Source organism: Triticum aestivum, chromosome 2A (genome assembly GCF_018294505.1).
Source record: "Triticum aestivum cultivar Chinese Spring chromosome 2A, IWGSC CS RefSeq v2.1, whole genome shotgun sequence".
In the NCBI taxonomy this organism is placed as follows: domain Eukaryota; kingdom Viridiplantae; phylum Streptophyta; class Magnoliopsida; order Poales; family Poaceae; genus Triticum; species Triticum aestivum.
Window position 1 is genome coordinate 680,539,528 of NC_057797.1, and position 64,822 is coordinate 680,604,349.

Below are 64,822 nucleotides of genomic sequence, written 5' to 3' on the forward strand. Positions count from 1 at the left end.
ATCTACAGCGCGTTTTGGGAAAAACTGCTACTGCTAATGGAAGCAGTTATTTCTTTTGTTTAGTAAAAACATCAAAAATATACATTGGTCATCATTGATCTTTTTGTGTATAATCCAAATAGTCAACATGAATCCTCACTGTACCTGTATAGGTACAGGCGAGGATTCATATTGCAACCACAAATCATACACATATAGTTCAATTAAGACTAAGTGCTTGAGATAGGTTGAGAAGCAACATATTTAAGGTGGTAAACACCTTGTTCACTTAGCACTATGGGACTAAACTTAATTAGTTGCGGTCATACTTACCAGCAGCGAGTTTTGAGAAAAACCGCTGCTACTAAGCTCTTTAGCAGCAGCGCGTCCACGGGAAGGGCGCTACTACTATATCTAGCCTGGAGGCAACACCGTGGCAATTATACTAGTAGCGCTCTTTTCACCTAGAGCGCTACTGCTACTCAGTCATTAGCAGCGCTCTTTTCTAAAGCTCGTTGCTACTAATTAGCAGTAGCGTCTGTTTTTAGACCGCGCTGCTGCTAAGATTCTGTGTATAAGGTTTTCCCTAGTAGTGTTACTTGGATCCAACATTTATTTTGAAGACGCAGCAGCATGAAGCTCGCCGGACAACCTGTCACAGTGGCCAACAGGTCACTTCAGCCGGTTTACCTGATATCCCGGTTCGGAAGCGCCGGTCTGAGGTCTCTCCCACTTCTGACAATTCTTATTCCAAGGCAGGTTATTTCAGACAACCTCTTAATCCGTCTGATTCAAATTATCAGGTGACACCTCCCTCATCTTCTAGCGAGTCAACATCAACCCAACTCCCCCCTCTTAAGACTGTAGCTGGGTAAGCATTCAAACCCTTCCTTCAAATGCTAAACCTCTTGTAATTTTGTTTGCAGAGCCAAAGCCAGACCCAGCAAGAAAGCTCGGGTCAACAATCCATCAGAAGACCAGGCAGTTTTTGAAGAAGAGCAAATAGGTGAACCGGACCAAACTTGTGAACCGGAGGGTCCTCATCCTGAAGCTACCTTTGATGAACCGCCCCTTCAAGACCAAAATATTGGTGAACAACCAGAAGCTGATCCTGCTGTGCCTGACACTGAACCGGCAGCTCCAAACCGGGCTAGTCCGGTGAGAGGTACTGACACTCCGTCATCACCCGCAAAAACCACTGAAGGCCAAGGAGATGATGTTATCATTACTGGCATGGGCCATAGTTCTCCTGGCCATCCCGTAATCTTGGCCCAACAAAGTTCCAAAGAAGAGCGTGCTGCTAGGGAAAAGGGTAAATGGAGTACTGACTTATCAAGCTATGCCCATCTCAGTGCTAAAGAACTTCACTCCGGTTTCTTAAACCGTCTGCACTCAAACCGTGACTATGAAGCCGGTTTGGTGAATTTGATGAAGGAACGCTATGAGGTATTTTCATCTCCCTTTATTTCTTGATTCCAAAGTTGAAACACTAGCCCAAGTAGCCCCTAAGGGCCGTTTTATGATGTTAATCTTAAACCGGGTATTTATAACACTTTAATCCTCTCCTACTAACCCTCAAAATGTCAGGTCCTTAGTGAAAACCAAAACCAATACTTTACCAATGTAATTATATAGCCTTCCTCAGTGTAGCCCCCAAAGGCTGGTTTAGCTTTGTGAGGTAATCCGGGTCTTTAATACATGCGTCCGTTTTGAACAGATGTACATTAGCCCCCCCAAGTGTCAAGGATAATGCTTCCATTGTTCTGGAGACTTATAAAAGATGTAGTGAATCAGAGCAAATAGGCATTAGCCCCTAAGTACAAAGTGCATAACTTGTTATACGCTTTGTACTTAGAAAATACATATCATGTTGTTGACATATCTTCACTGTTACAGGCCGAGCTAAGAAAAAGAGATGCTCGAACCGCTGATTTACAAGACAATGTGAAGTCCCAACAAGCAGAAGCTGCAAAAGCCAAAGGGGAGCTGACCAAAGCCCTGGCAGCGATGGAAAAACTGAAGGAGTCTTTTAACAAGGAACGTGCTGACTGGGAAACCAAGAAGGCCGGTTTAACCAAAAAAGCTGAGGATGTCAAAGCAGCCCTGAAACCAGTTGTAGATGAACTAACTGGTTTGAAGCGGCAAATCAACGCTATGACATCCGCTGTATTTGGTAAGTATCTCCTTATGCTTGTTTATCCAATTTCATGAGACTTTGGTGTTTACCAGTTTGGCTGATATTAAACCATGACAGGCACTCGCATTGCTCATCTGGGTGCTGATATGCGGATGAAGCTTAAAGAAGCTTATACCTTAATAGAACAGCTTTACTCGGGATCCCAGCGTGCTATATGCACTGCAGCCTACAATAAATCGGCGCCATCACTGATAAAAGAAACTCTTGAGAAGCTGGCCATGTTACCAGCATGGATTACCGAACTGAAGAAGTCAGCCGCAAGGGCAGGAGCATTAACCGCGCTAATCCGGGCCAAGGCATGGATTCCAGACCTTGAAGCGGAGGACATTATAAAAGGATATTCAGGTGTGAAGGGGGATGGTTCAAACTTCGATAATGATGATCTCCGAAGGCTGACAAAGGAGATGCCGCCAATAGCCGGCAAGCTAGCAGAAGACACTGATTTGTCTCATTTCCAGCCGGCTTACGACACTGAAGGGAAGAGACAGCCTGCCGAAATCCATGAAATCGAAGAACTTGTGCCTCCAATACGTAAGCATACTTACGCTCCTGACATTAACCCCTCTAGCCTTATCCATGAAGAAGCCGTGTTTCAAGCTTTAACCGGAATCGATTGGTCGACGGTTGATTTCCAGCGTCTGGGGAGGGATGAAGAAGAAGTGATTGCACCAAATGACCCTCAACCGTCAAACCGTCCAGACGAAGCATCTTAAACCGGCAGCCGGTTTACCAGCTATTGTGTGCCAATGCTTAAAAACAATTACTCAATTGGGGCCGTTTTGAAGCTTCTTGTAATAGGATAGCAAAAACTCCCTTATCTGTCATGCCATCGAGCATGTGTTGTGGTGCTTTGATATTGTAAAAACTTACGCCACTTTTTGGGATCTATTTATGCATAGCCCATGATGATTTGTGTTTCTGTATACAAGAACTTGAAAGTGTCCTAGTGGTTTACCACTGGACGGGTCATGATGTCCAAACATAAATAATACTTGGATGGATAATCAAAATATAATAATATCTGTAGCATACCTCATTGGCTGCCCAACTGCTTGTATGATAAAGGTGTAAACACCAATCCGGAGCATTGATAACTCCGTCCTTAATTTTCCAGATTATGATAGTAAAACGTACCGGGATGTAATAAACACCGGGTTTTCCTTATAACACTGGCGACTTGTTAGTCAAAACCATACCGGTTTAATGAACACCGGATTATGCCTGATCATATACTGACAACTTGTAGTTGAAAGCCAAGCCGGGTCAATGACGTTGGTTTATCAAAAGATACTATGAACCTCAACAAAGGCGGAAAACTTAGCAAATAGAACTCAAAAAGAACATGCGAGGCTTTTACGAGCTGCCAGGATCCAAATCGAGGCTTTTCATGGGCTGCTAGGCCACTGAGTTAAACCATTTAACAAAGCCTTTTAAGATGGGCCTCCAATTAACCAATCATCATTTTAACTTTGACAAGTTCAGGGTCTGTATATGATTGACTTGCCAAATGTTCGGCGGGTCATACCAGGATTACATGGACAGGACTGGCTTACTTGATGAAGGCAGGTTAACCCAGGGTTTTAGGTGAATACACCAGGCTTCCAAGCCGTGGCTTGATAGCCAATTACAAGGGTCCTTTCAAACTCTTTGTTGCTTTGCAAAAAGAGCCCCCAAGTAACTTTTTGAGCTGTGCTCAGTGGGTGCCCATGTTTGAGCTCATGCTTTTTGCAACACTCTCTTTGGCCCCGAATTAAATTCATGTTTGGCCTTACGTCAATCAAGAGGTGTAGCCACAGTTCAGATATGACCAAGCCCCCTAGTGATATCCCTTTGTAGTTTCAAACCGATCAAGAGGTGTAGCTATGGTTCAGATATGACCAAGCCCCCTAGTGATTTTCTTTTGTATCCATGCGGCTGCAGAGACCGGTTTAACAAAACTCCGCTTTGTCAGTAGAAACTTTTGGAAGCACACACATGATGTAAAAAGAATAGAGACCCTGCTTTATTCGAGGCTCCGGTTTAATATATACATTGTCATAAATATGTACATATGAAGAGCCTATGGCTCAAGTATAGTAAGGTCGAAGAAGAGCTATATTCCACGGCCGCTTGGTCTCCTCCTCCGATTTACGTGAGTCTTTATGCTCTCGAACATCAATGAGGTAGTACGACCCATTGCGCAGATTCTTGCTGACCACAAAGGGTCCTTCCCAAGGTGGGGATAACTTGTGCATATCAATTTGATCCTGGATGAGCCGGAGCACCAAATCGCCCTCCTGAAAGGTTCTAGTCTTAACCCGGCGGCTGTGATAACGTCAGAGATCTTGTTGATAAATCACCGAACGTGTTGCTGCAAGATCACGCTCCTCATGTAACAAGTCCAGGGAATCCTAACGTGTTGTCTCATTATCAGCTTCAACATAAGCTGCCACACGGGGCGAGTCGTGGCGGATGTCACTAGGGAGAACCGCCTCCGCTCCATAAACCATGAAGAAAGGTGTGTAACCCGTAGATCTGTTAGGTGTGGTGTTGATGCTCCATAACACAGAAGGTAATTCCTCCACCCAACAACCCGGTGTCCGCTTCAAAGGAACCATAAGCCGGGGTTTAATACCTCTCAAAATTTCTTGATTTACCCTGTCTGCTTGACCATTAGATTGGGGGTGAGCCACCGATGCTATATCAAGCCGGATGTGCTCACGTTGGAAAAATTCTTCCATCTCTCCCTTTGACAGATTAATGCCATTATCAGTTATAATACTGTGTGGAAAGCCAAACCGGAATATCATCTTTTTGATGAATTGAACCGCCGTGGCCGCATCACACTTACTGTCTGGCTCTGCTTCCACCCATTTGGTGAATTTGTCAACTTCCACTAATAAGTGGGTCTTTTTGTCCTTGGAACGCTTAAAGGGTCCAACCATATCAAGCCCCCAAGTCACAAACGGCCATGTTATTGGAATCATCCTCAACTCCTGAGCCGGAATATGAGCACGGCGTGCGAATTTTTGACAACCGTCACATCTTTTGACTAAGTCCTCCGCATCAGCATGAGCTGTTAACCAATAAAAACCGTGGCGAAAAGCTTTAGCAACCAAAGACTTTGAACCTGTGTGGTGACCACAATCCCCTTCATGGATTTCCTGCAAAATCTCACATCCCTCTTGAGGAGAGACACAACGCTGAATTGCCCCTGAAACGTTGTAACGATGTAACTCTCCATTGAGTATGGTCATTGACTTGGAACGCCGAATTATCTGCCGGGCCGAGGTTTCATCCTCCGGTAATTTGCCCCGGTTCATGTAAGCCAGGTATGGGATTGTCCAATCCGGTATGATATGCAAAGCTGCCACCAATTGAGCCTCCGGATCAGGAATAACCAACTCCTCTTCTGTTGGTACCTTGACCGATGGATTATGCAGCACGTCAAGAAAGACATTTGGTGGGACCGGTTTACGCTGAGAACCAAGGCGGCTTAAAGCGTCCGCCACTTCGTTCTTTCACCGGTCTATATGGTCCACCTGATAACCCTTGAAGTGACCAGCCACTGTGTCCACCTCTCGTCGATATGCAGCCATGAGTGGGTCTTTAGAATCCCAAGTGCCAGACACCTGTTGAGCCACCAGATCTGAATCCCCAAAACACTTAACCCGGCTTAAGTTCATCTCCTTAGCCATCCGAAGACCGTGGAGTAAAGCCTCGTACTCAGCTGCATTGTTAGTACAGGGGAACATTAAACAGAGGACATAACAAAACTTGTCACCTCGTGGGGAAGTTAGTATGACTCCAGCCCCCGAGCCCTCCAACTGTCTGGATCCATCAAAATGAATAGTCCAATACGTGTTATCTGGCTTTTCCTCTGGTGCCTGCAACTCTGTCCAATCATTGATGAAGTCCACAAGTGCTTGGGATTTAATGGATGTGCGAGGTGTGTATTTGAGCCCGTGAGGTCCAAGCTCAATAGTCCACTTAGCAATCCGGCCGGTTGCTTCTCTGTTTTGAATAATATCTCCCAGAGGGGCTGAACTGACCACTGTGATAGGATGCTTGCCATAAACACTCCATACACCAGCTTCTGCCAATGTGGATACCTCTGCTTTGATTCAATGAGTACCTCACTGATATAATAATCCGGCCGTTGAACCGGATACTCCTTTCCAGCTTCCTTGCGCTCCACCACAATAGCCACGCTAACAGCTCGAGCATTAGCAGCCACATACAGCAGTAACGGCTCTTTATCGATCGGGGCTGCAAGCACAGGTGGTTCAACTAACTGCCGTTTCAGATCCTCAAACTCTTTATCAGCTGCCTCGCTCCAGACAAAATCATATGTTTTCTTTAGCATCTGATATAAAGGAATAGCCTTCTCCCCAAGGCGACTGATAAACCGGCTCAAAGCCGCAATCCCGCCGGCCAAACGTTGAACGTCATTGATACACGCCGGTTTAGCCAAAGATGTAATTGCTGAGATTTTTTCCGGATTAGCCTCAATGCCTCTGTTTGACACCAGAAAACCCAAGAGTTTGCCTGCCGGTACACCAAAGACACACTTTTCCGGATTGAGCATCATCTTGTAAACCCGGAGGTTGTCAATGGTTTCTCTCAAATCATCTATCAATGTTTCCTCCTTCCTGGACTTTATCACAATATCATCCACATATGCATGAACATTGTGCCCAATCTGCTTATGAAGACAATTCTGAACACAGCATTGATAAGTCGCCTGGGCACTCTTGTGCCCAAAGGGCATGGAGACATAGCAGAAGGCTCCAAAGGGAGTTATGAAAGTTGTCTTCTCCTGGTCCTTAACTGCCATTTTGATCTGATGATAACCAGAATAAGCGTCCAGAAAACACAAACGGTTGCAACCCGCCGTAGCATCAATGATCTGATCAATACGAGGGAGGGCAAAGGGGTCTGCAGGGCAAGCCTTGTTCAAGTCTATGTAATCCACACACATACGCCAAGTGCCATTTTTCTTAAGAACCAGCACCAGATTAGCCAACCACTCCGGGTGAAAGACCTCCATGATAAACCCTGCGGCCAACAACCGAGTTACCTCTTCACCAATAGCCTTGCGCCTTTCTTCATTAAAGTGGCGGAGAAACTGCCGGACCGGTTTAAACTTAGGATCAATGTTAACTATGTGCTCAGCGAGTTCCCTCGGTACACCTGGCATGTCAGAAGGTTTCCATGCAAAGATGTCCTGGTTCTCACGGATGAACTCGATGACCGCACTTTCCTATTTGGGATCTAGGTTAGCGTTGATGTTGAACTGCTTGGATGAATCACCCGGAACAAAATCAACCATCTTAGTATATGTGGCCGATTTGAATTTCAACGACGGATCGTGTTCCGTAGTTGGCTTTTTCAAAGAAGTCATATCTGCCCGATCAACTTGGTCCTTATAGAACTTCAGCTCCTCCGTGGCACAAACCGACTCAGCATAAGCCGCATCACCTTCCTCACATTCCAGAGCGATCTTCCTGCTCCCGTGTACTGTGATGGTCCCCTTATGACCTGGCATCTTAAGCTGCAGATACACATAGCACGGCCTCGCCATGAACTTAGCGTAAGTCGGCCGCCCAAACAAAGCGTGATACGGACTTTTGATTTTCACCACCTCAAAAGTCAGTGTTTCTGATCTTGACTCATGATCATCTCCAAAATCCACCTCTAAGGCTATCTTGCCCACTGGATATGCAGACTTACCAGGCACCACACGATGAAAAACGGTGTTTGACGGTTTAAGATTCTTATCTGTCAACCCCATACGACGGAAGGTATCATAATATAGAATGTTGATACTACTTCCCCCATCCATGAGTACCTTAGTGAACTTATATCCCCCAACTTGAGGGGCCACCACTAAGGCCAGATGACCCAGATTGTCAACCCGGGGCAGGTGATCCTCTCTACTCTATAAAATGGGTTGCTCAGACCAGCGCAAATACTGAGGCACCGCCGGTTCAATAGAGTTTACTGCCCTCTTGTGAAGCTTCTGATCACGCTTACACAAGCTAGTGGTGAAGACATGATATTGCCCACTATTTAACTGCTTAGGATTGCTCTGATAGCCCGACTGCTGCTGTTGCTGGTTCCCCTGGTGGTTGTAACCTCCCTGGTTGCCCTGGTGCCCTTGATTGATGTGTCCGGTTTGATTGCCCTGAAATCCTGAACCGGAACTGCCGCCTCCGTAACCCGGCCCGTGGAAACCACCTCCTGAACCACCGGGCGGGCCATTATCATACTGAAACATTTTGGAGTTCTTGAAATCTCGCATGATATAACAATCCTTCCAAAGATGTGATGCTGGCTCCTCCTTTGATCCATGCTTTGGACAGGGTTGATTTAACGGGCACTCCAAATTGGGGCCTGAACCTCCGCCCCTCTAGGGCTGCTTGCCCTTACGGCGCTGGCCATTCTCCTGAGCATTGATGTTAGCGACAAAGTCCAAGCTGTTGTCGGCTTTGCGCTTACCATTGTTCCCATGGCCTGCCGGATTATGCTGCTGACCCTTGGCGTTGCCATTCTTTTTTCCTTTCCCCGGTTTGTCCTCCTCTGAGTCAGGGTCTTTGGTCGGCGTATTTAACCAAAGCGGCCATAAGCGTTGACATATCATTGCAGTGACGTTTGAGCCGTCCTAACTTCTGTTTGAGCGGCAGAAAACGGCAATTGCCCTCCAACATTAGCACTGCGGTATCTGCATTGATATGATCTGATGAATGCAAAATAGCTGAGACCTGCTTTACCCAATGGGTCGTCGACTCTCCATCCTCTTGGACACAAGCGGCTAGATCCACAATCGACATGGGTTGCTTACAAGTATCTTTGAAGTTCTGGATAAACCGGTGCTTCAATTCGGCCCATGACCCGACAGAGTTAGTTGGTAAGCTCTTCAACCAAGTACGAGTTGTTCCTTCCAACATCATGGTGAAGTATTTAGCACATACCACTTCATCCACATCTAACATCTCCATTGCCATCTCGTAGCTTTCAACCCATGCTTCTGGCTGCAGATCGGCGGTATAATTGGGTACCTTACGAGGTCCTTTGAAATCCTTGGGCAGTCTCACACTATGCAAAGCGGGGGTAAGACACGGCACCCCTAAGGAACTGAATGCCACACCTGGCTCTACTGAAGCGGTAGGGTGAACCAGAGTAGGTTGACAGGCTCCGTGCAGAGCTGCTAACTCGGCCTCTCGACGCGCGCGACCATGGTCCACCACATCCTGCACATTAGCACCTCCCCCTGCCGGGTTGTGCCCTCGTGGCGGATTACGGTGACGTACACTGCTTGATACGGCCGGTTCATCCTCAACGTGCCTGCTATAGCTCCGGCTTGGACGGGGGGTGGAATGAATCCTCTCACGGCTGTGTGAATACGCCTGCTGCTGGTTTAGAGCTGTTTGAAGGAGATCTCTGGCCCGTCGTGCCTCAATCGCAACTGGTGATTCACCGTCGGTTGGGAGGGCTGCCAATCGCGAAGCGACGGCCACAATGTTTTCCAACGGGTTGGAGTAATGCCCGGGAGGTGTTGGAACATACTGTGGCACAATGTTGTTCTGACGAGGCGGCTCCATCGTGCGTGGCTGAACTGGCACTCCTGTTCCTCGCGCCTCCATCCGGTTTAATATTGGCTGGTTACTCGTTCCTGCTCCTGGCGTATTGAAGATATTTCTTGGCTCATAACTTGACGGGAGGTGTGATCGGTATCTTCTTCTCATGACTTCTTCTGAAGCGTTCTGATCCAGCCTAATCCGGTAGGCCTGAGCTTCCAACTCGGCCTGTTCCGTAGCCATCCTAGCGTTCTCTTCCGCTAGATCCGCTTTAGCCTAGATTATCTGATCCTTTACCTTTGTGATCTCCATGTTGTGCTGAACCCGGGCTGTTGCGTCCACCTCCGCGGCCATTAATGTTGCCAACGCGTCGAACAAGTCAGACATAGCTTGAGCCGGATGTGGCGCAGAGCCCCCTGCCCCCGTCGGCGTGGCTGTTGCCGAACCGGAGAGCATCACCGCGGCGGTTGATGAGTGGGGTGCTGATTGTGTACCGGCCATGAAGATAGCGGCCTGATTGGGTAGATCAGGGGAGTCCAGAATACTATTGCCCTCGGAACCTCCACCAATCCGGCCATCCTGCAACTGATAGAGCGATTCGGTCTCTCCAGAAGACTCGTCGTCAGAGCAGACAACGGTTTCTCCATCAGATGCCGGTCCGTCCTCATATCCTGCTCCATGGATGACGCCTATGAAAACATGCTTCACCACGGGCTGAACCGGGGAAGGGCTTGCACACTGAGCCGTCTCGATGATGTCGGTGCAGGTGTCTGGCTCAAGGCCCGGTTCACCAATCTTGCCGATGACCATCGTGCGATAACCCCACGATGGGCGCCAACTATCGTGGGTTTGTCACGGCAGATGTCCTCGTGAAAGGACTTAGTCGTGGAGCCATCGCAACGGGTTAGCTTAAAGGGGTTAAACCGGACAAGGGGACACGGGGAGTTTATACTAGTTCGGCCCCTTCGATGAAGGTAAAAGCCTACGTCTAGTTGTGATTGGTATTGCTAGACTTTCGATGACCAGGGAGCGAATCCGCTTTGACTGGCTCTCGAGTTGTTGTCTGTTGTCCCTAAACCGCTGTCGGGTTGTCCCTTTATATACATAGGTTGACGCTCGCCAGTTTACAGGGTCCCGAAGTCGGATCATAAAATGTGTCCGGTTCGGTCTCTACACTTCCTATCTTACAATGCAAGTTACATAATTAGGTCGGTTTACATCTACATGCCTTAACTCGCCTCCGGGCCTTGGGCCTTCATAAAGCGCCATCATTCTTACGTCTTCATGGGCTCCTAATCTTCATAAAGCTAACACGGCTACTCCTGGCCGGCTTACGTCCAGTAGTAATATCCCCAACAACACTGCTCGTATGATAAACCGTGACAACTTATGTCTTACCATGCCATATTCATGAAAAAACTAGTGAGGACGCATCTGTTTCGGCTACAATTATGATGGTTCTCACATGATTCACGGGCACACAAAAGTAGTAGCAGTTCCCATAGACGGATTCAAACAGAGTACTAGCCCCAGAGGGCTCGATAACAGGCAAGGTTCGGATAATTAGACACAACCCAAACTACTATTAAACACTAGCTGGGGCAACTATTTCATGGCTCGATTTAATTTGGCCTGGACACAAGACAAACCTTGGTATGAACATCATCGAGGACGTCCGGCAGCAGCTCAATCCTGTGAACCTTCATGAAGACAACCTTGTGGCCTTGCCACTCATAAACTTGTTTGTGGAGGCATGCCACGTCATCTTCCTGCGTAAGCTTGACAAGAACAGTATTCCTCACAAAAGAAGGAGTAGCTTTGAACTTCTTGTGCTTCAATACACCCTAGACAACACTCCTGACAACAGTGAGGCTGGAATACAACTCTTCATTGGTATAAGTGCAAATGGCTTCCAGGATCCAACAGCCTAAAAACTCTGTTTCCAGTGCGTATATTCGGGTCATCCGCCTCATAGCGAGTGACATGTACAACCACACAATCCTTGTCTGCATCAGGGCTCTAATTGAAACAGAAACAAATTCTGAATTACTTTCCAGTATAAGAAACACAAGTTATTTAAACCACTATGTATAGAATGGCATCGAAGCTAATAAAATTTTGCATTATTCATCACCACATACTTGGATGAAAAACCACAATCGAGATCGGCAAAGAAGAAAATCACCTTGGGCAGCTCAGCGGGGAGGACACATCCTCGAAGGCGGAAAACTGCTCCTGCAGTGCCACGGGGGCTGTAACCTCAAACGGGGCGTTGACCATCTCAATAGTGGCCACGAGCGTATCTGGGGTCGGCTCGGTGGCTGCCTCCATCTTCTTGGAGATCTCTGTCTCATGGGGATCAACCTCCCGCGTCCACTCCAATATCGGCGGATCTTTTCCTGGTTCTCCTTGGTCCATCATGAAACTGACAAATACTAGGAGACCACTAAAAGGAAAACACAATCGCAATGACAATGAAACAAAAAAGAGAGTGAGGATCGGTTACTGCTTTGCAAAAGTTCTTTTTTTTCTCTGAATGAAAATATATCAACATCACAGATCCGCTTACCTTCCCTTCGTTGGGAGAGAAGAATAGTGGCAGATGCGAGCATTGCCTTTCTTGAAGACGGTGAGGGAGAAGAGGATTCAGCGAAGAGCGAAATGATGGTTGCTTCGTCCGTCAAACTTAGACCGTGGGGAGGTGGGGTTTTGTGATACGACGGCTCGTTACTGCCGCGCTACGACCGGGGTGACTCCCGCCTGCATACTGCCTTCTAATTTGGCGGATGGCATTTGGTCCCGCGTGCTGCATGGCCCGCATGTCGGTGAACAAAAGTATAACGGCATTCCATAGAGGGAGACGTTTTGATGACCTAGGAGGAGCCAGAAGTGGTATTGTATCCACTGTATTAGTAGTAATTGTTTTTCTGTGTAGCTGTAGAGTGTCTCCATTGTACTAGTAGTAATTGTTTCTCTGGGCCCAAGACAAAACAGCCCACCCACCCTAGTAAATAGTAAAATCAATTCAAAAGTCCATATATTTACTGAATGAGAGGCGCTACCCACACCCAGCACACCACCCCCAAAAAAACCTGGGTGTTCTTCTTCCTCCTTACTCCCACCCACCTCACGTCAGCTCGCTCCACTCGTACCCCCAAATTCCTCACCTCACTCATACAGAAAACCCCAGCTCCCCTTCTTCCTCACTACTACAGAAAAACCCCAGCTCCCCTTCTTCTTCACTCGCACTACAACTAGGCTCGTCATTCGTTACTCTGCTCAAATCCGTGAGCACAACGCAATGCCTATTGTAGATTCTACACCCGGCAGCGCGGGGAAAAGCGGCGACCCCGCCCCCACCGGATGCCAGGAACCCGTAGAATCTTGGGTGGACCGCATCAGCGATCTCCCGGACGCCGTCCTTGGGAGATCATCTCGCTTCTCCCCACCAAGGATTGCTGCCGCACCCAAGTCCTCTCAATTCGGTGGCGCCCTCTATGGCGCGTCGTGCCCCTTAATCTTGACTGTCGTCAGCTATCTCTCTTCAATGATTTTGAAATCCCCAGAGCCATCATCCCCTCCCACCAAGGCTCCGTTCAAAGCATCTAAATCCCGTCATGCTACCTGAGCAAGCATACCATGCCCTGCATGGTGGATACCTGGCTGAAATCCCCTGAATTTACAAAACTACAGTTGCTTGAGTTCTGTTATTCCCCTAGAAATCACCTACCAGATACCGAACGCCATCTACCTATGCCCTCAGCACCGATACCCATCTCGTGGTTTTCCTCCTCTCTCCACACCGCCACCTTTGCGCTGTGTGACCTACCAGACAATCTGGTACTAAACCTTTGACTCCCATTTCTCAAGAAACTTTCACTTGTGCGGGTTCGTATATCGGAGGCCTCATTGTACAGCATCATTCACTCCAGTTGACTCTCATTTCTCAAGAAACTTTCACTTGTGCAGGTTCGTATATCACAGGCCTCATTGCACAGCATCATTCACTCCAGTTGCCTTGCCCTGGAGTGCTTGGTGCTTCTTTTCACAGTTAGAATCGGTTATCTCCAAATAAAGTCGCCTAACCTTGTAAGAATTGGAATTTCTTTTGACGAAAGGCAGCTCATCATCCAAGATGCCCCTTCACTTCAAAGGTTGATCCTTGATTCTAGTTATTCACCGTTGCAAATAACCGCCCTCTTTGCGCCTAAACTGGAGACCTTGGGTGTAATACATGATCTCTGTGCTCATTTCAATATGGTGTTTGGCTCCACAGTTCTTCAGGTACTTTATATTATCATCTACACTTGTAACCATAAGCTGCATTTTAAATTTCTGCGCATAAGTTATATGTCATCTTGGAGTACACATTTTGTACTAATATTATGTTCTATGCTCAATGAAGAGTTTCTCCATCGATGGCCTATCAATGGTGCTGGATTCTGTCAAGATCTTATATATCCAAATAAATAGTTTTGATCTGAACAAGATTATTGGCTTGCTGCAATGCTTTCCATGTCTTGAGAAGTTGTATATAAAGGTGATAATTTCACGCACATTGGAAGCCCACATATAGTGTACTAGAATTAACCGTTCAGTTGTTGCTCTTTAGACACTCTTTTTTTAGACCTTAACTGTTTTCAATCTTCATGTCTATTTAGGCAACATGACCGGGTAAGAAAGTTATAACCAATCGGTGGATTCGTAAGCATCGGGATTTTCTCACTTCTCATGAGATTCGATTGAAGACAATAACGCTAGAACGATATGTAGCCAACCGTGCAAACACTAGATTTGTCACATTCTTCCTACTGAATGCGAGGTTACTATTGTCCATCAGGCTTAAGTTTATCAGCAGCATGGTTTTGACGGATGGGTATGTGGAAGAGCAAAAAAAGGAGTTTCGGGTGGGCAAAAGAGCTTCTGAACGTGCCGAGCTTCTATTTACAACATATTATGGTCATAATCCAGTAAATTTTACGACCCAGGATGTTCATTCTATGGACCTAACCGATCCATTTGACTGTGACTTCCGAAAACAGTGTTGGAGTTAGATGTTGTTTCCCTTTTCAACCTGGTTTTTTTTGTAAACTTGATGAAGAATTAACCCTCGTGCTTTTGTACAGTTTGTAAGCTGGAGTTAGATGTTCTTGCCCTTTTCAACTCGGCTGTGACTATCATATTTTCTTTGAAGCAAGGCAAATGGCTTGTCAGTCGTTTAATTTAGAGTGAAATATTGTAACAACTAAAAAATCCCAACCAAGGGAAATAACATCATTCTCGCCGGCTGCTTGAGCTCACTGTGCATTACAGAAGCCAAGTGATTAGCCCCCACCAGCACCCACAAACTTATTTCGAACTAGCACATGAAATGGGCTGTAAATTTTCATAGGAAAGGCTGCATGACCGTGACAGATTTGGATTCTGACATTTGGGACCCGCGAGGAAATAGCCTATCCAAGGTGGTGTCGACTTACTAGCCAGTCAACAAACGATTCTGCCTACCAGTCGTTGGATTGACATCCAACATCTGTCGTGTATCTTCTATCTCTTGTCTTCTTCTTCCTCCAGCCACCCAAACCAAACCACCCCGTCGGCTCCGCCTGCTCCCGCCTCCCATGGCTAGCTGCGCCTCCACCGCCTTACCGTACGTACCCTCCAACGTTGGCCAGTCCCTCCCTCTATTCCCCCACATGCCCTGTTATTCTCCAGCGACGTCAGCCCCAACACGCACCCGCACCTGAACCAGTCAACCCTCGTACTCCCCTCCGCCTGCGACTGGACCGGCGCATCTTCCACGGCTCCTGTTCATTCCGTCCGAGGCCTCGCCGTCGTCCTCCGCCTTGCGGCCTTGGTTCGCTCGCCGTGCGCGGTGCACCGCCCTCTTGCGTTGTCAACGTCGTCAACAACCGAGAGGAACAAGGACATGAATGTACGTGGAGAGGATGACAATAGGGACCCACCAGCATCATGGCAGTATGCAAGCAAGTGCCTCTATATTACAAGCCCAAAAATATGGTTCCTCCTAATGGTTGGACATCTGGGGCTCACGCCATTGTCAACATAGTCAATAAATGAGAGAATTACACTACGAGCGGCTGACACTAGGGACCCAGCAGGTCGTGCAGTTTTTTTTGTGGAACAAGCAGTTGTTATTTATACTAGTTTTAGCGACGGATCAGGGTAACAACGGGGTTTTGCGGGGGCTGTGGCCCGTCTAGCCAGGGTTTTATTTATGTTTACCACATCATGAGCCCAGTTGTGTTTTTTTCTTGCTGAAAATGGCTAGCCCGGTTCTATTTTTAAAAAAAAACAAGGCCTACTTTCTTTATCAGCCCTGCTGGGCTGCAAATCTTTCAAGACGAGGAGAGTTTCATTCGGTTTGCCCAGAAATGGGTTGTACATTTTTAAAACACATCAAACCGGGAATTAGTTTCAATTTTTTTCATTACAAGATTTTAAATTCCATTGATTATTATGCGTGGACAATTATTTGGATTTTATATTTATATAAATTATTTTTCAAAATAGTTTGAATGTGAATCGATATTTCGGGATTAAAAACAGTTGACCGCACCGAAATATGCAAAATTTTGTATACTTTTTAACCGTGGCCACAATATGGGGTGTAATGCTAACAAAAAGAAGATGGGCTCCAAAAAATTCTTAAGAATTAGCAAATGGGTTGTACATTATTAGAAATAATACACACGAGAGCAGTGACTGTTGGATGTCCATCCAACGGCTATCGTGCTTTTTCAATCTCTGCTCTTCCTGCTCCAGCCGCTCAAACAAGCGCCGGTGGGACTGCCTGCTCCCTCCTCCCGCGGCCGGCTATACTGCCGTGTAAGCCTCACCGCCCCACCGTACTCCCATCGCTGGCCTAGCCATCCCTCTACTCACCCACACCTACTGTTATTCTCCGGGGACGGCAGACGAACCAGTAAACCCTCGTACTCCTCCGCATGGGAAACAACTTCCGAGTCTTCCCTGACTTCGTGTCATTTCCTTCCTAGGCCTCGCCATCGTCCACCGCCCTGGTGCTCTCGGCGCGGCCTGGTCAACGTGGTCAATGAACGACATCCATTGGAAGTGGACTGTACGTGGAGAGGCTGACAGCTGGGTCCATGGCCGCACGCAAGGAAATGCCTCCTTATTACGCGCAAAATAATGATTCCTCCACCTGACAGCTAGGACCCACGGGAAGGGCTTCTGTATTTCGCGAAAAAAAGTTCCTCCCGCTGACAGGTCGGACCCACCAGGTATATCTTCACACGCAAGGAAGTGCCTCCTTATTACGCACAAAAAAATGAATACCCCCTGCTAGCTGGGACCCACCATAGTGGGTGGCTGACTTGTGGGCCTACTAAGTTGACAGGGACGGAGGGCTTTGTCAACTTAGTCAATATGAACGATTCTAACTCCAGTGACTGTACGATGTCCATCCATCGGCCATAGTGCTTCTTCAACCTCTGGTCTTCTTGCTCCAGCCGCCCAAACCAGCGCCGGTTATGCCGCATGCTCCTGCCTCCCGTGGCCGGCTGTGCTGCCGCGGAGGCCTCACCAGCCCCATACTACTCCCACCGCTGGCCAGACCATCCCTCCACTCACCCACACCCCCTGTTATTCTGCGGCGATGGCGGCTTCACACCGCAGCCGAACCAGTGAACCCTCGTACTCCTCTCTGCGTGGGTATCCACTGCCGCGTCTTCCCCGGCTCCGTGCCGTCCCCTTTCTAGGCCTCACCGTCGTCCACCACCTTGGTGCTCTCGGCGCGGCGTGGTCAATGTGATCAACAACCAACTTTCATCAAAAGAGTACTATACGTGGAGAGGCTGACAGTTGGGTCCACGGCCGCACCTGGATCCACGGTCACAGCCCAATTTTTTTGTGATTTGCCAAGTAAGTTGCTTTGTCAGGCCTGTTGGGCTGCAAATCTTTCAAGACGAGGAGAGCTTCATTCGGCTGGCCAAGAAAATGGCCTATCAGTAATGAGAAATGGGTTGTACATTTTTAAAACACATCAAACCAGCAACTAGTTTCAAAATTCTTTTTTTCATTTCAAGATTTTAAATTGCATTGATTTTTATGCGTGGACAATTTGTTGGATTTTATATTGATATACATTTATTTTTAAAATTAGTTTGAATGTGACTCGAAATTTCGGGATTAAGAACAGTTCGGACCGCACCGATAGATGCAAAATTTCGTATAATTTTTTAACCGTGGCCACAATATGGGTTGTAGTGCTAACAAAAAGAATATGGGCTCCAAAAAAACCTTAAGAATTAGCAAATGGGCTGTAAATTATTAGAAATAATGGCAGATGGGTTGTATGTTATTTTTCACAGATTTGAGGCTTTCCTAAAAAAAGGTTCACGCACAAGCAGTGTCTGTTGGATGTCCATCCAACGACCGTCGTGCTTCTTCAATCTCTCATCTTCCTGCTCCAACCGCTCAAACAAGCGCCGGCGGGACTGCCTGCTCCCTCCTCCCCGCGGCCGGCTGTGCTGCAGCGCAGGCCTCACCGCCCCACCGTACTCCCACCGCTGGCCTAACCATCCCTCTACTCACCCACATCTACTGTTATTCTTCGACGATGGTAGATCAACCAGTAAACCCTCGTACAGTCATACTCCCATCCGCGTGGGAAACAACTGCCGAGTCTTCCCTGGCTCCGTGTCGTTCCCTTCCTAGGCCTCGTCGTCGTCCACCGCCCTGGTGCTCTCGGCGCGGCCTGGTCAACATGGTCAACGACCGACATGCATCTGAAGTCGACTGTACGTGGAGAGGCTGACAGCTGGTTCCACAGCCGCACGCAAGGAAATGCCTCCTTATTACGCGCAAAATAATGATTCCTCCACCTGACATCTGGGACCACCGAAAGGGCCTCTGTATTTTGCGAAAAAACGTTACCGTCGCTGACAGCTCAGACCCACCAGCTATATCTTCGCACGCAAGGAAGTGCCTCCTTATTACGCACAAAAAAATGAATACTCCCCTTGCTAGCTGGGACCCACTATAGTGGCAGGATGACTTGTGGGCCTACTAAGTCGACGGGGACGGAGGGCTTTGTCAACTTAGTCAATATGCACGATTCTAGCTCCAGTGACCGTACGATGTCCATCCAACAGTCGTAGTGCTTCTTCAACCTCTGGTCTTCTTGCTCCAGCCGCCCAAACCAGCGCCGGTCGTGCCTCGTGCTCCTGCCTCTCGTGGTCGGCTGCGATGCGGCCGAGGCCTCACCGCCCCTACTACTCCCACCGTTGGCCAGGCCATCCCTCTACTCACCCACACCCCATGTTATTCTGCGGCGACCACCGCAGTGAACCAGTGAACCCTCATACTCCTCTACGCGTGGGCATCCACTGCCGCGTCTTCCCCGGCTCCGCATCGCCCCCTTCCTAGGCCTCGCTGTCGTCTACCGCCCTGGTGCTCTCGGCGCAGCATGGTCAACGTGGTCAAGGAGCGGCTTCCATCGGACGTGGACTGTACGTGGAGAGGCTAACAGCTGGGTCCACGACCACAGCAAGGAATACGTGCAGAATAATTATTCCTTCACCTGACAGCAGGGACCCACTGGACGGGCCACCGTATTTCGTGAAAAAACGTTTCCCCTGACTGCTGGGACCCACCAGCTACATCTTCGGACGCAAGGAAGTGCATCCAGGAAAAAAACGATTTGCCCCCTAACTGCTAGGACCCACCAGCTACATCTTCGCACGCAAGGAAGTGCCTGACAGTCGGGACCCACCTGGTCAAACTGTACGTAGCGTTGTCATTTTGGTCGCGAACGTGTATGTACATACTGGTCGATATAGAGGCGCGCACGTGTCGTGGTAAAGGCGCGCACGTAGCATGTACACGTACGTACAGCGGCCATTGTGCAAGAAAGAAAACACGGCCACGTACGTACATACGGGCGGGGTCTCGAACGCCTACTCGCGCATACGTACGGCCAGGGCTCGTGTACATGGCCGGGTCGGAATGGAGAAACTGCGTCGTCGTCGTGTTCATGGGGAGCCAACCGGCTGTGTCGGAATGGAATGCGTCATCGTGTTCATCGAGAGGGCTTGGACGGAATAGCCGATGGAAACAAGGCCTGATGTACCGCAGAACGGAGGAAACGGCCTTGTGTTCGACCAGCCGCGTTCAAAATAGGATCCTGTTCATCGGGAGGGGTCTGGCGTACCGCAAAACGGAGGAAACGAACCTCTACGTTTGAAACGGGGTCCTGTTGATCGGGAGGGGTGTGGCGTACCTCAAAACGGAGGAAACGAACTTGTGTTGGAGCGCTACGGTCTAAACGGGGGTCCTGTTCATCGGGAGGGGTGTGGCGTACCGCAAAACGGGACTCCACGGGATACTGTTCATCTCCATTGTCGACCCCCTCCAGCCTCCACGGGCTACTGTTCATCCACCGTCGTCCTCCTCCAGCCTCCGCCTGCGACTGTTCATCCACGGGCTCCTGTTCATCCAGCCTCCACCTCGCGCTACTCCACCGGCTACTGTTCAACCAGCTCTCTCCACGGGCTCCTGTTCAACCACCCCTCCACGGGCTACTGTTCATCCAGCCCTCCACCGTCTACTGTTCATCCAGCCCTCCATGGGGTCATCCTGTTCATCCAGCCCTCCACGGGGTCCTGTCCATCCAGCCCCAACCAGCTCGATCGATCGGGGTCATGTTCATCCAGAGGCAACACCAACGGGTCCTGTTCATCCACCTCCACCGGGAACTGTTCATCCAAACCCCCCAGCAACACTCATTGTTCATCCAGAGGCGGCATCGACCGGCTTCAGTTAGCAGCAGTAGTGAAGGAATCGCTCGATCGGGTTCAGTTAACAGCCATCGATCGATCGCTCAGGTTCAGTAACGCGTAGCCTGCAGTGCAATCGCTCGGGTTCAGTAGGCGAACGCCTCGCTCGGGTTCAGTTAGAGCCCAATGCCTCGCACCCACATGCGCGCGTGTACGAGAGAAACGCGCAAACATTCGTGCATCGCTCGGCCCCGACCACCCACCGTAACCGGGAACACCCTGATATTTTCCTCGCCCTCGCTTCTACCACGGTTTTTTCCGTCATGGACGGCCCAAAGAATGTCATGCAGCTGCGTCTTCGGCCCGCCCAGGACGAAAAGCCCATTTTCTGTTATGATTTTTTGTCATAGAAGTAGGAGCCCACCACATCTATGATGATACCGGGTTTTGTCACAATTATCGTCATAGAAGTGTCATAAGTATGACAGAATTTTTTTTCGTTCGGCCCAACATGTCACGGATGTGTCTTTTTTGTAGTGTAGGGAGTCCTAGTAGGACTCCACACTTTGGGCGCGCCCTATGAGGGCCGGCCTCCTCCTCCCTCCATTCTTTATATACGTGGCCAAGGGGCACCCCATAGACACACAAGTTGATTGTTTCCAGCCATGTGCGGTGCCCCCCTCCACCATAATCCACCTTGGTCATATCGTAACGGTGCTTAGGCAAAGTCCTGTTCCGGTAGTATTATCATCACTGTCATCATGCCGTCGTGCTGGTGAAGCTCTTCCTCGACACTCTGCTGGATCGAGAGTTCGTGGGACGTCACCGAGCCGAACATGTGCAGATTGCGGAGGTGCCATACTTTCGGTACTAGGATCGGTCGATCGTGAAGACGTATGACTACATCAACCGTGTTGTCATAACGCTTCCGCTTACGGTCTACGAGGGTACGTAGACAACACTCTCCCCTCTCGTTGCTATGCATCACCATGATCTTGCGTGTGCGTAGGTAAATTTTTTGAAATTACTGCGTTCCCCAACACTACCTATATACTATCAACACATCTTACAGAATATATCATAAGCACATAATATTTCAATAGATGTCTCTTTGTCACACTTTTAGAGAGTTGCTATTGGTGAAATTATGAACCCCGGTCCAGGCTTTAGCATAAGTTTTTTTCTAGTTCTTATTTATTCCAAACATACAATACAAGTAGCAAAGCTAGTAAGGTTGCCCCCCTTGCTAGAGTTCTTGGGGCACAAGTGAAATTTTATTAGTGTTGCACAACTTATCATTGGTGTAGAAAACAATACCTTCACGATTGTTACCTTGGTTCTCATTGGGGGGACTCGCTACTTGCTACAACTCCCGCACTTGGTGAGGGGGGGGACTACCATACATCCTAATATGAGCTGAAGTAAGCATCATGGTATGAGCGGGTGTGCTTGTACCAACACTCGTACGAAATCAAGACAAGAGGATCAGTGGGTCTAAAATTTAGCCAAGCACTAGTATGAGTACCATTAGGCAGAAACCTTAAACATGCTGCTATTGAAGTAATCCTAAATCCAAAATTTTCAAGCTCTCTCTCTCTCTCTCTCTCTTCTCCTCCAAACTACAAAGAACCATGGTTGATTTCAGCTTGTTTCCTCGCACACCAAGGTTTCAAGGTAATCTCCTCCGTCCCACCATTTATTCCCCCCGATCTTGTGCTCATTTGCTTAGCAATGATGTTTTAGGGTTCAAACTAGTTTCAGGAACAAGTTAATTGTTGAACATGTTTCCATGCATGTTTTTTGAGGAGTTTTGCTTCCTACTATTATAGGAGTCATTTTTATCAGTGTTATTGCATCGGAGGTTTAGTTTGATTTATATTAGGTATGGAGACAAGAGGGCACACTACTTATGTTTGTGCTACTACACATGGATTACCTACTACACATAATAAAACCAGAGATAGTGCATGGCTCAATCATGCTCGTGAACAACATAAGTGAGTTGCCTTCCTCAACATAAACCTTGATGGTGATTTAAAGAAAATTTCAAAGAAATTCGTTCCCTCAAAGTTAGGTCAACCAAGTGGGCATGTCCTACCACTATGAAAACTCTCGGCGTAGGCAACAATTTCAGTTATTTATGTAACAATGTCAGCATGTATGTATCACTTTCATAAGTAGGATGCATATACTTATCGCCAGTTGACACTTGAGTTCTTGATCATGTTGACACACACCAATGGACATCACCCCAAAGTAAAAAAAAAGAAACATGATTAAGTTTTGACTTATGAATGTCGACTTCAAGCCCCTCATTGAATGGTGTGATTTTTTTCCTTCATCAACAACGATGGTCAGCTTCATTATAGCGTCAACCATATTGATGCTCCACCCATGCAATATTTCCGCCAATTGAGCATTTGTAACCCAATGCCAAGAGAAAGCGGTACGGAGTGCTCTTCTATTTGACATCAATTTGACTGCGGACATGTTGCTTACTCGAGGGGAGTAAATGAAGGTGATAGAAAAAGAGATGATAATACTCGTGAATATCGTGTTCCTGACCTCCAACATGATGTCAAACTTGAGAGACATGCTTTTAAAATGTATTGCTAGTTAATACCTGAAACTTCATCCATAAATCATATATCCATATTTAGAAGGTCGGATTATCCTATTAAAATAGATTATCCTATGGCGTCATATCATACTAGTATCATATCTTATACCATATCGTATCAGCCGAACTCGGAGTCGAAACGGATTGTGTGCGGATGTAAAAATCTCCTACCGTATCCTATAAAAACAGATTCGAAAGCGGTTTCAGTCAAAACTTATCCTAACCACTTTCACCCTTATTCACAATCTACCACCAGTCCATGCGTTGTCGGATGGGCTAGAATTAATTGCCAATGACCTTTTATACTATTATTACTAATATTTACAAAACATAGCGAAGCAAATTTCCGGAATCGTGCGTAGTGCTAGCTAGTAGACTTGTACCCCTAAAAAAATCTAGTAGAGTTGTACACACAGTTACTTTTAAGTCCTCTATAAACCAAAGCTTGGTAATTCGAAAGCCATCCTAGATTTCACCGTATTTTTACCGGCATCAAGATTCACAATTGATGCCTATAATATCCAGGTCGAAACTCTGACATCTGGCATCGCTCTTCTTTCATCAGATTTGCAGTTTTATCCAATTCTCGTGATTGATTCGAGCGTCGCCCTCATAACTAGATCGTCCTTGCTTGATCTTTTTTGGTATTTGTTCATGGCCTTTGTAGGTTTGCTGAACTGCTCGTTCCTGCATGTTGGAGACACAAAAATGTCACAACAGTTTCGGGACTACAAGTAATCACACCTACTAAACTCTAACTGAATAAGAAGAAACGAGCAGTTCTGGCACACACTTTGAACACCGGCAGCAGCTGCTAGCGAACATATGAAATAAATTGTTCAAGAAATCACCTGTTTTTGCCGCCGGGTGCCGCCGCCAGCAGGCGAACATACTCTGCCTCCGGCTGCCGGATAGAGGGGCACTGACCCATCCCTGCCTTTCTACTTTCTCTCTGTGTCTGCTATTGCTGCTCTGCTCTACTCTGCTTGCTAGTTGCTTGCTGCCTGAGTTGCATTTGGTCACATTTGTATTTAAAGGGTTCTGGTTCAAATATAAAATACAGAAAACAGGGAAAAGTGCTCGGATATTTTGGTCCTTTTGGGCTTTTTAGTAGGCATGCATGAACTGTGCTGCTTCATGGTGCCACTTGTATGTTATTCTTTAGGCTGATTTTGGGTCTGACAGTTTGACTTCTTCTCCCAACTTGACTCTTCATCAACTTCACTCGATCTCCAACTAAAGAAAAAGAAATTCACTCGATCACACACATCACTACGAAAGAGTACGCATGCACACGTGCATGAAGTTGTCTTTTTCCGCATCTTTTCTCTTGTCTTTTCTATTTGTTTATCTGAACAAAGGGATGAGTGTGTTTAGAGCATCTCTAGCAAATAACAAAGTTCTGGGTGTTGAACTTGAACATACGAGTGATCTTGTCCAGCTTCCATAGCGTAAGGGCATCTCCAACGCCGACCCACAAACCGCCTGCATACATTCGCACTATGTTGTCCGGACATCGGAAATCATACTACGCGGGCATGTATCTCCGCTCGGCGGTCCAGACGCACTTTCTCTCGCAAATTAGAGACAAGGGGGGATGGTTGCGGGACCGAGTCCGGACATCAGCCATGTTGGAACCCGACACACCAGGTCCATTAAATCCGCCATCCCGATCTCATTTTCTTTCACTCCTCTACTTTACCCCCTTGCTTTGCATCTGCAACCTCCACCTCTGTTGCCGCCACTGTATCTCTGGCCGCCACACATGCATTGCCGAACGTTCGCAACGAGCATTGACAGCCGTTTGCCCAGGTACGCTCTACCGCCGTGTCAACGACCTCCATGGAGGCCACTACGCCTGGCAGGTGTTCGGTCAAATGCCCATGAGCTTATTTTCGGAGGCCATGTCGTTTTTTCAGAGTAGGAAGGATGGCAGGGTACTCAACCATGGAGGATGAGTTGTTGTGCGATGCGTGGTTGACTTTATCCGCGGATTTTGTAGGCAGGAGCAAAGGGGGTACATTCTAGCAGCAAGTGCATGAATCATTTCACGCACGAAAGCACATTGCGCCCTATGACATGCACATCATCCATGATCGCAATGTGAGGTCATCATCATATCGATGGCACGCCATCCAGACCATCGTCAGCAAATTTTGTCACGTAATTGCTTAGCTGGAGGCAAGATGGCCATTGCATGCGGCAGAGGAGGAGATCATAAGTTTTGCTTCTTCTTCCTCAACTTGTTAACCGAATCATTCATTCACTCAATGTTACTCTACACATTGTGTAGCCCTTACGTGTTGCCGTGATGTACCACAGGATAAAGCGGCCGCCATTTACGTACACACACTATTGGGTGAAACTGAAGGGTAGTATGTGTGGGACGACATGATCCATTAAAAAACTTGTTGGACATCGAATTTGACACACTGGACATATTTGCATGCTATGTATAGATTATTTGTGCTATTTTGTTTCCGAACTTTGATGAATATCAGCCGGTTTGCATGTCCGCTAATTCAAAACCCGGCTTGAAATGAGGAGGAAATTTGTGGGTCGCCATTGGAGATGCCCTAATGCGGCAACGTTTGAATAATTTATCCAAATGCATTAGAGGATCTACAAACAGACCCCATATCCGCCCTAAACGCCCGGGCAGACTGCCTGGTCAGTGTCCGGATGAAAAAACGTCATCCAAATGGATGCTTCGTATCCGGTCCAAACACCCAGTCTGACCGACACTTCCCATATCGCATGCCACGTCGGACTGACCACTAAGGCCCGCGCCAATTCAGTCATATTCTCCCCCCCCCCTCCTTGCCTGACCAGTCCTCTCCTCCTCTCTATTGTTGGCCCTCATCCACAGAGTCGTCACCAGAGTTCCGCCGGCATCGTTGCTCCGCTGTCATCCCCAACCTAGGGCTTAGCCACCGGAAGCCGCAATCCACACCGCCGCTGACCGTGGTTCTCCACCACCGAACGTCATATCGATACGTTCAATTCTCCCATATATACACCTCGCGCTCTACGTGTTCGGTGAAGTGACAGAGCTAGATTTTGATTCTTTCGGTCATCATTTCTAGGTCATTCAATGGATTCATCATGGAATAATGGCTATGAGAACTCTGACCTTGATGAATTCTTATTCAACGAGTTCATCGCCTCGTCGGATTTGTGGAGTTGCGATAATGTGCGAAGTGGAGACACTTTGGCGGCTCATGACATGTTTTGTAATCTTGCACAACATGATTGTCGAGGATGAGGATGAAGGGCCAGCACGCACACATGATATTGAGAAGCCCAGAACTCATGTTCGCCTCCTGGAACAAGGGGCAGAGAGTATTGCAAACTTTTTGGAAAAGCATCGACAATTGCGAGATCAACATGTGCATGTTGAATGATCTTGTGGAGCATATGCGGGTCCACACTGGAAATCAGTAAACTTTGCTTTTAGTTTATCAATTATGCACTATGAACAATATTTATGTTTGAACTATGTATTCTTAAGTACACACAATTTGTATTTATGTGCATTGAATAATATTTGGCCAAGATCATCGGCGTGCATGTGTTTGCGTGTATTTGATATTTTTGAAATAGGGATTATGGTTGCAAAACGCATTATTTGAGAGTCGTCCGGTCACTGTCCACGGGTGTGTCTGGACGAGTCCGCGGACGTATAGGGACCCGTAATTGATAATTCTGGTTGTAGATGCTCTTCTCAGATTCGCAATTGAGAAACCCATACACAACTTCAAAATAATCTGGTGTAGCACTTGTGGGCGGTTCATATGAACAATAATAGCATATGTAAGAATGTGTTGAATTTAAATTTGAGCCAATTTATTTCAAAACTGTATTACGATTGGGTTGTGGAATATTTTTGCATTAAAACATTTCTCTTTGGATTATTGATGCATTGTGCTACTTATGATTCTTGATGCTTTGGAATATTTGGAGGCGTCCGTTTGACGAAGGCCCCTTGGATATGCCCTTAGAATCTGTAGGGATGTTTGGTTCGACGCGACCATGCTCTGTTCAACATAATCAGAAGTTCAACCATGGTTAGTGGACCAATGTTTAATAGTCTTTGGCGCAAGAATAGTTCACAGTTTTCTACATCACGAACAGTGTCCATTCCGGTGCACTATTACCATCTGGCAGCGAGCAGATTGTTCTCTTCACAGCCGATGTCATCATCGCCGACGACATTATGATCATCCTCGTCGTACAAGTTAAAAGAGACGGCATCGCCTGGTTCTTGTTGGATCGGATCCGGCCGACACTCTCTCCTCTCATGGATACATCTCACCAGCTGAAAAGGGTTCCGAGCGAGACAGTTCGGTGCTATCCGTCATTCAACTTATAATCATATACGGCATGAAAAAGCAGGAGCTGATAATGGCCGTGCTGTCAGTGCCCATTAGAGTACAAAACCCAAACTATAGCGCCCAAACACTAGTACGAGCTAGCTCAGCTAAGCCAGCTTACGAGCATGGAGTGGTAGCTGAGCATTTCCCATGTACACTGCGTACGTACCAAGGATGCTTGGAGAGCAGGTTGACGATAAAGTTTCCTTTATTCTTTTGAAGAACCTAGGTTGACGCTCAAGCTAGCCAGGTTAACACCGGAAATGTATTTTGGAAAAAAAAACACCGGAAATGCATCGCTCGGCCTTCATTCCAACAACCGTCAGACCATGTTTAAAAAACAACAACAGCCATGAGCCCGTGAGCCCGTTCAGACGGCCCGGCATGCGTACTCGGCTCGTGGCCCAGCTAAGAGCGACCTCCTGGCCTGCTGCCCAAGCGCCCCCAGTGGCCCAGTCCATGACTTATTGCAGTGACAAATTTGTTGACGCGGAAACCTTTCCCCCGTGGCCATGGGCGCAGTGGACTTCGGACGCCGGACGGCGCTGCCCGCCTCGCCTACGCACGCCTGCGTTTCCGCAAGGCACGGAGGAAACCGGACGGCACTCCGGCAGTGGCACGGTGTCGCGAGGAACACACGGCGTACTGTCGCATTGATGGGCCATCGGGCATTCCGCAAGGCACGGAGGAAACACGGCCATGTGGCCATGGAAGAGAGTCAAAGCGCGCGTAGGCGTGTGCCGCCGTCCTCCATCCTCAGCCGTGCCCGTGGGCGATCGAGGGAATGCACGGGAATCGCAACGGCGGTGCAGGCGCACACAGCAGCACAGCACGTGACCGCACGCACGCGGCGGCGGGCCGAGGGGGAGGCAGCCAGGCTGCCGGACTGACGACGGCCAGTTGAGCTCCACCGACCGGCGCCTTCCGCGAAGTCACCACCCTGGACCCTGCTGCCACGGACACCGCACACCTGCGATCCGTCGTCTTCCTATAAAATTGGAACAAACCACCTTCACTTCACTTCACTTCACCTGTTCACCCAGTAGATCGTGCACCGGTATTTCGATCAGCGGATCGATCGCCAGGAGGAGATCGATCGAATCGATGGTGGTCGGCGGCGCGCGCTGCGCCGCGGTGCTACTGCTCGCCTTCGCGGCAGCCCGAGCTGCCCCCGACGTAGATGGTGAGAGCATCGCCAAAGCTACTGCACTGTTTACATCTTGCCTGCATCCATGAGTGATTAGTCGTTCGTTAAATGCGATTGCCGTCTAGCGATCGACCGTCACTTGGTTAGGTAGTTCGAACGTCTTTGGTCATGTTCGCATACATTCTAGCTACGTGTGTTGCAAAGATGCATAGGAAATACCCGTCTATTGTCTCAGTTTTTTCTTAACAATCTATTGTCTAAGTTTAATTACCATTCTGTGCTAGCCATTGGATGCCACACTGCCGACTGGGGACGGCAACCTTTTCCATACACAATTCTTTTCAGTTACTTACAGTTCGACCCAAATCCAAATGGGTCGCATTTTCCCTTCTTTCTCCTGTATCATGGCCGCCACCTTTACCTTGACTCGCAACTCCAACCATGTCCCCCCCCCCCCTCCAGCTCGTCAGAAATCTTGATCGACTGTGCTTTTTTTTCGCGAATACGCAAAGCTTGCATATCATTTCATTAATAGGTAGGAGAGAACAAGAGTAACATAGATAAAAGAGGGGGAAGTGGGAAAGAATACAACACAGCATACACTCTCCTAGCTCAAACTCCAGCCAAGGAAGGCGAGGAGACAAGACCCAGAGCACCTAGACCGCGTCACAACCATCACAAGGCACCACCGTCGCACGGCCACCGCTCCAAGACAGACCAAATCAACGTACCCCCACCTTAAGCGCCTAGAGGAGTTGGCAAGTGGGAAGCAGGATTTGGCTGAACAGGAGGAAGAAGCCATGGATGAGGCACCGACAATGTCGTACATTGCGCCCCGAATGCCCATGCCCTGAGAAGCAGCCCAAAACCAAGCTTGGCGTCCACCATCTTTAATTCCAACACTGGAGACGCCACGAGCAACCAAGACCGCGCCTTCAAGAAGGATACGACGTCGGGATGCCGCCGCTGTCCGATCTGGTGAACCAGACCTGGGGGTTTCCCCCGGTGCGCGAAGCGGGACACAGACAAAAGACCATGGCAGCGCCTTCAACAAGGACACGGCACCCGCAGGTGTCGCCACCGCCAGCAACAGCAAGCTGAGCAAGGATTTCCTATGTCAAACCTTTTTTCCTTCTTTTTCATGAATACGCAAAAGTTGCATATCTTTTCATTGATAGAAGAAGGATAGCACAACATGGGATAACAACAACTCACTAAGCCATGTACACAGAGAGGCATGAAATTGAGCTCGTAAAATGACAGACGTGGGGTTGCTCAGCCCCAAAAGACCTCTCAGATTAGCCCTTGGGGATGGTGTTTTGGATTCCGATGGGGCAGGCCCTCCTATGTCAAACTTCACTAAATCTAATAAAATGTTAGCAAATTTGAAGATCTAGCTTTGATTTATGTCAACCTTTTTAAAATTTGAAAGTCTATAGAAAAATGTGTCAAGATAATTGAATTTGTGGTTCAACCAGTTACTCCAAAAATTCAAACCGATGGAATGAGACGGGCGATATATTTCAAAACTCTTCCTCGCATCTAGGCCTTTTTGTAGTCATGCGTGGGATTGATGTGGGCACAAATATCTTCTTTTCTAATACCGTGTTAGCATTGTTTTGAACCCGAGACCTTTTAGCATCGATACCATATTGAATTAATGCTCCAATTATTTCATCCGAAAGTTTGAACTGATAGAAAGAGGGGACAATATATTTGCATATCAACAACATCAAATTAGTTTCATTATAATATCCATCACAAAATATACCGTTGTACTATGTAATACTTCCTCCGATCCATAATAAGGGCCCGTTCGGAAGCTCTTCGCTTCCTCGCTTCTCCGGAATAAGTGCCGCGGTTTTAAACTGACATTGAAGTAGCATATTTTTCATTTGGAACTGAAGGAGAAGTTCAACAATAGAGTACAACTTGATTTGATTTGGAACTGAGGGAGTACTCCCTAGAAAAATGCTGGCGTTGACTTGTAATTATTCGCACGATATCGTGCAAAAGGAATCAAACCAGGGTGCACAAAATTGATTCATCTATGAGTCGACGGAGTGTAAAAAAAGTACTCCTAACATTTTCTTGAAAATTGCCGGCATTGACCTGTTAGAACCACAGAGATCAAATCAGGGCTCTGCACTCTAACGTGCTGCGTACGGGTGGGTACATGTATGGTTCAGATTATTATGCAGAATGTCAACGCCTGAGATCTACTCTAGGTTGACGGTTCACTGCCTGACACTGACACATCATGCATGCCAATATGCCATCACTAATTTGTGCCCGCTGCATGCATGCATGCATGCAGGCCCGCTGCTGAACGGCAACTTCGAGTACCCGCCGAACAGGTCGCAGATGAACGGCACGAGGGTCACGGGCGCGCACGCCATCCCCTACTGGAAGGCCGCCGGCCCCGTGGAGTACGTCGAGTCGGGGACGGACCGGCCGGGCGACGGCATGGTCCTGCCGGTGCCGGAGGGCGCGCACGCCGTGCGCCTCGGCAGCGGCGCCTCCGTCCGGCAGCAGCTCAGCGTCACCCGCGGCGCCCGCTACTCCGTCACCTTCAGCGCCGCGCGCACCTGCGGCCAGTCCGAGCGCCTCCGCCTCTCCGTCGTCCCCGACGCCGCCGCCGACGCGCCCGGCCGGGAGCTCCCCATCCAGACCGTGTACAGCGCCAGCGGCTGGGACTCGTATGCCTGGGCCTTCCACGCCGAGCGGGGCGTCGTCACGCTCGTCATCCACCACAGCGACGACGGCGGCGGCGCGGAGGACCCCGCCTGCGGGCCCCTCGTCGACGCCGTCGCCATCAAGACCCTCCACCCTGCCGCCGAGGCCGCCGGCGGCAACCTGCTGAGGAACGGGGGCTTCGAGGAGGGGCCGTACGTCGCCCCGGGGTCGACGTGCGGGGTGCTGGTGCCGCCCATGGGCGAGGGCGCCGTGTCGCCGCTGCCCGGGTGGATGGTCATGTCCTACTCCAAGGCGGCCAAGTACGTGGACGCGGCGCGCCACGCGGTGCCCGGCGGATCGCGCGCCGTGGAGCTGGTGGCCGGCGTGGAGGCGGCGCTGGTGCAGGAGGTGGACACCGTGCCGGGGAGCGCGTGCCGGATGGAGTTCTCCGTCGGGGACGCCGGGGACGGGTGCGTGGCGTGCGGGCCGGAGCTGCAGCCCATGCGCGTGGTGGCGGCGGCCACGGGGGCGCAGGGGACCGCCGCCGTGGAGTACCATTCCCGGGGCACGGGCGGGCGCGCGCGCGGCGCGCTGTCGTTCACGGCGGAGGGGAGCCGCACGCGGGTGGTGCTGTATAGCTCCGGCTACCACACCATGTCCGACGGCAGCGGCTCGCTCTGCGGGCCCGTCGTCGACGACGTCTCGCTCGTCTGCGCTTAGAAGCCGCCGCCGGATGCTGCGTCGCTAGCTAATGTGTCGGCACGGCAGCCATGCGCGATTATTTTAGACATTGCACCATCTCACATTTCTTTCGTTTCTTCTCTTCTGAGGAACATCATCAAATTTGAACGATTCATACGTAGGTCCGTACAAGAGATCTCAAAGGAATTCTTTCAAATTGTTTCAAATTGTGTCAGTACAAGAGATTATCAAAGTGGCAAGCTTATAAACGGCTTTATTTGGCAGATTATCTTTCGAGGTAAGAATGTACCAAAATCTATCTTGTCTGTAATCAAGTCGTCAATCACCATCGCTCGGTGAAAGAATGCTTTGCCATTCCGCGCATCAAGAACAGCGTCCGTTCCGGTGCGTTATTACCACCTGACAGCGAGGAATTATTCTGTACACATCCGAGACCATCGCCGCAGTCGACGTTATCATCATCGTTGTGCTGCATCTTGTCTAGTTTTTCTTCGATTTGAGCTCCGCCACTCTCTCCTCCGTGGACTTCATAGCTTCTCCGTATATGCTCACCAGCTGATAAGAGTTTCAGAGCGAGATAAGTTCAGTGGTGTCCGGAGAAAAGTAAAGGATGATGGTGCTACTGTTATTTCTGATCTTACCTCATCAACTTCGCCAGGGGTCATTGTCAATGGCGGTGACATCATAATGCTGTCGCCGGCAACCCTGACCAGCATGCCACGCTTCTGGCACTCCTGTCCGAAGATAGCACCAACACCTGAATATGCCATCAGGGAAACAGTTTGTAAGGATACTTTCTGGTTCAGTGAACGTATGTATATTCTGGAACACGACCAGTCGTTCTATATTTCTGGGATGATAAACTTCTACTCCCTCTGTAAACTAATATAAGAGCGTTTAGATCACTAAAATAGCAATCTAAATCTTATATTAGTTTACGGAGGGAGTACTAGTATAACAATGCTCCAGTGAGAGTGGTTCCAAGCTATGACTTGTTACTTACCCCATTCAGCAGGGAATGGGTCATCTCGTGATTTATTATTGGCGAACTCAGTTCCGAGTATCAATCCTACACCACGGATCTGCATACAGGAGCATGTCGATTATGCTTTTGAACAAGAAAAGAGTCCGCTGAGACAAACAAGAGCAGGGTACCTCCCCAACAATTGGACTTCCTGCAAAGGCCTTCGTTCCCTCCTGGAAGCGTGGAGCGATTTGCTTCACATGATCAGGAATATTCCTTTCCCTGATACCATATAGTTTGCGAAAGATTCGTAAGGACAAGAAAGCAAATACGGGCAGAGGTAGGGGCTCTGTGTGCTATGGGAAGTGCAGTATACCGATAGATTTTCAACGCCTCAATGGCGACAGCACAAGCAACTGGATGGCCAGAGTATGTAAAGCCATGAGCAAATGAACCTGCAAGAAAAAGACAGCAGCTCAGCGCACATCACATTTGTGAAGCTCACATATCCTTAAAAAAAAGGCTAGAGACATGCCAACACAGATATGACTAATTAAGCTCACGCAATGCCATTCACTTACCTAGCTTATTGCTCTGAGAATCAACCACAGCTGCTATTTCGGGGCTAACAAGAGTCGCTCCAATGGGCACATACGCAGACGAAAGAGCCTGTTTTCATGAAATTGGCAGGCTCGGCTGACATCGGATAATTAATATTTACTGATATACTGTTGTGAAAGGATATTCACCTTGGCCAAGGTGACTAAATCTGGCTTGATGTTATACATATCAGATCCGAACATGGTTCCCAACCTTCCAAATGCGGTAATGACCTGAAACACATCATCAGTTAATAACGACTGCATACAGAAGTTTCCTGTGTTCCTGCACTATCTAGTATTTTGTTTTGTGTTTGACTTCACACGTGAGTTTAAAGTACCTCATCTACTATGAAAAGGATGTCATACTTCTTAACCACAGCTTGAACCTGTAGGCAGACAGGAAGATGAGATAAGATAAACAAGGAAAAGAAGAATTCAAGTCCACTATATAGAAGCAACCTAATATATACACTAGCTTTAAGGGTTCATCAGGCAATAATGTTTCTGTGGATTCTGCTAAAAAAAGATGTTTCTGTGGAACTACTGCAGCATAAGAGAGTGAAGAAGTATTTAGAAAGCTCAGTAAAGTGTAATCTTAGCTTCACTGGAACTTAACAGTGGGGTCAAATAAATGAATTGAAGAGTCTCCTTCCCCTTACGTAATCTATCAAAAGATGTAGCTCAAGGATTTTAAAACCACCTTATCAAAATAGGTCTTTGGAGGAGGGATGACACCACCAGCACCCATGACAGGCTCAGCAATGAACGCAGCAATCTAACAGGAGAAAAATGCATGAGTCAAGTAGTATACTTGGGACCTATTGCATAAATATAAGTTTGGTGACAAGAAAACCTTACTGTTTCTGGTCCTTCCTTGAGGATAAGATCCTCTAAATTTTTGGCAAGTCTTGTTGCAAATTCTTCTTCTGTCTCACCTGCCCCCCACCAAAACAATTTCATTAGTAACAAAAATGCTGCATTGATCATAAAACTAAATTTTGAAATAAAGAGTACCAGGAAGATGGAAGCGCCAGTAGTGAGGGCAGTCTGTGTGCAGAACAAAAGGTGCTGGCAGATCGAACTTCTGGTGCAGGGCAGGAAGACTAAAGATACAGAAGCGATTAGCAAATAAATTAAGCATCAATAAGAAATGGACTACTAGATTCGTCAAAGTACTAGGTAGTAGGTACTGATAGAAAGAAATATCCACATAAGAAGAAAAACACGGTTTTTTTAGGCCAATACTCACCCAGTGAGACTAGCTGATATTAATGTTGATCCATGATATCTGCAATAAATACAACGGTAGTAAGAAGGAACTCAAAGTACCTCTGAATTACATACAGAATATAACAACGAGACCCCAAGAATATTGAAGTCATGACCCAGGATGGAAATTGATGCCACTGAAAATTACTTACAAATAAAGAAAACCCTATATTTCTAGTTTGAAGATCAAAGATTGAGAAACTATGTTACTTACGCTTTTGATCGTGCAATAAACTTTTTCTTGTTTGGCCTCCCCAATGCATTGTTATAATACCATACCAGTTTGACCTGAACAAGTGTAAACGTTGTAAATGTGTCAGCAGTGCTGTGAGAAACCAGAAGAGGGAGAACAAAACAAATTCCACATCAGCACAGATAACTAGTGCTTATCACCAAATGACTATGCCATTCAGTATGGCAAATATATCAGCTAAACATATTGAGTGAAATAAACAACTAAGGCTATGGCCATCTCAAAAAAGTGCAAATGGTGAACCAGGGACAATAGCTACACTAGCCTTCTAGAAATGGAACACCCAAAAGGTTCTCTCTTTTGACACGTGGAGGAACCATGTAAATCTCACAATCCACCCTACTGTTTGTGTTTCAGTGCCCCAACTTTTTCCCTGAGAAAAGGTTCCTAGCGATGTGTTCTTTAAGGTAAAAAAACTATGTACGTTTGTTATTTAAATAAAAGCTCGTGTCACTTTCTCATACATAACACAATGTAAAACAGTTTTTAGTGATTCTCTGTAGATGCGAATGCCGAATGACGGTAAGAGCAACATATATTGTATCTATAGTTGCTACCCTTCTTAATGAACAGAGCATCTGCACGTTATTCCAAAAAAAATGTTTTAAAATACAGTAGAGTAGGAAATGGTCAGTAGTTCCACCGATCATACATGTGAGTCATTTGCTTCCGAACCGCTATTTGTGAAGAATGCCTTTCCCATTTTGCTTGCAGTAAACATGCTAAGAAGGTCGTCTGCAAGATCCTGAAAACAACAGGCCGTCTCCATCATCAGTATCCACGAAGTCCGAAAATGATTTTAACAGACCGATAGTCAATAAAGAACGCAGAAATTTACCAATGTTGGTTTGGTTGTACGGTTCCAGAAGGAGTGATAGAAGGGCAACTTGTTTAATTGGTCAGTTGCAGCTTTGACTAATCGAGGCTCACTACCACCTGAAGAAACCATGGAAGATGAATGAAATTAGACTGTATACATTACTCTTAAATGCACAAAAATAAAATGGTAATGCAGGGTATTATCCAAAAGAATGGACAATTCTGTGGTACATAATCACACTCCAAAGATTGTACTTGTACATACCTAAAGCTGTACACCAGAGTCCTGCTAGAGAATCTAGATACTTATTCCCGTTGATGTCATAAACATAAGACCCCTGCATATTCAGGTTAACATTGTATAAGGCAAACATAGATACATAGCTCACAACCATAGCATACAGTAATGAACATCTTAAGCTTCCATTTCCAAAATCAAATGTTACATTGCAAGCAAAGTAACAAAGTAAATATATACAGTATAATGCAGAATTAGAGAGTCGCAACCTCAGATCTCTCAATAACCAGCGGATGCACATCATTGCTCTGCCATCCAGCTGTGAATGGTGCCAACATGCCATGCCCCTTAAACCTGGGAAGGTTATGCATTCAAAGTCAGCAGTAGCTAGTAGTAAATATATAGAATCAAAACCTGCATACGCTCCAGTGCATAACAGAGTAAAATTATGTGATAATTCCACAAATACAATCATAATAATAAAAGAAGATGATATACCCATTTTCTTCAGTTGAGTTCGTCTGAGGAGACGATGCTGAGCTGAAATGTCTGACTGATGCATCTGACAAGCTCTCTGCATGCCCTTGTAAGCCCCCGGCGCTGGTTAAATACTTCACAAATTTGCTTGCCTGTGAAAGTGTAAATTAAGGACGATGAAATAAATGATCACACATGAGCTTGGAATCTTTGGCAATGGCAAAAGTTGGCAGGTAAGATGTGAAGTCTGAACGGCTGCGAAAGTAGTGGAACAATCATGTCATAGTAATAGCATCTGGATCGGATGTCTAACATTGATCATAGCCATCACAACTTTTACATGAAAAAAAAATACAGGAATGTTTCGACCCCGCCTGAAGAACAGAGTGATTCCACACTCCCCAACTATTCATGTACGTAAGGAGGAGCGTTAAAGGTAATAACAGAATGGAATCAGGCACAGTAAAACCGTGCCCAACAAATATCCTCAGAAGCATAAAGGTAGATTCCAAAGGCGATGCAGATTCCGGCACAGAACCGCGCGGGCCATCACCGGAGCGGATCGAGAACAAACATAGAATGAAATGGAAATCCCCCTTTATGTAGAATCTTCACGCCCGAATTTGAATAAGAGGCTGGTACCAATCAGGCGCGCCCTCCGTCTCCGCCCGCCCGCCGAGACGGCCGGGGCCCCTCCCTCTCACGAAACGATCGCCGCCGGCGTGACGCCCGAATGACGGCGCCGGCGACCCCGAACCATCGTCACACACACAGGCGCAGGCAGGCGCGGCTCGACGGTTGTTGTACCTAGCGCGCGGAAGAAAGGGGAGGGGAGGAGAGGGGAGGAGAGGAGGGAGAGGGCGGTGACCTGCGATGAGGCATTGGATCGGAGCAGGCCGCGCGCAATCATCTCGGCGGTGACACGGGAGGATCAGAGATGGCTGTTTCCGTCGGAGAGGAGAAATACAGAGCGAGAGGCGAAGGGGGAGGGAGAGAGACCTGCGGTGCGGGGCCATGGCATGTCGCTTGTCACGGATTTATTCCGGGGAGGTGGGGAGAGAGGGAGACGTAGCCAAGTTTTCCGGAGGCTGGGGGGACGTACGTGGCCGAGTTATCCGAGCGCAGACACACGCAAGCAAAGAAAGATGTGTACGTACGTGCGACCTCTTCTTCTTCTCGCATCTTTTGATTTGTCGACATACTGTGTGGTGTATCATCTTTGTAGTATCACTCCTAGAGCAACTTCAACGCAGCTACCCACTTCGTCCGATGTTCAGGTTGACGCGAACAAAAATGAAGGCCCAACATACCAATCCATTTGCAAAACGTGTCTGCGCGGATTTATTTGTGGTTCAAATTTGCGTAGAAATGCATCGGCGCGGACGCGAAGCAGACGCATCGCGCGCTTTTTCGGTGTCCGTCACGTCCTCACCTGATGGCCATCCAACTACCACGGCAGCTTTATTAATGACGACCGCCCACCGGGAGCCACGCGTCAGAGATGCCGGGCGGCCTTTTTTAATTCGAGCGGGACTGTCCTCATCCGCTTCCACACGTCTCGTCCTCATCTCGTCACCCTTGTGCCCCCCGCCGACGACAAAAGCCTAGCAAACCCTAGCCACCGCAAATGGGCGTCTTCTCCAGCAAGGGAAAGGGCAAGGGCCCCGCCGTCTCTCCCCGCGTGCTCCTTCCTTCCTTCGTCGTCGTCTTCCTGCCGGTCAAGGCAGCGGATCACCGTCCCATGCACCAGGTGAAGAGGCATTGGGAGCACCGTGCCCCTCTCCCTTACCCCGATGTCATGCTGTCGCATGACTGGCACTTGGATTCGGAAAGGATCCCAGTGCCGGCGGCGCCGCGGTCAGCACGGGCGCACGCGGAGAAGATGCGACGCCGGAGCAACGCCAAGACCCGGCGTACGCGTTCGACTCGCCGTCATGGCAGCGGTGGTTCGCCTTCGGACACAAGGAGCCCAGGAGGTGCGGCGTCCGCGACGTCTCGCATGGCTCCCCACCGCCGCCCCTCCTCGTGTGTGACGAGGACCAGGTGGCGGAGGCCACCTACCAGACAGCGCTGGCGGTTGTCCTCTGGGAGAACAAGGAGGAGGAGCGGCGCAAAGAGGGAGGAGGAGGAGGCGGCTTACAAGGCGCGCATGGCGGAGGCCATGGCGCTGTCCGCGGCCGGCGACTGTGTCGTGTCGCTGCTGGCCCCACCGTGCCCAGCCAAGGCCGAGCCGGAGCCGACCCCATTAAGCGCTACTCCTGGACCGGGGTGGTGCGCGAATGGGTCAGCGCACCACCGATCTGGATGGGGTCGACAAAGGTGCAAGAGCGCGCCTACCTCGAGCAATGGCGCCAACAAAGGTTGGCCGAGGAGCGTCGCGAGGGCGAGTACCTCGAGATGCTGGAGCGTGACACTGAGGAGGAGCGTCACGAGGTCGAGGAGGAGGCGCGCCGTGCCCAGTCTGCGGCGGACGCCAGAGTCTGGAATACGATGTTTCCCTGGGCCGGCCCAGCCCCCACGTCGACGACGAGGATGCCTAGGGCAGCACGCCTCATCGTAGTTTAGGTTTAATTAATGTTTCAATTAATATAAATATGGACGCGTGGACTCTCACGGCCTTTGTGCCCGGCATTAATGTTTAATTAATAACTTTTTATTTTTGAAATATTTGTGTACTGTTTCTTTTGCGCGACCTAAAAAATGGGTCGGGCCAGCGTTGGACGCATGCGCCGACCCAAAAACGAAAACGGATATACGTGTCCATCAGGCCGATCAAAATGAACAAAAAAGAATAAAATCGCCGTCTGATTGGATCCTCGCATTGTAGTTGCTCTTTAAGATCCAGATCCATAAAGTTATAATAATCTCGCTAACACGCGACGTGCTTCGCTGGAGCAAAGTTGGCTGTGTCTGGGAGGAGACACGTGCAGGCAGTCTGAAATAATAATACTCTACTCTGTCCATCCTGATTACATTATCTAGTTGATGGTTCGGTTGGTGTAATGTTTGATACGCATCCCAGGAACGCCGCGACGGCTACTTTGTGGATTCAATTGCATTAGGTAGGATAAGATGACATCTTTAACCAAATGGTCGTTTGCCCCCATTCCTGGGAGAGCTTTCCGAAGCATAAAAAGGAGACGCTGCGAGGGTGCGATTCCAGGCCAACGTCCAGCGATGGGACAATAGCGACCTCTAGCGTGGAGTGGTTCCACCTCCAGCGGGAAAGTGTCACGGCTGCAACTGTCAAGTGCACGTCAGCACATAAGGAAAGCCACAGCCACATGCGATGCAAGCCCTCTCCGGGAAAACTCTGCTGCTAGTCCAGATTTTAGGCACGAGGTCGCTTTCGATTACATACAGGTTTGCCGTCGCGCCCTTTTGGTTCATAGGATGTGAATATTATATCCTAGGAACAAAAAACTTGTAGGAGTTGAGATGTCACGTACTTCCTCCATTTCACAATATAAGTCGTTTTGGCAAGCTTATCTAGATGAGATTTAAATGTGTCACAACTAAGGTGGTGTTTGGTTCTCTAGTCCTAGGACTTTTTCTAGTCCCAATTAAAAAGTCTCTAGCCCCTAAAAAGTCTCTCTCTGTTTGTTTTCAGAAACTAAAAAGTTTCTAGTCCCTTCCTAGAGGTTATTAAATGATCATGTTGCCCCTAGTATATAGAAAAATAACAATCAAACAACACTATGGGATGGCGGACCAATGGGTGCATGGAGGGGCATTGTTGAAAAAGTTTCAAAACGTCCCAAAAAGACTCTCGTTGAGAGTCTTCTTCATTTAGTCTCAAATGCCTAGTTTAGTCCCTAAAAAGTCCCGTTTGGTAAAAAAATCTCTAAGAAGGATTTTTTCTAGTCCCTACACAAAAAAGTCCCTGTAAACAAACACCCCCTAAGTCCTTCGTTGTAGGATCAAACCTACTGTAAGATTGGTGCAACATCGCTAGTTTATTTTTGGCGATCGATAGACGCCGGCACGCCGGCCTAATATTTCGGCTGGTCCACTTTCAGCCATCTAATTAAGCCCTCTGCAGCCGTCCAATTGACGCATTTGTCTTCCTTACGAGTGCGTACAAAAATAGACCCCCTCCCTCTCATCGCGCCCTTCATCTTGCGGTGTCACACGCTCTCTGGTTGCCGCACCTCGCTGGCCGTCCTCGTTGTCGGTCGCCGCACTCGTTGCCTCCCGCACTTGTCGCTGACTCCACGCATACAACAGCTATGGCCTGCGATTGCACCTCCGGTGGCGACGGCCCCCATCGCTCGCCGTCAACACTCACCACCGACATGCTCGCCATCGTCAAAATCGCAAACAAAAAAAGTGTGTTTGTTCCAATGAAACTAAAGAATAGTTGTAGCAGAAAAATACTCTGGTTCCAACAAAAATCCAAGACCATGGTAACAAAAGTAATGGATGTTTGTTCCACCAAGAATCAAAACGGTGATAACAAGAAGAAATTATGCTTGCAACAAAAAAAAAAGAAAAGGGTTCCAGCAAAAGTACTTAACGTTTCCAGCAAAACTATGAATCATCGTTAGTACGGTCGTAGCAAAAAAATCACCGCTTCCAGCAATTTTTTTTGCTGGCTCCAGCAATTATGGACCACCGTCGTGGCCATCACAACACGGCTGCCGCCGGTTCTGGCATTTGTCTTGCTGGTTGCTACTCCACCAGCATACGGTTGTAGCTCCGCCGAACTACGGTTGCAGCTCCGCCACGCCGGGGTAGCAGCATCTTCGCCGGCGAAATCGCATAGGTGGTTGGCGGTGCCGCCCCACTTGTAGCCCGTCGTCGCCTACCTGAAAACACTGGGCTTCGCTGCTTGCAGCACCCCACGCCCGCCGTCACTTACCCAGAAAAAGAGGGCAGCAGTCTCAAGTGTTGTGGCAGCATTCGAGGACGAGGACGCGCACGCCATGGCGACGAGCTCACCTGGGCGACCAATGGTGACGAGTGCATCCTGGCTGCGCAATTCCCCTTTTGCAGCAGCTCTCTGAAGGGTGTTGACCGCGCGCTCTCAATAGCCCTCTGTAGCTCGGGAGGTAGGGGAGGGAGGAGTAGAGAGAGGAAAGAGATGAGCAAGGTCGGGGCTACCGCTCCCATGACTGGCAATGGAAAAAAAAGGAGAAAGAGAAATGCAAGAGGATGAGATAAGGATGAGAGGGCAGTGGTGGCGCTAGGACCAACAAAACGAGTGGCCAGGAGCGATTTTATAGTACATCACACGTAGTGGCGGAGCTACAGGAAATCCTTTAGGCGGGCCAAATAGGCATATTAAAGCTAACCTGACAAACTTTTGTTTTATGGCCTCGTTAATCCTCCACTATTTGTTGCTACATGGGGCGGGCTACAGTCTGATTTTGCCCCAACGTAGCTCCGCCCCCGATCACACGAACGACCGGCCCGCGAAACGCACACAAACATTTCCCTTTATTTTTCTGAGTTGTCGCTCAAGCTACTATTGCTGCTTTCGTTTCTCGATCTTGTGTGTTACATTATTTTTCTTGGGCCAGGCCCAATACCATTTTTTTGCTTTTTTGTCTGTGCATTTTGTGGGCCGGGTTGCCTGTGTGTTTTTCATTGTCTCATTATTTTCTTTTTTCTTTTAAATTTTTGTGTCTATATATGAAGATTAGCTTAGTGCGATTGGCAATTTTTGTTCAAGTATGTGTCCATACTTGGAGAATCTTGTTTCATTTGTGTATACATGTAGACTAAAAATTTCTCAATAATGCTTTCTCTGATCAAAGATTTCATGCATGCTAATGTTGTATCTCGAGTGCCGAGGGAGTGTTTTTAGATAGCAAGTCATTTTTCAGGTAGCAGATTTTTATGTTTTTGTGTGAAATCTATAAAAACAAGGCTCAACTCTTTTGTTGCGAAAGTATGAATTAAATTTCTTTTTTATGAATAATTTTGCCAGAATAGTATTGCTCTTTTCTTGTTTATTTATCCCAGTAGAGTGAATGCGCACGTTTATTTTATGTTTTGTTGTTCTTCTCCTTTCCATTTTTGTCTTTTCCATTTTTCAAATCATGATATTTTTTATACATGAACACTTTTTTAAGTGCGCAGAACACTTATTGAAATTCGTGATTTTTTAATTTGTGAGCACATCTTCAAATTTGTGATTTTTTTAAAAAAACTAATGAACATTTAAAAAATATTTTAATATTTTTCGAATCGAGTTTGCTAAATCTCATTTTGATGAGATTTTAACAATGTCTTATCTAAGCTGTGGTTCGTCCAACCTATTTGTTGTAATCTTTGTGCAAACTTGATCCTGCTTCATTTTTTGCATCATGCAGCATGCACGTCCTCATGGCATCCGTAGGGTTCAGGTGCGGGTAATGCTTGCCCAAACCCTCACCCGTCCCATTTTTTCTGCCCAAACCCATACACGTACCCGCACCCCGGGTATCATATCTTTCCCATACCTGTACCCGGCCGGGTGTGGGTAATACCCGCGGGTAACCCATACCCGTCTGGATCACCTTTCAAATAAAATTTTGCCATGTACTTACAGCATGTACATACCACATTCCAGTATGTATATTAATATATACCACATTTCAGCATGTATATTACAGCATCTGAACACACAAACACACACAATTTACCTATATATATTAGTATATACCACACACACACACATGTATATTAGTATATACCACATTTCAGCATGTATAGCGGGAGTACATACTCCCAGGAGTACACACACATATATTCCAGCATTTCAGCACATAAACATGTCAAGTTTCAGCACTTAACAATAGTTTCAGAATTTCAGCACATATGTCAAGTTCAGCACTTGGAAATATTTCAGCATACATAGTCATTTCAACCACAAAGTTCGACACATAAATAAGTTTGAAGACCGCAAATAGGTTCAACACACAAATAAGTTCAACATCTCAACACATAAATAGATTCAACATCTCCAACATGAAACCGAACGGTCCAAACCAACTTGACTTGCTTTCATCTTCTCTCCACTTCATGAGCCTTGACATCTCAAATCATCAATTCCTAGTATGGGACATATAAATTGCAAGACATGAGAACTTGAGAGTAATGAGTACAAGCTATGTTTAGTTTGCAATTCTTATGTACTACTAAGATAACAAGAATAGAAGATAACATGAATACAAGATATCTTTGATGTGCAATTCCGAAGTAGTAATAAGATACATCATAACAAGAATACAAGATATCTTTGATTTGAATTCTTAAGTACTACCAAGTACTAACCTGCATCCCTTCTTGAATGTCTTGAAGACAAGTCCAGAAGCTAGTTTCTATTGTGTGAGCATCTACAAAAGTAGACAAACGTCAACAACATTTCAGCAAGAGAAAATATTAATGAAGTGCACTATTTTGTCACCTATGTACTTGTTTCGAAGCCAATCTTCCGAGCACATTAGAACCTCCACCATATAAGGTGTAAGTCGGCTTCTATGGTCATTAAGCTTTCTGCCACTTATACTAAAGGCTGACTCTGAAGCAACTGTTGTTACGTGAATAGCAAATATGTCTCTTGCTACTTTCCTTAAGGTCGGATACCTGGTTCCAGCCACCTTCCACCAATCCAACACATTGAACTTTTCAACGTAAGGCACTAAACCATCAGTCAAGTACTGCTCTATTTCACATTGAAGTCTAGCTGTTGCAGGCATTTGCTGAGCTACAATGTTATGAAATATACTCATGATTGCAGGAGCTTTCATTGTGGTCATCACAGATTCATCATCTGGTGTACATGCCTCATTTTCCACTTCATACTCCTCCAATAATGAATGCAAACTAGCAACTATGTCATCAATTTTTTCAATGCATTCATAAGAAGATGGCTCAATTCCATGGAGCATGGCAAAGCAAGCTACCAACATTTGCTTCTTGTATCGAGGGTCAAGAAGGGTAGCTATAGCCATTAGAGCTTGAATGTCACTCCAATACTTATCAAATTTTTCAGTCATGCTTCTTGTCATTTTTTGGATAATCTCATTGCTAGAAGTTTCCCACTGCCTCATTTTCATTTTAATTTCACATATCTTAGGGAAGTAAACATTGGTAGTCACATAATCGGTCCCAATCTTCAGCACTAGGAAGCCACTCATATTGCTTATCCTTTTCTTTTGTACGTTCAAACACAAGTCTATAAGGTAAAGCAATATCAAGCATTATGAAAGTAGAGTTCCACCTAGTCTTGCAATCAAGTTTCAACCCCCTTGTTATTTTAACTTTATAATACTTAGCCATTTTCTCAAACTGTTCCACCCTTTTTTGGTGAGGCAATCCAATATGCCACACTTTCACGGATGTTTTCTATAGCTGATTTCATGACATCTAAGCCATCCTTCACTATCAAATTCAGAATATGTGCAGAACAACGCATGTGAAGTAGAGTACCTTCACAAAGAAGCTTATTTTCCCCTATCTTGCCCACAATCTCCTCAACTGCCTTGTCGTTGACGTTGCAATTATCAACTATCACGGTCAAGAGCTTCTCATCAAGATTCCATTCCACCAACGACTCATGAAGCATCCCAGCTATAGCAGCCGCATTATGTGATGCATGAACATAAATAAACCTACAATATGCACACATACACAGCAGTTTGAGAGTTGGCAAAAGCTGAAAATAGGCACAACACAATATTTAATGCTTTCACTACAATATACCTCATGAGAATGTTCCTTAGCCTCCACGACTCATCAATGAAATGGGTTGTGATAGCCATATATCCCTTCTTTTGGCTGTCAGAGGTCCACATATCAGTGGTGACAGCAACCCTTGATTGGATCATACTCATGTACTCGATGGCCTTCTTCCTTTCCATTTTGTATCTTCCCACAATATCATATCTACAAAACAAAAGAAAATAGACAGATTGGTGTTATTTAGTAATGGCAAAGAAGAAACATGAAGAAGTAAAAAGAAGGAAATAAATGCATAGCATATTTACCGGATAGTATTTCTTGTATGAAGCTTGAATAACGGCTGAAGGGCAGCAACAAATCTCCTAAAACCAACATGGTCTACCATAGACAAGGGATAATCATGCAACACCAACATGTTGCCAAGCTCAACTCTAGCATAATCTTGATTAAAAGTATAGCTCTCCATGCTCACTTTCCCATTCTCTTCGGCACTCACCTTCAATGAGGATTGACTCAAAGTTTTACCGCCCTTGGTCTTCAACTTCTTAAGAGTGCAAATATCAAGATGCAAACGAAGATGCTTAGTTCCATTCCTCGATCCCGCGGTAAGTACCTTGTGACGATCCTCATCTTCTTCATTTCCAACCAAACCTTAGATGTGAGCTTGCGCTTAGAAGGTAGCACCTCCACCTCTTCCACGTCATCCTCTTCTTCATCATCTGAAACAATAACATGATCTCCATCTTCATCCATTGGTGTTTTTGTGTGACTCGTGTCATGCATGGACACATCTACTTGGCCAGTGTTTGTATCACTGCACAACAAGTATGATACACATTAGTTAATTTAAAAAATCAGAAGTGTATAACAGCAAGCATTCACTAGATGGCAGAACATTAACAACTTTCTTATTTCTTCTTGTTTGTATTCACTAGATGTCAAACATTAACAGCAAGCATTCATTAATATTATTTCTTCTTGTATTCACTTGGAGGAAGATCATTAACAACTTCCTTCTTTCTTCTTGTTTCTATTCACTAGATGGCAAGCATTAACAGCAAGCATTCAAAAATCTTCCTTTCTTTTCCAATTCATTAACACATCAATTAATGTAATGAGCACATTCAACAACAGATCAATTAACTATTCAACATACTCAAGCATGCATTAACAAATCGGCTAAATCTAATGAACACATTCAATCATTCAACGACAGATCTAATCAACACATTAAAAAAAGGTGAAACTCTTCACCGATTTGGATGCTTTGCTGCCCTTCTCGCCGCCGTCACAGGTGTAGCACCACCATGGCCACGACCACGGCCACGCCCCACCTTGCAACCAGGAGCAGTGGAGTTGCGCCCAGGAACTTGCCTCGTTGATGGTGGCTGAAGACGAACAGGCTTGGAGGTAGGAGAAGGCGTCAGCGCACGAGACCCACTGCCAGTGCCTTCTTCAAATCCATCCCCGTCCACCGGAGTTGCATCCACGCTGGAGTGAAGCGCCTCCTCGGCGTCCTCCTGGTCGGGCGCCATGGCGGCAGGAGGTGCCAGGACGTGGAGGGAGATGGCGGTAGGAGGTTCTGCAGGTCTCGCATCGAGGAGAGGAGGTAGAGGGAGGAGAGAAGGAGAGGAGGGAGGTGGCCGGTCGCGTAGCTGCAGGCAGCGGCGGCGGTCGGCGGTGACGACCTGTGGCTCCTCCCCTCTAGGGTTTGTGGCGAGAGACAGAGGTGGGGTTTCTGGAGTGACGGCGCGGGGGTGGGTTGGGGTCTCAGGGAGGGATTTGGGAGGTGGGATCGACGGGGAGTGGACTGCTGGGCCTGGGCGCTGGGCCGCTGGCTGCCGCCTCGACTGGGTTCAGTTAGGGTTTTGATGTTTTTAGTGACTGACATTTAGGGCCTACATGGCATAATGAATAAGTATACGGGTACGCGGGTATGTGGGTATGGGTATTGCCGTCCCATACCCGTACCCGGCTTACCCGATGGGTATAGTTTTTTTCCCATTTATAAATCCATGGGTAATTTTCTTTCCCAAACCCTTACCCTAATAGGGTTTTTGTGACGCCCGGATATTTAAGCTACAGTAATCATGTGCTAATGATGACACGTCACCATTGTTATTGTGCTAATCTCGCTTAGATTCTAATTGGTTCGAATTCAAATTTAAATTAAATTCAAAAAATAAAAGTTTTCTAATGTTAAAACTAAAATGTGCAAGCTATGGAAAATAATTCATAAGTATTATTGGTGGTGAAAACATACTTTTATAAAAGGTTTAAATGCATTAAAATGTTTAAAACAGTGTCTTAAACAATTATGTAAATGCCTTTTATAATTTCTAAAATAACAAAATAATTTATTTGAGTACCAAGCTTTTTGTGGCAGAGGTATAGACAGTAAATACTAATTTAGAAACCAGGTTCGCATTTTACTTAAACTAAGTTAGGGTGTAAATAAATAAATAAGAAGAAAAATAAATCACTAACAAAAATTAAAGTAAAAAAAAAGAAAACCCCTTTCCTCCTGGGCCAAATGGCCCAGCTGGCATCACTGACCAAACCAGGCCAGCCCACCAGTGCCACCTCCCTCCCTCCTCTGTTCACCAGGGGAGGACGTGGGCACCGGCGATGGCCGCCACGGCAGAGGGCGTCGCCGTGGCGCCCATCCGCCACCCCCCGGCGCCTACTTAACCGGCGCCCCTCTCTCCACGAAAACCCTAGGCCACCCCGTTCCCCTTCCTCCCTCTCCTCACGCCCTCGTTTGCACGATCCCGCATCTCACCGCGCGCGGTCGTCGCCTTGTCGTCGTCGTCCCCGTGGTTGGCTGCATCCCTGCGCTGCGCCACCACGTCCTGGAGCTTCGCCGCCGTCTCCTTCTTCTTCCTCACCACTGGATCGAGCCCAGGGCCTTGCATCGCGCCGTCGCCTACTTCGTCTTCTTCCTTGGATCACCATCGCCGTTCGCCGTCGATCTTCTCCAACTCCGGCCACCACGAGCCCTCCCTGATCCCACTGGTGCACACCTACAGGCTCCCGGTGAGCCGCGCATCCCTTCCCCCTTTTCTCCTCTATTCCCGTTGCCGAACACCACCCATAGCCGCCGCCGGACATAGCCCCTGTCGACGCGCTCCCCGACCTGTCGTCGCGCCCACAGCATCGCCTACACGCGCCAACGACAGCGCCTCCGCGCGCACCCGCGTTCCCCTTGGCCGCTCCCCTGACCCACTGCTCTGTACCGGTGTGCCTGCACGTCCATGGCCGCGCGTTGTGCGCGTGCTTGCCGGCGCCCGATGCTCGCTGCTACTTTGCTCTACTGCTGCGCTGCTGCTGCGACCGCCTACTTCTGCCTAGCGCCACGCCCACCCGCTACAGCCGCATGCGCCTCGCCTCCGCCTGCCCCCGCCGCCGAGTCTCGCCAACTGCGCGCCAGCATCCGGCCACCACCACTCGCCGGCGCTGCCTCGTAAGGGCCTCGCGCCCGCGCTGCCGTTGCTGCTTGCTGCTCATAACCACTACTGCTGCTCTTTGCTACTCCGTTGCTACTGCCGCTGCTTACTGAACTGCTAGTTACTGTAGCGCGGTAGCTAGCTTTTCTAATTCTATGATGAGTAACCCTCTCGACGGCTCCTAAACTCCGGCAAAACAATTGTTAACAGGACTAAAAGAAATATGAGAAGGTAGTATACTTGACAAACTCCATTTTATCCCATTAAACCAAATCCCTTCGATGCCTAGATTAAATCATATAAAAATCGCAAAATGCTATGTTCAGATAACAGAATTAACTCCTAGCTATGTGGTGTGTGTGCGTGAGTGTGTGTGATGTGCGTGTGTGTCCGTGTGTTGTGTGTGCCTTGTGCAGCGTGGTGTGTGCGCGCCGTGCGTGTGGCCGGCTGAATGGCTGGCCCTACTTAGATTAGTACTACTAGTAGGTCTTAATTAGTGCTAAGTTAGTCTAGTAGTAGATGACATGTAGGCCCTCATTAAATAAATTAGATTTATTTAATTGTTTAGATAAATAGTCAATGACATGTGGGCCACACATGCCCTTTTGACCAGTCAAATTGACTTGGTCGATTTGGATTAAACTAAATATAATAAATTCAAAAATTTCAAAAAATACTTAAAATTTTGGAAAATCATAGAAAATTAACCGTAACTCCGATGAAAAAACTTTGTACATGAAAGTTGCTCAGAACGATGAGACGAATTCGGATACGCAGCCCGTTCGTCTACCACACATTCCTAGCATAGCGAACACGCAACTTTCCCCTCTGGTTCATCTGCCCGAAAACGTGAAACACCGGGGATATTTTTTCCCGGATGTTTCCCCCCTTCACCGGTATCACCTCATACTGCGTTAGGTCACCCCTAGCACCGCGTATTGCCATGTTACACTTTGTGATGCTTTGATTGCTCTGTTATTTATTGTGTCCCCCATCCGTTACTTCTTTCCGGTAGACCCCGAGACTGCCGGCGACCCCCAGTTTGACTACGGTGTTGACGACCACTCTCTCTTGCCAGAGCAACCAGGCAAGCCCTCCCCCTTTGATCACCAGATATCGCCTACTCTTCTCTCTACTGCTTGCATTAGAGTAGTGTAGCATGTTACTGCTTTTCATTAATCCTATTCTGTTGCATAGCCTGTCATTGTTGCTCCATCTGTTGATACCTTACCTGCAATCCTAAATGCTTAGTATAGGATGCTAGTTTACCATCAGTGGCCCTACATTCTTGTCTGTCTGCCATGCTATACTATCAGGGCGTGATCACTTGGGAGGTGGTCACGGGTATATACTTATACATAATATATGATACTTGTGGTGATTAAAGTCGGGTCGGCTCGTAGGAGTACCCGCGAGTGATTCCGATGTTGGGGGCTGAAGGGGCAGGTGGCTCCATCCCGGTAGAGGTGGGCCTGAGTTCCTGAAGGCCCCCGACTGTTACTTTATGGCGGAGCGACAGGGCAGGTTGAGACCACCTAGAAGAGAGGTGGGCCTGGCCCTGGTCGGCGTCCGTGGTTATTTCAGAATAACACGCTTAACGAGATCTTGGTATTTGACCTGAGTCTGGCTACTGGCCTATACGCACTAACCATCTACGCGGGGACAGTTATGGGCACTCGACGTCGTGGTATCAGCCGAAGCCTTCGTGACGTCAGTGACTGAGCGGCGCGCGCCGGGTTGGACCGCGTAAGGCAACTTCCTTTGTAATGGAGGTTGCTAGGTCTGCTCTCCGGCCGCGTACGCAACGTGCAGGTGTGCAATGGGCGATGGGCCCAGACCCCTGCGCCATAGGATTTAGACCGGCGTGCTGACCTCTCTGTTGTGCCTAGGTAGGACTGCGACGTGTTAATCTTCCGAGGCCGGGCATGACCCAGGAAAGTATGTCCGACCAAATGGGATCGAGTGTGTTGGGTTATGTGGTGCACCCCTGCAGGGAAGTTGATCTATTCGACTAGCCGTGTCCCTCGGTAAAAGGACGACCCGGAGTTGTACCTTGACCTTATGACAACTAGAACCAGATACTTAATAAAACACACCCTTCCAAGTGCCAAATACAACCGGTGATCGCTCTCTCACAGGGCGACAAGGGGAGGATCATCGGTTAGGATTATGCTATTCGATGTTACTTGGTGAACTTACCATCTACTCTCTTCTCCTACTGCAAGATGGAGGTTACCAGAAGCGTAGTCTTCGATTGGACTAGCTATCCCCCTCTTATTCTGGCATTCCGCAGTTCAGTCCACATATGATCCCCTTAATCCTTCCGATACCAATGCATACATATGTAATGTAGGTCCTTGCTTGCGAGTACTTTGGATGAGTACTCACGGTTGCTTTTCTTCCCCTTTTCCCCTTTCCTATATCCGATTGCTGCAACCAGACGATGGAGCCCAGGAGCCAGATGCCACTGTTGATGACGACTACTACTACTCGGGAGGTGCCTACTACTACGCGCAGCCCGCTGACGACGACCAGGAGTAGTTTAGGAGGATCCCAGGCAGGAGGCCTGCGCCTCTTTCGATCTGTATCCCAGTTTGTGCTAGCCTTCTTAAGGCAAACTTGTTTAACTTATGTCTGTACTCAGATATTGTTGCTTCCGCTGACTCGTCTATGATCGAGCTCTTGTATTCGAGCCCTCGAGGCCCCTGGCTTGTAATATGATGCTTGTATGACTTATTTTATTTGTAAAGTTGTGTTGTGATATCTTCCCGTGAGTCTCTGATCTTGATCATACATGTTTGCATGTATGATTAGTGTACGATTGAATCGGGGGCGTCACAGTTTTTACCTGCCGGGTTCGCGGGTAGCGGGTACCCATTGCCATCTGGACACGCGCGTCAAAAGTTGTCTAGTTTGTCGGTCTGCTTTTGTTAGGCCCTTCTTTTGTCCCGTGTCTGTTATGTTTTTGCGGACATTTTCATGAGTTTTGTTGTTGTTTGAATTGGTCTACTTTGTAGAAACAGAAAAGATAAGGCTCACTACCTCTTTTATCACCCTTCATCCTGCTGCTAGTTTGCCTCAACTCATTCCTCCTCTCTTTATTTTCCCTTTGTCTTCCACTAGTGGCGACACCGTTCTTTGTGTGACCCTCTTTTCTAGCCCCGATTGCAACTCCATCCTCAATTTACAACTGGGATCAATCACTTTTTTGCCATAATTGCATGTCCATTATTAACTTGCAACTGGGCCCAACCTTTTTTGTATCCAATTGCAAGTCTAACTTTGAATCACAACTAGGCTCGGTGTTCCTTTTGTATCACAATTTGGCCCGAGTCATTTTTTTTGCATTAGTTGCAAGTTGAGGTGGACTTACAACTAGGCCTGACTCTTTTTCCGCCATAGTTGCAAGTCCACCATCGAGTCACAACTAGGGGCTCACTCTTTTTATCCTAGTTTCAAGTCAACCATCGACGCACAACTATGCTTGCTCCCTTTTTATCCCAGTTGCAAGAAGAACATCGACTCACAACTAGGCTCTTGATCCTTTTTTGGCCCCAATTGTAAGTTCACACCATCGATGCTAAAATCGGCAGATCTGGGATAGGGGGTTCTGAGCTGGTGATCTGGGCACGATGTTAACAGGAAGTAAAAGGGACACAATTTTACCCAGGTCCGGGCCCTCTCGAAGAGGTAAAACTCTACGTCCTGCTTGTACCTCCCTGCTGCTTGCTATTTATTACATCGAACAACTATTGTTCTCTTGAATGGCCACCCTTCCTACCACAAACATGATACGAAAGGGTGTTTTTGCAAATGGATAGAGTGTAGTAATATGTTACTAAATTCTAAAGTGAATTATGAGGATAGACAGAGATAAACTAGAGATCATACCCCGCGCGTTACTCCAGGAATTGGATGCGGTTATTTCTATATGATTTGAAAGTATGCAACTTTAGTTTTTGTATTAGCAATATGAGAATATAAACTAAAGTACATACAATATATTATTATATATTTGTTGAATATGAGTAGCATGCATGATGCATGCTAATGTGAGTTTTCCATGCATAATGACATGTCGAGTTGGGATAGTTACATGTTGAGATTATTAAATTAGTGGGGCATGGTGAGTTGGCATAGTTGCATGTCAAGATAAGTGAGTTAGTGGGAATCCATTATTTGGTGGACCTACTTGATGATGTGGATAGGTTGCATGTCAAGATAAATAAGATAGTGGGTGTCGTGGAATTGTCACGACAGATGTCCTTACTGTCAGGACTTAATCGCGAGGCCAACGCATCTATGTGATAGCTTGAAGGGGTTGATCAGGACTAGAGACACAACACACAAGACAAGGATTTAGACAGCTTCGGGCCCCGGGAAACATCATTCGGTAATAGCCCTACATGCTGTTTGTGGCTAGGTCTCATTATGCTCATGAGAGAGTCGCCGGTAAGCCGGCTCTTTGTGTCTAGCCCTAGAGATTGTTTCTTCTTCCATGTCCCTCTTTGGGGAGCCCTGCCCCTCCTTATATCAGTTAGAGGGGCGGGTTACATGTGGAGTCCTAGTAGGACTAGGATTAGTCTATCTTCTCTTACAAGTTGATTACAAGTCCGGGTCTTGCTTCCTCGTAAAGGAGATATTCCTCACGCCTTTTCTCTTAAGCCGGCCTACCATAACGTAGCCGACCTTCTGGGCCTTGAGCCTCTTGGGCCCCCGGGTCTTGTCGCTCATTTGATCCTCTTGCCAGGTCACCTATAAGTCGCCAGGCTCGGGTGGGTCACTTAGTGAGTCGTCCAGTCAGGGCGGGTCATTAGTGAGTCGCCAAGTCCGGCCGGGTTATACATCTGGCCGGGTCATACCGCAGGGTATATCCCCGACATTAGCCCCCAAGTTTAATTTGGATTTATCCATGTTAAACTGATCTGCAACATAAACACAAGAACAAATTGACAGGTTGCACTCCGGGTTAAATATTCTTGTATGCCGGCACTTTGATCATCCTTAAGTCCTTGTCATCTCCTCCTTCTGGAAAATCCGGGTCAATGGACCAACTTCGTAGTCAATTTGCTTGTAGAAGAAATATTGTAAATAAAGCATCCATTTGAGTCGGCCTTCAATGCTCAAAATTGCCGGGTTATAAATAGATGATGCCGAGTCATAATTGTCGCCGACGCCGGTTTATGATTTTTGTAGACACCGGGTCAATCTGATTTACTCAAACTGAAAATTTGAAGATATTTCTTCCTTATATCCATAATACCTGTAGCCCCCAAGGGCCGGTTTAATCAGCATGAATAAGCCGGGACTTATCACCATGGCTTTAAATGAAATCCAGTTGTGTAGCCCCCATGAGTCAGCTATAGTCATAGTAGTGTAGCCGGGTCATCCTAGAATTGTCTTAAGCAAAGAGCAATATGCATTAGTCCCCAAGTGTCGGGTCATTATGTAATAATGAGCAGGGACTTTGTAAATATGATGATGTAAATTTGAGCAGTAACGTGTAGCCCCCAAGGGCCGGCTTAGTAAGATAATACTAAGCTGGGACTTTTCATTTAAAATAATATCATATGATGTAACCCCCATCCTGGGGCTTGAACCCACGTCCACAAGGTTAAGAGTTTTATGCATTACCAACTGAGCAGTGGATCCTTCAATATATAATGGAATAAGGCTTGTGTATCTTGAATTTTAACAGGAGCAATTGGTAGCCCCCAAGGGCCGGCTCATTACAATGGGATGAGTCGGGTCTTCAATAAGGCCAATAAAAATGACTTTGCATTAGCCCCCAAGTGTCATGGTGCATGCTTGCAGCGACATGAGACTTGCATATTTGATGTAACCTCAACTTGAATAATGTAGCCCCCAAGTGCCGGGCCGTAAGCCTGCAGCGACTCGGGACTATTTCCTCCATTGTAAAATAAATCATGCCCATTGATAAAGATAATAGCTGTGGCGCTAAAGCGACTTTGAAAACCTCAATCATAATACTGGTTATTGATAATCATAATAGAAATCCAGCCATGTTGGCTATTCGAAATTTGAATAATATAATCCGGTATGAAAACCTCAATCATTCAATATCATCATTGAAAATCCAGCCATGTTGGCTACTTAAAGAATTCAAATGCCTTATCTGTTGACAAGTAAATCCGGAGTTTAAATACCCGGTGGCTCTTGGCCGATGGCGATTCAATACGCCTTCATTGTAAACCAGAATTTTCATGACCCGACGGCTTATAGCCTTTTGAGAAAAATCCAGAACGGATAATCATTTTGAAGCATCAACTTTGGTAATGAGCTTGAACTTAATCATTTACATGTCATATTTCTGCAAATCCTGCAGAGAGTTTAAACAACATATGCCCTGGCGACTTAGCGTTAAAACCAGGGCGGGTCATAATATCTCACATATAACTACTGTGATATTGAATTTGTACTGCCGGCTTACATAACCTGTGCAGTAAGGGTGATAACCCAATCCTTAGAAGCCAATGCTTCCACATAGATGATGATTGTCATAATCTGGCGACTTATAGTCAAAAGTCAAGCCGGGTTAAGCATAAAACACTTATATATATTTGAGATATAATCCCAAAAAGGTCTCATGTTAAGTAATTGTGGCTGCAATAAACTTTACCAGAGACAGAATAAAACTTTTTGAGGCTTCTGATTCGGATACGATCAGTAAACCATTCCAAAGGGGTTAAGCTAAGATTCGAATACGATCATATAGCCCCCAGTGGCTTTGGCGATGCCGATCAAGAGGGTATCAACAGCTATGTTCTCTTTGGTTCGAATATGACCTATGTTTGAACAGGAAGCCCCCAAATGACCTTGAGAGTTGTTTAACGATGCTGATTCCAATACGATCCACGTCGATTCCCAAAGGGGTTGAGCTATGATTCGGATACGATCAAGAAGCCCCCAAGTAGGTTCGGCAGTTTGCCAATCAAAAGGGTATCGACAGCTATGTTCTCTTTGGTTCGAATACGACCTATGTTTGAACAGGAAGCCCCCAAGTGACCATATAAATTTTGGCATTGCATCGGTCAAGAGGGTATTGATAGCTATGCTCGATGAGCAGGAAGCCCCCAAGTGATCATAATAAGATAAGCCGTAAGGTAGGGTATCCAAGTTTGAACCGTGCATCATGGCAGCAAGTTCTTTTGGCAACCTTTAATTTTTCCGAGAACTCGAACTTGCGAGAGATTTAAATCTTTTTGAATCTAGAACTTTAAACCAGATTTAAAAACTTCAAAACTTTGTGAAAGACAAATTTACCTTGAGCCGGATTTTGAACCGGATTTGATAGCTTCAAAGCTTTGCGGGAGAGAGATGTCTCTTGAGCTATATTTTAAACTGGAATCTTCATTTTGAGCTGGAATTTTTTCTGACGGCCTTTAAATATTCGTCAATAAAGAGTAGCCTCCGGGGCCAGGTTATCTTCCCTTCAATGACCCGGAGTTCTTGAATTCATTGAAACCGGCTAATTTTGCCGAGCCATACCATTGTAGCCCCCGAGTCTCAAGATGACTCAAAGAGTTGGCTTGAGATTCTCCATATTTGACCATAGCAGAAGGTGTATATCATTGGCGTTGATAATGCGATGTGAATCCACAGAAGGTTGAGGTGACTGCGGCGGGTTATAAATGATCCCGTATGAGCCGTGTCAGCAACTCGGCCAATGGTTCCCTCCAACTGGTTGTTTGAAGCTTAATCAAACTGTAGTGGCGGCAATTTGTGCGCCTGCCCATTGAGCCATCGGCAACAGGTGCGGACGGATGTAATCCGAACATCGGGGCGACGAGTTACACGTATATCCGTCGAGCATCCTAGCACGGACAAACACCAATGCAAAAACTGATGTTGATGCGCCCCCTTAGGCGACACCTTTTCATAATGGTCCTGCAAAAATATTACAAGACCAAGTAATTGTTCTTTGATAAAAACAATATGTGTTAAGAAAAATAAACTTTAGATGAATATCACCTGATTTGTTTGGATGACGGATTGCTCATAAGTAGTGTTCATATATAATTTTGCAATATGGCTGAGTTCCACTTTAACCCCAGAAAATATCCTGTCAGTCAACCATCCTCCTGAGACTGGTCCGGTGGACGCGCGGGGCCGCAGTAGAAAAAATGACGCGAGCCTCGCTGGTCAACAGGTCGGCTCATCACGGGGGCATCCCAGAGGGAACCAAGAGAGACGACCCGGTGATTTGACGCAGTAGGCTGGCTCGCAAGTGGAGGCGGACCCGGACTCGGACGTGGAGAGCCGCCGTGGGGGCTAATCAATTTCCAAATAGTGCCCGATCCCTCGTCTGATCCGATAACTCGATTGGAAATTTGCCCTTGTACGTATCTGCGATTTGCACCCATCAGATCCGATGAATCCTTGCTGAACCAAACGGAAACTCCCCCACTTTGGATCTAACGAACTTGACGTTGATGTGAATCTTCCACGCCGGCTTTAGTTGAACCGGAAAATTGCGAACTTCTCAAACCCTAGAAAAGATCCCTCCAAGAACTCAACACCACCGTGTGTCTGGCCCCATGGTGGGCGCCAACTGTCGTGGAATTGTCACGGCAGATGTCCTTAGTGTCAGGACTTAATCGCGAGGCCAACGCATCTATGTGATAGCTTGAAGGGGTTGATCTGTACTAGAGACGCAACACACAAGACAAGGATTTAGACAGCTTCGGGCCCCGGGAAACATCATCCGGTAATAGCCCTACATGCTATTTGTGGCTAGGTCTCATTATGCTCATGAGAGAGTTGATGAAGCTATGTACCTAGGGTAGGGTCATGGACCTGTCCTAACTGCCCTACCCAAGGACATCTCTAGAAGAAACCACCTTTCAATCGACTTGGAGGTGTTCCACTCGACAGATTCGAAGACGCTCGACCAAGAAACAATCACTCGACCAAGATCCAACCACTCGGCGGCCAGGAGACCTGAAGTCACTCCGCATGCTAACGGTCGGTCATTAAGTAGCTTTTATGGTCATCATAGCACTTTATTACTAGCGTTACCAGTAACACTCTGCCTTAATATACATTGAACCCTTTGTAACATGGGCTGGCCGGGGTCCTGGCGCACTCTATATAAGCCACCCCCCTCCTCCGAGACAAGGGTTCGCACCTCTGTAACCCATATTCATATAATCCAGTCGACCGCCTCCGGGCTCCAAGACATAGGGCTATTACTTCCTCCAAGAAGGGCCTGAACTCGTAAACCTTGCGTGCTTACAACTTCTCCATAGCTAAGACCTTGCCTCTCCATACTTACCCCCCTACACTACTGTCAGACTTAGAACCACGACAGTTGGCGCCCACCGTGGGGCCGGTGTTTTAGCGTTTGTTGGAGAAGTTGCGACTTTTTTCCGACCCGAATCATCATGGTTTTCGGAGGAGTTTCGGTGGAGGGCCGCGAGATCCGTCTCGGCGCGCTCACGTTCATTGTCGACGACTCTGCTTGGCTCCAGGAGGCTCCGCTCGACGTGGACTCACTCCCTGCTCGCGTGGCAACGCACTTTAGAGCATGCGTCCGCGGCGTTCTCCTGCGACAACCGTCGACCCCCTATCGGTCGGCTCCTGTGTTGTCCTCACTCCCCGTTTCCCGCCGGCGCAAGCGTTCCGGTCGGTCGAGACTTCAGCGGTGGGTGAGGCACGCGGTGGCGCATCAGTCAGCCACCCCCTAGGTCACGGCGATCGAGCCCGACGAATCCCTCTACGACCTGTTCGACTGGCTCCGCAGAGACCGCATCCGAGTGCGACAGCAGCGATCCGGCGGCGGAGGTTCTGATGGTCGATGGACCGCCCAGTCCTCACGGTTTTCCCTGTACCGACGGAGGCGCGGGTGGAGGCGACCCATCGCGTCTCCATGAGGAGTATCTTCCCGAGCCTCTCACATCGCTGCAGAGAGAAGAACTTCGCCGCCGGAACATGGATGCACTGCACACTCCTATCGTTGGAGAGACCCCCGAGGCTCGCGCCTTGGAGGACACGCGCCTGGCAAACTTAGCCGAGCGCACTCGACTGGAGAACCTCCAGCGAGCACTCGACGAGCATGCGCGACAACGGATTCCTGAATCCAGTCGATGTCAGCTCTTCCCGCCCCCGCAGGTATATCGAACTCCGATTCAGAATTTAGCAGCTGCAGCTCGCATAGCAGAGTCGATTCAGCCTTCCCAGTCGGAGGCTGGCAGAGGCTTGCTGCAGATCAGAGCATTACTCCGGGCAGCAGGAGATCAGAATTCCGCCGTTTCTCAGTCGTTGAACAGGATTCACAGCAGATCCGTTGCCGCGGACACAGTCCAGTCGGCTCACAGCCCGAGATCATCCCCGAGGCGTGAGGGACATGGAGACCGGCGTGACCAGTATGGGAATCATGAGCAGTATGATCACCGAGTCGATCGTGACGGTCGACGTCGAGTGCCCACGCCTCCCCCGAGGAGCGGGTCGTATGTGCCTCGCCAGCAGGATGACAGGCGCCCTCATAGTGGTGGGCGAAGGATTCCAGTCGACCCCAGAGGGCCAGGCTTTGACACGAGATCCATTCTCGTCCAGGGTTTGGTCGACAGGAACAGGGCTCACCGAGAAGGTCATGACAGAGATGCACCTACCAGCAGCAGAGTGCATGTTTCGGGGCCAGAATGCTTTAGTAGGGCCATCAGGGCTGCTGTGATTCCTCCCAATTTCAGGTTGGCGACTGGAGTAAGTAAGTTCACTGGCGAGTCCAAGCCCGATACTTGGCTTGGAGATTACCGAGTGGCCGTCCAGATCGGCGGCGGCAATGATGAAGTGGCCATGAAGCCCCTCCCTCTCATGTTGGAGGGCTCGGCCAGAGCGTTGTTGAACCAGTTAGCACCTAGCAGCATTTACACTTGGGAGGATCTCTCCCGAGTGTTCGTCACCATATTTGAAGGTACGTGCAAGCGGCCGGCAGGACTGACGGAACTGCGGTCTTGTGTACAGAAGTCAAATGAAATTTTGAGGGATTACATCCAGAGGTGGATCACGTTACATCACTCGGTGGAGAATGTGCCTGACCACCAAGCAGTTTGTGCCTTCAAGGAAGGTGTCAAGTACAGAGAACTGAATTTGAAATTCGGTCGAACTGGGGGTATGTCCCTGAATCGGATGATGGAGATTGCCACCAAGTACGCTAATGGTGAAGATGAAGATCGGCTCAGGAGTGGCAAACTCAAGTCAGTTGCCTAAGAACCCGGGGGCAATTCCAATCGGAAACAGAAGCGGAAAGCCGAGCCTGCGGCTCCCGGGGAAGCCTTGGCTTTAACCCAAGGAAAGTTTAAAGGGAAACCTAAAGGGCCTTGGAACCCTAAAAAGGTTAAAGACCAGGACGGAAATGATGTGTTAGACTTGCCATGCCTCGTCCACACAAAGAAAGATGAAGAGGGTAATTTCATTTACCCGAAACATACCACTCGACAGTGTCGACTCTTGATCCAGCAATTTCAGGGCAAGCAGCCCAAAGATAAAGAAAATGAGTCAAACAAAATTGAGGACAAAGAAGATAGCGACGATGGATACCCCCAAGTCAATTCCACCCTAATGATTTTTGCTGATGTTGAGAGCAAAAGTCGACTGAAAGTCATCAACCGAGAGGTGAATATGGTTGCTCCGGCAACACCAAGTTATTTGAAATGGTCTCAGACTGCCATCACGTTCGACCAGTCCGATCACCCAACGCATATTGCCACCCCTGGGAGGCAAGCTCTGGTGGTCGACCCAGTGGTTGAAGGCACTCGACTAACCAAAGTCTTGATGGACGGTGGCAGTGATTTGAACATATTATATGCTGAGACGTTGAAAGGGATGGGCATTCCGATGTCCAGACTCAGTGCCAGCAACATGAGTTTCCATGGAGTCATTCCTGGGAAGAAGGCTGAATCACTCAGCCAGATTGCTCTTGATGTGGTTTTCGGTGATTCCAAGAATTACCGCAAAGAAAAGTTGACATTTGAAGTTGTAGACTTCCAGAGTGCCTACCACGCTATTTTGGGCAGGCCGGCTTATGCACGCTTCATGGCCCGACCATGTTATGTGTATCTCAAATTGAAGATGCCTGGCCCCAAAGGTGTGATCACTATTACGGGCAATCGGAAAAAAGCGGAAGAATGTTTTCAGAAAGGTTCGAAGATCGTTGATGCTCAGATGGCAGTGGTGGAGTTACAGGAATACCAGAAGACTGCAGACCCGAGTGATTTGTTGCGAGCCAAGAAGCCCGCCACAGAATCAGCTTTTCAGTCGACTGGCGATACGAAGACAGCTCACATCCACCCGACCGATCCCGGCGCTGCTCCGACTCATATCTCGACAACAGTCGACTCCAAATAGGAAGAAGCGCTCATCCAGTTCCTCCGTGAGAACCGGGACATTTTCGCATGGAAGCCTTCTAACATGCAAGGTGTTCCCAGGGAGCTGGCTGAGCATCCCGTGAGAGTCGACTCAAAAATAAAACCTGTCAAGGAACATCTCCGACGGTCCGCCGTCCAGAAGAGAAAGGCCATTAGCGAAGAGGTAGCTCGGCTCTTAGCGGGAGAGTTCATCCGAGAAATCTACCACTCCAAGTGGCTCGCCAATGTTGTCATGGTCCCCAAGAAGGACAAGTCACTTCGCATGTGCATTGACTTTAAACATATCAATCGGGCCTGCCCGAAAGACCATTTTCCTCTCCCCCGCATCGACCAGATAGTCGACTCGACTGCGGGATGTGAGCGCCTGTCTTTTTTAGACGCCTATTCCGAGTACCATCAGATTCGTCTGTATGGACCTGACGAGATCAAAACAGCTTTCATCACTCCATTCGGGTGCTTCTGTTATGTTACCATGCCATTCGACCTCAAGAATGCCGGAGCCACATTCATGAGGATGATTCAGAAGTGTTTGCTCACCCAAATCAGTCGGAATGTGGAGGCGTACATGGATGATATTGTGGTCAAGTCACGGAAGGGTTCCAACCTGCTGACTGACCTTGCTGAAACCTTTGCCAACCTCAGAAGGTTTGATATCAAGCTTAATCCATCAAAATGCACATTCGGTGTTCCTGGCGGAAAGTTACTCGGTTTTCTTGTTTCCGAGCGGGGAATCGACGCCAATCCAGAAAAAGTTGGTACTATACTCCGAATGAAAAGTCCTGTGCGAGTGCATGATGTTCAGAAGCTTACTGGTTGCTTGGCCGCCCTAAGTCGATTCATATCTCGTCTCGGTGAAAAGGCATTACCTCTTTACCGATTGATGAAGAAGTCTGACAAGTTCGAGTGGACTCCTGAAGCTGACGCAGCGTTCGCAGAACTCAAAGCTCTGCTCTCCACCCAGCCGGTGCTTGCTGCCCCAATCAGCAAGGAGCCTTTGCTGCTTTACATTGCAGCCACAGGACAAGTCGTCAGTACGGTACTCACGGTCAAGCGGGAATAAGAAGGGAAAACCTTCAAAGTTCAGTGCCCAGTGTATTATATTTCTGAAGTCTTGACCCCATCGAAGCAAAGATATCCTCATTATCAGAAGCTCGTATATGGGATTTATATGACCACAAAGAAAGTTGCCCACTACTTCTCTGATCATTCCATTACAGTCGTCAGCGACGCTCCGTTGTCAAAGATCTTGCATAACAGGGACGCAACTGGTCGAGTGGCAAAATGGGCGATTGAACTCCTTCCTCTAGATATCAAGTTTGAGGCAAAGAAAGCTATCAAGTCCCAGGCAATCGCAGATTTCGTCGCCGAGTGGATTGAACAGCAACTGCCGACTCAGGTCCACTCGGAGCATTGGACCATGTTCTTTGACGGTTCCAAGATGATAAATGGTTCCGGAGCCGGAGTGGTGTTGGTCTCTCCCAGAGGAGATAAACTCAGATATGTTCTTCAAATCCACTTTGATTCCTCTAACAACGAGGCAGAATACGAAGCACTTTTATATGGGTTGCGCATGGCCATTTCACTCGGCGTCCGTCGCCTCATGGTCTATGGCGACTCAGATTTGGTGATCAATCAAGTGATGAAGGAATGGGATGTCAGTAGTCCAGCCATGACTGGTTATTGCAATGCAGTGAGAAAACTGGAGAAGAAATTCGAGGGGTTAGAGCTTCATCACATACCCCGACTGAAAAATCAAGCAGCTGATGATCTGGCAAAAATAGGTTCCAAAAGAGAAGCCATTCCCGGCAATGTGTTTCTGGAACACATCCACACACCATCAGTCTAGGAGGATCCCTTCACTGAAGAGGCCCCGCAGCCAAAAAGTGCCACAGATCTGACTGAAGTCAAAGTGCCAGCTGTGGTCGACTTGATCATGGAAGTCCTGGTTATCACTCCCGTCTGGACAGAACCGTACATCGTGTACATCCTAAGGAAAGAACTCCCAGAAGATGAAGAAGAAGCTTGACAGATCGTCCGTCGATCCAAGGCCTTTACAGTCATAAAGGGTCGGCCAGAAGTGTATTACACCAGAAGAAGGTTAGATGATCCTTAACAATATCCACTCGGGGACCTGTGGCCATCATGCGTCCTCTCGGACCATTGTGGCTAAAGCATACCGAGCGGGGTTCTACTGGCCAAGAGCCAATGAGATGGCCAAAGAGATAGTCGACAAATGTGAAGGATGTCAGTATTACTCCAACATGCCACACAAGCCTGCGTCGGCCCTGAAAACCATTCCACTCGTCTGGCCCTTCGCTGTTTGGGGGTTGGACATGGTTGGACCACTGAGAACAGGCAGGAGCGGCTTCACTCATGTGCTAGTAGCAGTCGACAAGTTCACCAAATGGATTGAGGCCAAGCCTATCAAGAATCTTGATGCTTGCACCGCTATCAGTTTCGTTAGAGAGTTGATATTCAGATATGGAGTTCCGCGCAGCATCATCACCGACAACGGGTCAAACTTCGATTCCGACAAATTCAGGGCCTTTTGCGCCTCTCAGGGCACTCGGGTTGACTATGCTTCGGTCGCTCACCCTCAGTCGAATGGGCAAGCAGAAAGGGCAAATGGCCTAATTCTCAAAGGACTGAAACCCCGATTGATGCACGATCTCAAGCACGCAGCAGGTGCATGGGTCGACGAGCTTCCATCAGTCCTTTGGGGATTGAGGACAACCCCGAATCGATCGACCGGAAGAACCCCATTCCTTCTGGTCTATGGAGCCGAGGCAGTCTTACCGAGTGACCTGCTTCACAACGCTCCCAGAGCCGAGCTCTACTCAGAAGATGAAGCAGAACAAGCCCGACAGGACGCAGTCGACCTCCTAGAAGAAGAAAGAGAAATGGCCTTGATTCGATCGACCATCTATCAGCAAGACTTGCGTTGATTCCATGCCAGAAATGTGAAGAGCCGAGCCTTCCAAGAAGGAGACTTAGTCCTCCGAGTGGATCAACAGAAACCACACGAGCTCGCTCCTACTTGGGAAGGCCCCTTCATAGTCACCAGAGTCCTCCACAATGGAGCATACCACCTCTACAATGTCGATCGCCAGATTGATGAGCCACGAGCCTGGAATGCGGAGCTACTCCGCCCCTTTTATACTTAAATTCTCACTCGGATGAGATGTAATAAGAAAAACTCCTGTAGTTTATTTATCAAAGACAAGAGCGTTATAATTTTCCCAGTGATTATTATTGTTTTTTGTTTGCGTAAGAAATCCCCCAGTGGTTGTCTTAGCTGCGAATCCGCTTCGCCTAAGTTTGTAAAAACAGTTTCCTACCGAGTGGCGAGCCAGCCTCCCACTCGGGGGCTTAGCTGCGAATCCGTTTCGCCTAAGTTTGAAAAAATCCTACCGAGTGGAGAGCAATCCTCCCACTCGGGGGCTTAGCTGCAGTCCAGTACTTGCCTAAGTTCTCTCACTTGGAGACTTAGCTGCAGTCCGACACTTGCCTAAGTTTGAAAAAAATCCTACCAAGTGGAGAGCAATCCTCCCACTTGGGGGCTTAGCTGCAGTCCAGTACTCGCCTAAGTTCTCTCACTTAGAGACTTAGCTGCAGTTTGGCACTCGCCTAAGTTTGAAAAAATCCTACCGAGTGGAGAGCAATCCTCCCACTCGGGGGCTTAGCTGCG

At 47.7% G+C, this 64,822-nt stretch overlaps 2 protein-coding genes and 1 long non-coding RNA gene across 3 annotated transcripts; 1 reads left to right on the forward strand and 2 right to left on the reverse strand.

The window, feature by feature from the left end:
- Window positions 1-28,589: 28,589 nt before the first annotated feature.
- LOC123191842 (uncharacterized) lies at window positions 28,590-32,306 on the forward strand. Its single transcript, XM_044604419.1, has 2 exons — window positions 28,590-28,668; window positions 30,950-32,306. Exons 1-2 carry the CDS (start codon window positions 28,590-28,592, stop codon window positions 32,026-32,028), a joined length of 1,158 nt encoding a protein of 385 aa, XP_044460354.1. The 3' UTR covers window positions 32,029-32,306.
- Window positions 32,188-37,775, reverse strand: LOC123190180 (gamma-aminobutyrate transaminase 1, mitochondrial). The gene is made up of 19 exons (XM_044602779.1): window positions 37,501-37,775; window positions 36,654-36,784; window positions 36,425-36,509; window positions 36,183-36,255; window positions 35,937-36,034; window positions 35,751-35,843; window positions 35,060-35,133; window positions 34,826-34,864; window positions 34,591-34,679; window positions 34,435-34,511; window positions 34,277-34,351; window positions 33,915-33,962; window positions 33,724-33,807; window positions 33,556-33,643; window positions 33,351-33,429; window positions 33,166-33,256; window positions 33,014-33,092; window positions 32,652-32,767; window positions 32,188-32,565 (listed from the first exon to the last, which is right to left on the reverse strand). The coding sequence occupies exons 1-19, from the start codon at window positions 37,540-37,542 to the stop codon at window positions 32,491-32,493; spliced, it is 1,536 nt and encodes a 511-aa protein (XP_044458714.1). The 5' UTR covers window positions 37,543-37,775; the 3' UTR covers window positions 32,188-32,490.
- Window positions 37,776-40,964: 3,189 nt separating this feature from the next.
- On the reverse strand, window positions 40,965-41,810 carry LOC123185907 (uncharacterized). The gene is made up of 2 exons (XR_006493526.1): window positions 41,574-41,810; window positions 40,965-41,459 (listed from the first exon to the last, which is right to left on the reverse strand). It is a non-coding gene; the product is annotated as an uncharacterized lncRNA (long non-coding RNA).
- Window positions 41,811-64,822: the final 23,012 nt, after the last annotated feature.

Coding starts and splice junctions, on each gene's coding strand:
- LOC123191842 (XM_044604419.1), top strand. CDS start 28,590: ATGGTGGTCGGCGGCGCGCGCTGCGCCGCGGTGCTACTGCTCGCCTTC. Junction 28,669..30,949: donor AGCTGCCCCCGACGTAGATG/GTGAGAGCATCG, acceptor GCATGCATGCAG/GCCCGCTGCTGAACGGCAAC.
- LOC123190180 (XM_044602779.1), bottom strand. CDS start 37,542: ATGATTGCGCGCGGCCTGCTCCGATCCAATGCCTCATCGCAG. Junction 36,510..36,653: donor AACTCAACTGAAGAAAATGG/GTATATCATCTT, acceptor TAACCTTCCCAG/GTTTAAGGGGCATGGCATGT. Junction 34,352..34,434: donor TCAAGGAAGGACCAGAAACA/GTAAGGTTTTCT, acceptor TTCTCCTGTTAG/ATTGCTGCGTTCATTGCTGA.